General features: G+C 33.8%; 1 protein-coding gene and 1 pseudogene across 3 annotated transcripts; both read right to left on the reverse strand.

Moving 5' to 3' along the window:
* Positions 1 to 8355: 8355 nt before the first annotated feature.
* On the reverse strand, positions 8356 to 12210 carry LOC105641055 (ent-kaurenoic acid oxidase 1-like; annotated as a pseudogene). The gene is made up of 8 exons (XR_016320870.1): positions 11936 to 12210; positions 11356 to 11833; positions 10938 to 11199; positions 10762 to 10869; positions 10629 to 10707; positions 10300 to 10406; positions 8550 to 8671; positions 8356 to 8467 (listed from the first exon to the last, which is right to left on the reverse strand). The product of XR_016320870.1 is annotated as an ent-kaurenoic acid oxidase 1-like (transcript).
* A 4207-nt stretch (positions 12211 to 16417) lies between these two features.
* On the reverse strand, positions 16418 to 49643 carry LOC105641053 (uncharacterized). Of its 2 annotated transcripts, XM_089721960.1 has the most exons (14): positions 46776 to 49643; positions 45514 to 46673; positions 44655 to 44785; positions 44161 to 44260; positions 43920 to 44052; positions 43750 to 43813; positions 41252 to 42023; positions 38166 to 38492; positions 27372 to 28244; positions 27221 to 27293; positions 27054 to 27139; positions 26032 to 26151; positions 24503 to 24573; positions 16418 to 16710 (listed from the first exon to the last, which is right to left on the reverse strand). In XM_089721960.1, exons 1-14 carry the CDS (start codon positions 49150 to 49152, stop codon positions 16668 to 16670), a joined length of 6330 nt encoding a protein of 2109 aa, XP_089578086.1. In that variant the 5' UTR covers positions 49153 to 49643; the 3' UTR covers positions 16418 to 16667. The 2 variants fall into 2 exon arrangements, with proteins under 2 accessions (XP_089578086.1, XP_089578085.1); XM_089721959.1 differs by having other exon boundaries at positions 45514 to 49643.
* Between the last annotated feature and the right edge of the window lie 22446 nt (positions 49644 to 72089).

Raw genomic sequence — 72089 nt, forward strand, 5'->3', positions numbered from 1 at the left:
TATTTCACTAAGTGGATCGAGGCAGCCTCTTATTCGGTTTTGAATGCCAAGAAGGCAGCACAGTTCGTTCGTACTAACATCCTTTGTCGGTACGGAACGCCATTTGAAATCATCACTGATAACGGGTCCCACTTTCAAAGTGAATTTTCTGACCTGCTGAAGCAAAAGAAGATCCAACATCATAAGTCCTCACCCTATCGGCCACAAACAAATGGGGCTGTAGAGGCTGCAAACAAGGCTATAAAAGTCATTTTGCAGAAGACGGTTAGAAAGCACAAAGCTTGGCATGAACAGTTGCCAAATGCCCTATGGGGATATAGGACTTCAATCAGAACGCCTACTGGGGCAACCCCGTATTCCTTAGTGTATGGTATGGAAGCAGTGTTGCCTATCGAGCTGGAAGTTCAGTCGGCGAGGATTATCCGGGAAAGCCAGATCAGCGAAGCAGATTGGGGAAAGAATTATCATTTGCAACTCTTGGGTATGGATGAAAAGCGATTGCGAGCAATCCAACAAACTTAAGCTTACCAGAGAAGAATGGCACGGCATTTTAATAAGAAGGTCAAAGACCGAAAACTGGAAGAAGGTTGTTTGGTCCTGAACGAAATTCGATAGCCAATCATAGACCTACGTGGGAAGTTTCGTCCTCATTGGGCTGGACCCTATGTGTTGAAGAAGATATTGTCTGGCGGAGCCGTCATTTTGACTGATTTGGATGGTTTGGAATTCACAAATCCATGTAATTTAGATCAGTTAAAAAGATATTTTGTATAATAAGCATTGCATAATGTAAAATGAACTACATTAGACCTGATTCTCTTCGGAAAAAAGAAATTATGTATCGGAGATATGTAGGCAGCCCTCATTGGGCACGGTCTAAACATTAATGGAAAAATCATTCCATAACTCTTTTTTCTTTGCCAACAATAATAAAAGAAAAAAGGGGAAAAAAAGAAAAGAAAAAAAAAAGAGAAAAACCCGCTAAGTCGAAAACCCGAAAAGGGCGGCTTAGGCAAAAGTCGGGGCCCGCTAAGCTGAAAATCCAAAAATGGCGGCTTAGGCAAAAATGGGTAGCTCGCTAAGTTGAAAACCCGAAAGGGCGGCTTAGGCAAAAATTAGAGCCTGAATAAATAAAGTTGGAAAATGCTTGGAAAGCTTAAAAGACAAATCACATTCCCAATTAAAGCAATAAAGTCAAGCAGAAAGCAAAAGAGTCCAAAGAAAAATAAATATATAATGAAGTCTAAGTCCAAGTCCCAAATAAAAAGTCAAAATAAGGGAAAAACAACAAAAGTCCTAAAGCCTCTAGGAGTCTAGGTGTCCCGTCGCCTCCGTGGGGCAACATCCTCCGAGTCATTCCTAGCTGTTGAACTCTCTCCAACCTCGCCTGTCCGGGGAGCCAACACAATCTCCTCATCAGTCCCAACCTCATCATCAGCGTCAGCAGCCTGAGCCCAACCTTCAAGTACACTCAGCAGTGCGTTCCTCCTTGGCCTTTCAACCGGCCAGACAATGGCAATGAACCAGGTCCGATACTCAGGAGGAGTCTGAACACCGGCAGGATTAGGTAAAGGCCTAACCATGTGATGGTCTCTAACCCAAGCCCTAAGGACGGCTCGGGTAACACCCGGAGTGATGGATGAATCAGCTGAAATGTCATCCATAATCGGAACAGTCTGGTCTATCCCCATCTGCCTCAAAACGCGCGAAGCGCAGTACCAAGTACAGTGTGTAAGGCCTAAAAGGTAAACCCGAGTATGGCGAAAGCTAACCTGGATAAAGCGGGTGATGTCATACCAGGAAATGTACCACAGTACCTCATTTGGACCCAACTCAATCAGCCACGAAGTCCATGCATCAGTAGATGGGTGTGTGATCAAGATCCTCCGCATACGATATTGAGTGGGGCTATAGGGCAAGAGAGTAGGAGCAGCAACCACTTGGAGGTGGTCCTTTAACCAAACCTGAGTAATGGATCCTTTTCTATTACAAAGGAACGAACCAAAAGAAAGAAGAAAAAAGGAAGAGGAAAAGGAGAAATACCTGGAGAATAATCGGAGAGACCGTCCAATCATCGAAGCCTAAAGCAGCTCTGTCAAGGCTCCTGATAGTCTCTGCCAACACAATGTCGCCGATGCAACCCATATCCTCCATCTGCCGAATCATGGGGCAGAGTCGCAAATCCCCAAAGCCTGGGTCCTTGTTGAACAAGAAACCAGCTAATAAGCAGAAAACCAAGGCCCGCATTCTCAGCCTCATCCGGTCTGGGTCATCTAGTCGAGTCTCTGAAAATTCATCAATCGGTAGCAGAATTACCTTCTGGTCATCCACAACCATGGCCCTAGCCTATGGCCGGCTGAACTGGAATAGACTTTCAAACAACCGTACCTCCCCAAATTGATTTTTTCTACCTTGGAGAGACTCTTAGTCCAATTGTGCATGCTAATAAAACAGTAAGTGCAGAAACATAAAAAAAAAAGTCCACAATTTGGCCACAAAAGGCCCAGAAGTTCACTTTTTGGCCCCTAAGGCCCAAAAATTCCCAATTTGGCCCCAAAGGCCCAAAAATTCACAATTTGGCCACAAAGGCCCACAAGTTCACATTTGGCCCCGAAGGCCCAAAAATTCCCAATTTGGCCACTAAGGCCCAAAAAATCACATTTTGGCCCCTAAGGCCCAAAAATTCCTAATTTGGCCCCAAAGGCCCAGAAGTTCACATTTGGCCCCGAAAGCCCGAAAATTCTCAATTTGGCCCCAAAGGCCCAAAAAAGTTCACATTTTGGCCCCTAAGGCCCAAAAGTTCACATCTTGACCCCTAAGGCCCAAAAATATCCCAATTTGGCCCCAAAGGCCCAGAAGTTCACATTTTGGCCCCAAAGGCCCAAAAATTCCCCAATTTGGACCCAAGGGCCCAAAAATTCCCAATTTGGCCACAGAGGCCCAAAAGTTCACATTTTGGCCCCTAAGGCCCAAAAAAAAATCGAAAAAAAAAATGAAAAAATCAAGGAAATAGCCAAAAGGCGGGTCTTCTGGACACGTTCGATTTTCGCCTTCAAAATTTGTTTTTCAGACAACCACCGATGCCCATAAATCATTTTTTATGGTTGCCGGTGGGGGGCAACTGTGAATACTCAAATTTTGAAGCTCAAAAAGCCAATTTTCTCGGACTACAAATAGTCCGGCCGGACCGGAGGCCATTCAGAAAGTTCACCGAAAGTATGCCAATATGGTACTTGAAACGTCCGGAAAATTACGAGGATCGCAGAACTGATCTCGGAATATTTTTTGGAGGTCGGGAACTCCCGAAAAAGCCTCCGGAATGAAAAGACTAGCAAGTCCGCCTGCCACGGCGGCGCCGGTCGCCAGCCTCCGGCTGCCGGACACGGCTGCGCCAGACGCGGCGGCAGCGGCCGCCCTCCACGGGGGCAGCTGCCGCCCTCCTGCCTGATTTTTCCCTATAAATACAACCCCGGCACTCCGTTTTTACTCACTTAGTCTGTGTTGACGGACGCTCCTTCTCCCTTACGCTCCTTGCGATTCTTTACTGCTTTTCTGCATTTAGTATAGGCTTTTTATTACTCTGCTGTTGTGATATTTGGCCACTTAAATTAAATTAAATTAATTAATATTCCCCAAACGAGGAGCTTAATTTGGAGTTTTCAAGCTGAAGCTAAGAAGCGGCCGTCGATTAAATCAGGTACATAAACAAAACTCTGCCTATTTAATTTTAGCACTTCATGCATAATCTTCTTCTACTCCAATTTTGAATTAAACTGTTGCATCAATGCATTCATGTCATCAGTTCGGCAAATAATCTGCCTCAATTAAATATGATTAAGCTTAAATGTCCCGGTTAATTCATAATCGTGGTATTAAAAGCCTAAATACGACAATATTGGCTAAAGCCTAGTTAATTAATAGCTATGGTATAATCCCCTTTATTTCGAACAATTCGGCTTAAGTCCAATTAATCAATAATTGTGGCTAAAAGGCCTTAATAAAACACGTTTTTCTTGGCAATAAATTGCCTACATTGTAATTCAATTGATCTCTTTTGGCAAACAAATTACCTATAAATAAGATTAGCCATTTTTAGCGACAAATCGCTTAAATCACTTTTGGCTAAAAGCCTTAAAATCAATCAATTTTGGTGACAATCGCCCAATCAACACCTTTTGGCAAACAAACTGCCTAAATCAACTCATTTTGGCAAGAAGCCTTCAAATAATCAATTTTGGCGACAATCGCCTAAATCACATCAATTTTTGGCAAACAGATTGCCTAAGTCATTCCTTTTGGCTAAAAGCCTTAAATCAACATTTTTGGCAACAAATGCCTAAAACATTAAATCAGTCAAAGCTTTGGCAAAATGCCTAAACAAAATGTACAAAGCATACACACACTCATGCATTAAGCATACCCATTCAAAGCCCTTTTAAAAAGGCCTATCGAACTACGTTGACTTTGATCTTCCATTCAAACGGAAGTACGTAGGCACGTTTGGGATTTAACCCCGAGCGGCAAGTCGAAATCACTCAAGCATTTCATTGGTCCAATTGCATCATTTACCCTGCAAAGCATTCATTCATCGGTTAGTTAATCAGCATAACATGGTCTCGGGATCCACCTCGGGTTCGTAGACTATGCCTTAGACATTGGGATAATTAATCTAGTAATTAGGTTAATTAAAATTGGAGTCAACTAAGGGTTTTTTCCTAGTTTACCCTAAAATAATTAAACAAGGTGGCGACTCATACATTCACGTGCATTTCTGCCCTTAGTCATATGCATTTTTATGCCTATGTTTCCGGGGGAGGGGTTCACAGTGACATATGGCTTTACTTAAAATTAAGTTAAGAAATTCTTGTGAAATTGTGTATATTAAATAAAGGAAAGATTTATGAGAATTAAAATTAAGTTAAAAAGAAAGAATGTGATTTTGAGGCTCACTTGGGATTTGTGAGTTCCAATGGGTGTCAAGCATGATTTAAGAACTCCCTATGCATATGTTTTTAAGATATATGATTAAATATGTATGAATATATGTTCTTATGCATGAGATTTGAAGTATTGTATAAATATGAAGACTTTAGTCTAATTACTTAGTTTGAATGCATATAAGATTCTCTAAGTGCTAAATGGTTTAAAGGACATGAATTGAGATAAGTTATGTGTAAGCTATATATGTTGGGATTCAATTTGAAATTACGTAGCAGAAAGAGATAATCATAACAAGATAATTATTCCAATAGGGATCCGTTTAAACGATTAAAACAATAAAATTTTTTAGGAGAATACCAGTTTTGCAGATTCTTCGAAACTTCAATCTATGTAGTTAGATTGTCGCAAACCACAAGTTGTCCAAGTGTCTGGCCTCTAGTAGTATCCACACGAATGGACAATCGAAAAACTCTAAACCTATTTTAAAGGATTGAGAGATTAAAGTGTATAATGGTGCTATATATCTTATGTTCTATATTTAAGTTTGTGGCTATGAGCAACAATTGTCTGTTAAACTATCTCTTAAACCTTATATATGAAAACCTTAGATCATAAATAAATTAATTATAATTATTTATTCAAACCTTTTAAATAAATAAATTATAACTAAAATATATATGTACCTATTTATTTATTTAAGCAATTTAAATAAATAAATCATAATAAATATAGTAATAGGATTTTCAGTTTAATCAATTATATTTATTTATCTAACTATTTAAATAAATAAATCATAATTAAAATATTAGGCTTATTTAATCTAAAATTTATCTTAATAAATTTTAGACATAAATCAATTAAGTCAATATTTAATAATTTATGTAAAACTGTAATTAAATATAAATTTCAATTTTGCCCTTAATATCCCAAAATTTATTTTGTAATCAAATCATACTTGATTCGATTTCTCGTTTTCACTTTCTCACATTCATTCTTATGTGTGTGACCTTCTAGATTCCAAATATGTTACTAACAATATAAATTAAATTAATTAATTAATATTTAAACGTCAAGTACATTATTTAGCAATATGTCATGACTACCCAAATATTTGGAAATCAAAGTGGTTTGACTTAACCTTTCAGTGCATGATTAAGCAGTGCAATTAATATCCTTTGATCATTAATGTTCTAATTTAGCAATTAGACATGAAGTGTGTCTGTTTTACTAAATCATGTTAATTCTCTTAATCTTAACCGTTGATCAGTTGAATGAAATTCCAAATCCAATTTGCTAATTTCATTTTACCTTGTGCAAGGATTTCTTAATCAATACTAATATAGAACAATTAAAATATTTTTTCTGATTTATTTAGGGCGATGAATCCTCTCTTAATTACAGAAATATCTCCATACAGTTCCTACAATATCCAATTAGTCATTGTTTATTATTCATGAATGAATAATGTGAACGAAGAATCAAAATATAATCATTCTCATACAAGATAGCTTAGTAATTTCAATTAAAGGATCATTTACACAACCATCATTTGAGTATTCCATAGACACTGGTAACTCTCCATATTGAATTCTCATGCAGGTCAACTCAGTGGACTTGTTCAAATAACAAACACCAACATTTTAGTTTTAGATATCACATATATCTTAGCTTATGAGAACACATGCTTCTCTACGGAAAGAACATAATATATACCAGTCTCAACAGCTCTAATCATTGTCCAATAATGAGGAGAACATTGATTAGGAATATTTAGAGACATTGCTTCAATGTAAAATAAAACTCATAATTATAACCACATTTTAATTTACTCTACAAAGCAATATTGTCTCATGGACTTTATATTTTACCAAGATTCAATCGATAGAATATATAAAATAAATAAATGTCTTTTATTACTAATAAAATATTTATTACATGAAATGTGATATCCAAAATATAACCAATCAAATTGGCTATAGGGCATATAACAAACAATATACTATCTGGAAAAGTGAAATTATGAGAATAGAAGCAAGTTAAAGAAAAAGATAATGAAATTATTGGGGCCCTTATTATATATATACTTGGTATGAATTCGATGCTTTGAATAAGATCACTCTATGTCTGAAAATGCTTAGCATATTTATGTTACTCTGATTATCTGAATATAGCTATGATCATATGCTTGGCATGTGGTGCCATCTATATGAGTGGACGCGCTCTATCTGTTTTTATTTAGCTTTTAAGGCCCTTTGCTTCTGTTTGGCTCTTAAAGCCCCTCTGATTCTATATCTAGTTAATTTGTTTTGTTTTCGAATTTTTCTAAGTATGTAGAAGGCCCAAAAGTCAAAATGAAATAAATATCTAAGAATTAAGATATTTTAGTATAAGATATTCTTGTAAAAGCATGTATTCTTATTTTAAATATTTAAATGTACTTATGACAACAGTATGCATTCTTATTTAAGATACTAAGAACTAGAATGTTAAATATAAGAAACTTTTGTAACTCATGATTTATGATTTTATTATAAGTATGTTACTTTAAATGCTTAAATGATGAATTTATGTATATATATATTCTTTACTTAAATACTTTGAATGAAGTGTATATGAGCCCTAGAAGTTATATATAAAAGAAATGATTCCATAAGGTGATATTACGTATAGAATATTCTACAAGTCCATATCTTATTCTTTTAGCTTAATAACATGTTAGTCTTGCTTTATATACTTTAAATGTCACTTTATCACTTGTAGATCATTGATTTACTATGCTTAACATGAATATATTTGAATTATCTGCCTTATGCATGAATGTTATCAATGATGATTGAATGATTTATGAATCTATATTGCCATAACAATATTATGGATGTATGAGATTATTGAGCACCACTGAGTTTATTCTCAGCGCATCGATGCTTATCACGCTCAGGTTGTAGACTCAGAGACTGCCGGTTAGAGTCCAAATTCAGCGTCAGAGCCAAAGACTTCATTTTAATTGACATAGTTTATTCTATTTCAGTTTATGTATTAGACATGACATGTAAATCTTAAATATTGGAGATTGTATTTGCTTAAAGATTTATTTATTAACTTAAACTCTAGAAGAATATGTATTTATGGTTTAGAACTTTTTATTATATGTCGAATGGAATATTGTAAGTGGAAAATTATTTGATTCTTAAACATATAAACAAGGTAATTATTACAAATAATTTTATTTAAATAACAATATAACTTAAGCATAATAATTATGAATGAAGGAATTTTGACTAATTAAATAAGAAAACCAAGCTAATATCCCTTATTATTTATTTGATTTGCTCTCTGGCAAAGCATAACGTACACTTAAAACATGGTAGGAACTAATATCCATTGTGTTTGTCAAATACATATTTTTTTTTTTCATCAAGGATCAGTAGACATTGAAGGAATTTTTTTGATTCTCGCCAAACAATTGTCTTTTGGTCTTGGATGAGGTAAGTACATTACTTTAGATTCAGGATTGAGACGCTCAAGCCTTTGACGTGAGGAAATAAATTTAATAATAATAATAAAGCAAGTAAAATTGAAAAGGATAAGTGTGCAAAATAAGTACTTACTGATATTTAAGGAGGAAATCATGTAGAAAAATAGAAATTTCAAGCTTAGCCAGATCTTTTCCAGGGCAGAACCTACTTCCTGCTCCAAAGGGAAGAAAAGTTCCTGCTTTTGTAGTGTGATTCTACATTTGGAAATTAAAGCAATCATTTTATTATTCTCATTTGTTAAATATCGAATAGAAGAAAAATGTATATATATATATATATATATGTGTGTGTGTATTAGAACGAACAGAAAGGGAGAATGTTGGGTTTGCAGAAAATACATCTACTAATTTTAAGGATTAATAAAAATATCATTAAGAATTTTAATTTTATTAATCGAAAAAATAATGGTAATGTAATTTTAATTGATGATATTAATTTTTTATTTAGATTTAAATTCTATTTGTTAAAATAAGAAATTATAAGATATATTATATAAGGTATATATTAAATATTGTAAGAATATAATATCTGTAAGGATTTTAATTTTATTGATTGAAAAATAATTGTAATTTAATTTTAATTGGTTATATTAATTTTCTAGTTAAATTTTAATTTATTGGGTAAAATAAGAAATCATATTATATACTAAATAAATTATATATTAAATATGATAAGAATATAATTATCTTTAAGGATTTTAATTGTACTAGTTAAAAAATAAAGGTAATTTAGTTTTTATTGGTTATATTTAAGTTCAAATTATATTGGATAAAATGAGAAATTTTATTATATAATATATAAGGTATATATTAAATATGGTAAAAATATAATATTTTAAGAATTTTATTTTTATTGGTTGAAAAATAAATGTAATGTAATTTTAATTGGTTATATTAATTTTCTATTTAAATTTAAATTATATTAGATAAAATAAAAAACTATATTATATACTAAATAAGGTGTATATTAAACAAAGTAAGAATATACTATTTTCAAGGATTTTAATTTAATTAGTTGAAAACAAAGTTAATTTAATTTTAATTTATTATATAAAATTTCTATTTAAATATAAATTCTACTGTATAAAATAAGAAATAATATTTTATACTAAATAAGGTGTATATTAAATATAGCTAGAATAACTATCTTTAAATATTTTAATTTTATTGGTTAAAAAATAAAGATAATTTCATTTTGATAAGAAATATTTAAATTAAATTCTATTGGATAAAATAAGAGATTATATTATATATTAAATAAGGTCAATACTAAATATAGTTAGAACATAATATCTTTAGAGACTTTAATTTTATTAGTTGAAAAACAGAGGTAATTTAATTTATATCGATTTTATTAACTTCTATTTAAATATAAAATTTATTATGTAAAATAAGAAATTATATTATATTAAATATAATAAAAATATATAAGAATTCAATTCAAGAATATAAGAATTCAATTCAATATGGTATACTTCTTAATCTTTGAGATATTATTTTACTTAAGTTATCATTATTTTTAATTTTCCACCTTATTTCAATTATAAATTTTTGTTTTTGCATTTCATTTTATTAATTTTTTTTGTAATATTCATTCATTTTATTTATTATAATCTTTATAATAAAATATTAAATAAAAAGCACCTAATGTATCGTTTATCTTTTTCCTCAATAACTGACTATCATTTTTATTATATCACAAAGAAACCAATCAATTATATTTAAAGAAAAATACAACTATAATATGTATTAACATGAGCAACGTATGTTGTCAAAAACTAGTGTATATATATATATATATATATATATATATATGGACTTACATCCCACCGTGAAGGATTAAATTCCATTGGATTTGGATAGATTTCAAGATCCAAATGAACACTTCTGTACCAAGTTAAAACTTTCCAACCCTTGGGGATTACATATCCTAAATGAAAAGGAATTAATTAATTATTATATCTTATAAGAGTGATTTAAAAATGAACGCTTGAGTTTAACAAGGTCAAGAATTTAACATATAGAAAAATACTTATAGGTAGGAGCAGCTATTAACCTCTATTTAAGACTAGTCATATACCCAAAAATAGTGCATAAATATATTCCATATAATATAAAATGCATGCAAGGCAAATATGGACTATGCACTCACCATCCAAATTAATATCTACTTTTGCCTCTCGAAAAAGTGCAAATGAGAATGTTACCAAACGAAGTGTTTCATCAATTACCTACAATTAATGGAAAACAATATGAAAGATATATATTTTGAGAGAATTAATTACATTGAAATAATTATCTATCGGGGAAAGAAACTTCATTTCTCGAGTTTCTTTAAGCATTAGTCCCTTCTGTGTTGGTGGCCTCCTTTTAAGTATCTCCTCTTGCTCTTTCTATAAACACAAGTTTATTAATTGAAATGTGATGCAGGACTTTTACTTATATATAATATAGGTAATACCTTAGCTTTTTTAAGATATTCCGGGTGTGCCTGAAGAAAAATTGTAGCCCACATTGTGGTATACGTAGAAGATTCATGGCCTGCATTCAAGTACATCAATAGAATATCAATGATTTCTTCATCGGCTTAATTTTCGACCATTTTCATCTTCAACAGCAAGCAAAGCGTCCATCATGTCTTTCTTAGTTCTGCTTTCATCCTTTCTTCGATTTCTGCGTTCGTTCACTATTAATTGGAATACAGCCACTAGATTCTTGCGTGCCTAAAATTTGTTTATTCATTTAAAATGAAAAACAGTTAGATAATCTATAAGGAGCGGCTGCCTTTGAAATCTCGGAATGAGCATAGTTTCATATTGAAAAAGAACAGCATAGGATACTCTTGGAAAATAATATTGTATCATAAAAAGATGATGCACCTTGAGCGCTTTATGGTAAGCAAACCCTGGAAAATTGATTACCATAGATCTGACCCCATAATTAAGTGAAGTATATTCCTTCTCCAAATCATCCATGACTGAAATGCTTTCAGAGCCAAGGAAGATGTGCATAATGATCTTGAAAGTAAGCTTTCTTAGTTGAGTCAAGAACTCAATCTCTGTCATAGAAGCCCATTCATCCAGTGCATATATTACATTTTCTTCAATGTATGATATATATTGAGATAGAGCTTCATGACCATTCAATGGAGTAGAAGTAATTCGTCGGAGACGCTTGTGCTCTTCATGGGAAATGGAAACAAAGGATTTCTTTCCAATCAACTCTTCGGTGGATTTTGGCCAACCTGGTTGAAATGCTTCATCATCTGTTAGTACTTTTCTGCATGTTTCTGGTGTTGTCACCAAGATACTGGGATTTCCAAACATCAAGGCTTTGTATACTCCACCACCCCCATATCTGCATCAAAGCCCATCGCTCCATCAAATATATTTTTGTATGTTAAAGCATAATTGGAGAAGAAACATATAATGAATGGAAAAATAAAATAAAAAAAAAGACCTGGCAACAAAGTTGCGCATGAAAGAATCTGGGTCAGTGGACTTGAAAGCTTTAAGAAAGGACCACATATTGCCAATGAAAGGCCAGCCCAAATCGCCTGGAGGCAGTGAATACTGAATTTCACCAAGTTTAGTTTCATAAAGCCACCAGTTAACTTTCTTTAGAATCCATTTTAGACTCCCCAAAGCACCTAATACTACTGCAAGCAGGACAACCCAAGTGGAATCTGCTTCTAGGTCCATTGTTTGATGTAATATTGTTCAATCCTTTTGTCACTGAAACTCTATTAATTTTCAAACTAAGGATCAAAATGAAGGATTTAAGACATAGTAGTAAAATCCAAACATGTATTTAAAGAAATGAAAACAAGACATAGAAAGAAATACAACACAATATAAGGTAATATTTCAATACTTGGATATATGAGTTGTTAAATACTATAAATGAGTTTCATATATATATAAGAAAAATGAAAGACTAAAGTATTAGAACACCACGGACTTTACAGACCATTACAATTTCACTATATTTTGACTTTTATGTCAATTTACCCCAGTTTCAACCTTTTGTAATAATAACATCCTTAATTGTAATTGAGGATGAAATTAATAATAAAAAATATTTCCATCTATTTTTTTTTTTTTACAAAATTAATAATAAAATAAGATTTTTATAATCACAACTCGTGATTGGTATATTTATAAATTAAAAATATGAAATTTGAGACATGTACAGTTAAAATAATTAAGAAAATTTTTTATTTTTTTGTTAAATGAAAATAGTTTAACTATATAATCAATCCAAAAATTACAATCATTAGGATTTTTCCGAACAAAAAATGTAATTGAAAAAATTATATTTTATTAAATTAATTTCTAAGCCATGCTTCGGGACTTTTACGTCAATAAAAAAATATGTTATTAAATTACTAATTAGCAAATTTATTTAAAAATTAAAATTTAATCTATTCTATGCAACATCAATCGGATAGATTAATGAAAATTGTTTCAAATTTTTATTTTCTAAGTTTTATAAATATCACATGATGATTAAAAATGACAAAAATACTTTTTTATTTGTAACAGCTTTAATTTAATTTTAATTTTATACATCTTGAATTTCATGTCATTTATAACAGCTTTTATAATCTTTAATATTTAAAAGATGGATTTCTTGACATAGGCAACTTAATAAATGTCAGAAATTAAGTTTTAATATTAATGAATGTCAAAAAATTTTAAAAACTAAGATAATGTCATTTTTGGTAAAAAAATAAAATAATAACCTCAGTGAATTTATATCACATTCAAACGCACATAAACCGGGTCAACCAAGTAACAAAATGAAGAAATAGGAAAGAAGAAAAATAAAATAAATAAACAAAAAAAAATGAAAGAAAAATAAAACTAAACAGAAAACGAAGTAATAAAAAGAAATATGAAGTAACAAAAAGAAAAAGTAAAAACAAGAAAACTATAATTGAAAAATGAAATACGAAATCTGTATAAAATGAAATAAAATGAAAAATTAGGAAAATAAAACAAACAGAAAAATTAAGGTAGCGTTTGCTATTGTTGTGGTTTCTAGTTTTTCCATTTAATTTTGATAAAAATAAAATAAAACATGTTTTTTTTTTAAGTGTTTAGATTTACTTTTTAACTTTTTTTTTTTTTTCAAAATCATTTAAAAAACAGAAACATGTTTTATAAAACTACAAATAATGGTTTATGCTATTGACAGACTTTCCTTCTTCTCTCTCTTACAAATATCTTAAATTTTAGAAATGTTTCTCTCTTTTCTTTCTTACACCTTCATAAACCTTGAAATTTATATCAGATTGAGATCTATTTCAAATTGGATAATTTACTCTATATTTGAATCTATTATCTTATCTAAAATATTCTTTCTTTTTTTTTTTTTTTTGTTTTCATCAAAATTTATTACTATACAACCAAAATTCTTCTCTCCTTGATGTTTTAGTTTACTTTATAAAAAAAGGCAGCCGAATTTGTAAGGTATTTTAATTTATTTTACAGAATTATTACTATTATTATTTATTGCATGAGCTATCATTATTTACTTGAAATTTTTTTTTTCAATTCTTTCACTTTTGTTGGAACTCTTGATTGAATTTATATTCTTTTATCATAATCTAACAATATAAATATTAGTTATTCAATAACTGATAGGTATTATTTTTATGGTATTTTTAATATAATTTTTATTAGAATTTTTAGTATTTTTAATTACTTTAATTAGTTTTTATTTAGTTTTATTTATGTTTTTGTTCAAAGCTTTCTTGAATCATATTTCACTTGATCTTAAGGAATTTTGAAAGATTTTTATAGAAAACCAACCAACAATGCAGAGAAGACTGTATCCAAGCCGTGCCATATAGCACGCCCGAACTGAAGACCATATTTTGCCTTGGGCCGAGAATATCAGTTTCAGCCCATACCGCTTGCATGGACCCGCATGAGATGCTTTTCTGACATGTCAATCAAGTTTAAATCCTATTTAGACGCTGGGAAAGTCATAAGTGGTAAGAAATACAAAGCCTAAACAGTTTTCTATCTCCAAAAGATTTCTTACTCAATAAAGATTCACTTTCCTAAACCAACATGTAGATATTTCAGAAAAGTCTATATAAATAGAGAGACTAGCCATAGACAAGGCAATCATTCATTGTATTTACCATCTTTTTGTTCTATTGTTTTTCTCTCTCTCTAAGACTTCAAGTGATCAAGATTTATGTCAAGATTCAAGGAAGCCGTCCAGAATTATTTGTTGACTAGTTTTTATCTTTAAGCTCTTAATCTTGTTTTTACTTTTCATTATTCACATTGATTATGGAATTATTTTCAAGTTTAATTGAGTTTTATTTAATTACTATGTCGAACTAAATTCTCATAGTAGGGATTTGATGTAGGTTAATTTCTTTTCCAATTTATAATATTAGATTTCTTTTTCTTTGTTCAAAGTATAATTCATTATTGAACTTAATGCTTCTAGGTAGAGTTTTTTCCCTAGATTGATTTATTTCATTAAACACTGTCGGGAGAAGGGTTTTTGATATGAAAAAGGTAATAAATTACATGAGAATAATAACTTGATGCAGAAGCTATATGGTTTGACTCATGGGGGTTTTCATAAGTTAATGACCTTAGATTATGAATTCACAAAACAAACTATAAAATTTAATGATTTAATTATGTTTAATTGCGCTATTGGAAGATAGGTAATTAGATCGGGTTAAAATAGCTAACAATATATCGGGAGAGCTTATTAGTGATTTTAAGGTTGTTTCTCCTACTTGAACAATTAAAATTGATTATCAAATTAATAAAATAAATTGGATAGAATTAATTGAAGTCAAAATCCCCAGTAGTTTTTAATCCTTAATTTCTTCTTATCAAAAATTGCTTTGCTTGATTTCTTTTTATTCTCTTTTATTTACTGAAGTTAATTTCTTAAAATAATTCTCCTTATTGCCTTTTAAATAATAGTAGGCTAACATAATTTTGGTACTTGATATACAATCCTCGCAGGAACGATACTCTACTCATTCTATATTACTTGTTGTGATTTCGTACACTTGCAAAAATCACTGTCAATAATAAACTAATTATTGAAAAGCCATAAAAGAAACATATAGTAGTAAGTAAAAAAATGTTACTCCCTCCGTGCTATTTATATAGAGAAAAATTTTCTTTTTAGGCATTCTATTTATATAAACAAATTTTCCTTATATGGTAACTTTGGAACTAATGCTAAAACCAAAAGTCCAATATGTCATTGCTTTGGTTAATAGATTAAACATTGACTTTGAAAGTATTTTAAGAAAATGGCAGACGTTATTGTAATTGACATTTAATGTTCAAAATTGACTGAACCGTGTATTAAGATGTGATATTCAAGCATATTGCGCGCACAGATTAAATTTCACCAAAAAACTTATGCTTAACATTTAAATGTGCACATATAGTAAAATTTACTCACAACTTTAATAAATCCTGAATAGAGAAAAATTTTCCTCCACATGACAATGCTTCTCTCATCATTTATCACTTTTTTTGTTAAAAATTGGAGAAATTAGAAAGAAATCCACAAAAAGACCACCTCTTTAATCTTAGAGAAATTTTGACTCTCCATATAAATAAAAGGGAGGATAAACATATAGAGGGAAAAAAAGCTCAGAAAAAAAAAAGTTTTCAAAAATTAAAAATCAAAAAGTTTTGTTTTTTAAAAGTAAAAAAAAAAAAAAAAAAAAAAACCTTATTTTATATCACATGATAATAGTGCAGTTAAAAATTGACAAAATTAGAAGGATCATCTAAAACTGAAGGGAAAAAGAAACAAGTGCTTTAATTGCTTGTCATTAGCCATTATGTAAAAACTACAAACCGGATCATACAGTTTAAAACAGGACAGGCAGCTGCTAAGAGTGAATATACAGTTTATGAAGAAAGAATGAAAATAGTATTTAATGCTTAAAAGGAATTGTACAGTCCATTTTATATATAATGCTGCACCCAAAATGATCTCATATCTAGACCTTATATAGTAAAAATACACAACCAAAAATACAAAACTACTCTGCCTTGCATAGCTAAGAGGAAGTGAACATGTAGATCAGCCAGAATGTCAGTATCTAAGTAACCAAAGAATGTCTGATTTCATTGCGTCTAACATATTTTCCATAATTGCTGCCATTTACAAAGAGTAGTTTCATTTACAATATATTGTCTTGAACTTGCATGCCTCCATTTGATGAGCTGCAAGAAACAGAATTATTACACTCCATCTGAATAACAGACTTCATAGTATTACACAAGGAAAGCAAATCATTTATTGACGTATTGTCCACATAAAAAAAGAGTAACCATAAAATCTAAAGTCATCCCTATTAAAATAAAGGCTATTTCAATTTGAGCATCCAATCATAAGTTTTGGCTATTATTAAACATTGCAGTTAGAGCAGTGTTTTAGAATCCAATAGTCAGCAATTAAAAGCTATAATTGAAACATTAAGGTCCTGTTTGGCAACTGCTTTTCATGTAACTTTTAGCATTTTGACTAAGTTCAAAATGCTACCTTTATTATTTATAATGTTAGGTGGCTTAACGTTTATACTAATGTTTAAAGTGAGCTAGCCACCTTTCAAGAGCGTAAGCTTATTCTTGGCCTCCCTATGACAGCTAACAGCTACTAAAACAGTTAATTTTGCCGAACATGCCCTAAATATAGATCTTTCAACCACTAGCTGCCAACTGTCAGCATTTAACTGCCAACTACCAATTACTAACCACAACAGCTAAAAAAAAACAAGCACTAAGTTGAGAAGATCTAAAATAGCAATGTTTTCAAATTAGTATAATTCTTATGGTCATTTCTCAACTCAAAATAGGAATGTCAAGAAGATTGAAATGCAAAGGCAGAAAAATCTTAGTGACCCAAATTTATAGATTCCAACTAATAGTGATATTTTCACGAACATTGTATTAAACCAACTCCTAAAACTTATATACATATGTATATGTATAGCTCCTATGCTGCTTCAATTGCGTGATGCAATTCAACCAAAGGTATGATGCTTATGGGATCTTGGATGTGATGCCTAGGATTGTTTAGGTGTAAAGCGTAAACGATTTATCTTTCCATTTACTGTTCACACATTTACATGTTACAATTCACAAGTATTATTCACCAATTACTATTAATGTCACTCTTCACGAGTACAGTTCACCAACACTAACCACACCCGTAACAGCCACAGTTACTAAAGGCGTGCCTGAGGCCCTAGCACCTCTGCCAAAGAGAGGCAGGCAACCTCTTACAGGCACTTGCCTTCTTGCATAGACAAGTTCCACTTTCCAGGCAGAAGGCCCATAAAAGGTACACCTCTTACAAATCTGGTAAAACCAACCTTTTTCAGTACCAACGGCCACCAAAACGAGACTCAATTTGCCAATCTACAATAATTCAGCATTCATGTGCCGGAAGTATCATCTTTGTTGCAAGAAACTGGCTGAAATATGATAGACCTCAGCCAAAGCCGTTAAGGGTATATTCCAGAAGGTCCAAAGAAGGTCCCAAGATCAACACGGGGATTGCTGCCTTGGGAATTTAGGGAGACACATCAGCCACACCAATGATTAGGACACCTGTCCAAATTCAGTTACAAACAAGGGGGTGATCGTGTATATAGTACAGCAGAGGGCAAGGAGGAGGATCTGATAAAAAAATATTCCTTTTTCATTTGTATTGTTGGAGAGCTACTGCAGGCTCTTGGCTTGATTCTTAGGATTCAAGAATTTTCCCTTTTGTTCTAGTTTCTGTTTTCTTTCTTCTTCATTTTTAATATCTGAAGATTGTAATCTATAACACTTGACTCTGAATTGAAATACAGATTTCTTCTTCTCATACCCATTCTAGAATTCTTTGATTTTTTTTTTTTTTTTATTTTGTTATTTCCTTACTCTATCAATTTGGTCCGACGTGCTTCTGGATTCCAATGACTACTACACGATCTGATAGCCGTTTAGATAGAGAGGAATGTTTCAACCTTAGAAAACCGTATTAACTCCATCGACAATTCTCTCCACACCTTACAAACAGAGCAGTCTAAAACCTTCCACACATTAGAACAACGTCTCTCCTCATTTGACCAGAAATTTACCACCATTGAGACCCTACTCCACAACCTCTCTTCACAACATATCACTCCTCAATCAGGTGACTCCACAAACCCAAAACAGTGCACACCTTCTTCATCTTCTACACCCGACCCACTATACACTCAACACCCCACTATCACTACCCCACCTAAAACCTTCAATAACCCACAAACCACTAACCCAACAACTCATTCACAACCTTACCACCAGAATTTCACCCATAAAAACTCAGACATTCCCCAATTCAATGGAACAGATCTCGTCGGATGGTTTGCCCGAGTGGAACACTTTTTTGAGATTCACCATATCCAACCGGACCAGCGTGTCTCCACTGCCCTCATTACCACGGTCGGCGCACCCCTTCACTGGTTCCTCTGGATTCGCCAACGCAACCCTCAACTCACTTGGGAAATGTTGAAATCAGAGTTAACCCATCAATATGGTGGTGACATCGCAAACAACCCTTATGAACATTTGGCAGCAGTAAAACAAACTGGGTCTGTCGCTGCTTTCCTTGATGAATTTATAGCTCGCGCCACACAAGTCCCAGCCCTCTCCGATTGCCAGTATTTGGGGTATTTTCTGAACAGGTTGCGTAGTGACATCCGACTCCGCCTCCGCTCCAGGGATACCGTCGATCTATACAATGCCATGAAGGTCTCGCGAGAAATTGAAAGAGAACTACAATCATCTCCACTACCCAATACTTCTACCAGCTTCAACACCCAAACCCAGCCACTTACCCAATTTGGCATTGGCCCAAAGACTACCAGCCCATCCTCTTACAAACCCACAACCCATATCACTAGCCCCCAACCCAAAACTACCTCCACCAGCTCCATATCACAAACTCATCCTCCTTCTTCCATCAACGTTCCACTCTCCCTTCCAGTGCCACCCCACAAACCAACCACCACCACCCAAAACAACCGTAGCCGTGGCACAAGACAATACTCTCATCAAGAGTACCAGGAGCTACGCGCCAAAGGCCTTTGTTTCAAATGTAAAAACCCTTACGTTCATGAATGCCCAAAAAAATCCCTTCGAGCACTCATTGCGGGAGATGACGATACCCTTCCTATCAATAATGAGACCACTGAATCATCAGAGAACTCAGCATTGCTAAGCCCTGTGGAGTGGGACGAGATTCACTTCTCCAATATTGAACTTCCTATGTGTTCAATTGGCAGTATCACAAGACCCAAGACAATGAAGTTACAGGGAGAAATTGCGAGCCACTCAGTAATACTAATGATTGATAGCGGAGCTAGCCATAATTTTATCTTCGCAGAGCTCGCCCAACAATTGAACTTGAATGTATCTCCAACTCCAGTTTACTACGTCAAGTTAGGCGACGGGCACCGCATTGCTGCTACTGGGGTTTGTATGGGTCTTGAGCTTCAAGTGAGTGCCATAACCCTCAAAACTGATTTCTACGTCTTTCCCCTTAATGGTGTGGATTTTATTCCTGGTATCGCTTGGCTTGAAACACTTGGGAATATTCAGCACAATTGGGCAACCATGACCATGACATTCCACCACCAAAATCAAACCATCACGGTAACCCTTCCTTGTGCAAGACCCTTGCTTCTCCATACTCCCTCCACAAAACGACAGAAATCCTTTATTTTGTCCTGCTATGGCAATTGGAACCAATACAACCGCAATCACAAGCCTCCGCAAATCCCATACCTACAGCCCTACAAGACCTGTTGCAACAATACTCCAAAGCTTTTGCCGAAATCCAGAACCTTCCCCCAGAGCGCATCTCAGACCACCAAATTCCTCTTAATCCAGGCCAAGGCCCTATATGTGTCAAACCCTACCGTTACGGTCATGTACAAAAGGACGAAATTGAGCGGTTAGTGGCTGAGATGGTAGCTGCCAGTATTATTCGGCACAGCAGTAGCCCCTTTTGTAGCCCAGTATTATTGGTCCGCAAAAAGGACGGGGAGTTGGCGTTTTGTGTGGACTATCGTGAGCTCAACAAGGTAACAATACCCAACAAATATCCAAACCAGTGATTCAGGAACTCTTGGATGAACTTCATGGGGCTCATATCTTCACCAAATTGGATTTAAAAACTGGGTTTCATCAGATTCGGGTTGCAGCTCCTGATATCCACAAAACAGCCTTTCGGACTCATTCGGGACATTACGAATTCATGGTCATGCCTTTCGGCCTTACAAATGCACCAGCGACCTTTCAGGCGGTTATGAATCACATTTTTCGTCCATACTTGCGACGGTTTGTGCTGGTTTTTTTTGACGACATTTTGATCTACAACAGTGACTGGGACTCTCATTTACAGCATCTCTCCACTGTTTTGCAAGTACTGGTTGATAACCAGCTCCATCTCAACCAGAAGAAATGTTCATTTGGACAAACTTCAATTGAATACCTAGGGCATGTCATCTCAAGTACTGGTGTCGCTATGGACCCTGCAAAGATATCCAGTATTCTTCGTTGGCCCATCCCAAAGTCAGTGAAAGCAGTCCGGGGGTTTCTTGGTTTGACAGGGTACTATCGGAAATTCATCCAACATTACGGCCAAATCGCTCAGCCATTAACAACTTTGCTCAAGAAGGAGGCCTTAGATAAATTTTTCTGGACAGAGGCAGCCCAACAATCTTTTGATTTCCTCAAGCAAGCTGTCGTATCTTCCCCAATTTTGGCAATGCCCGATTTTTCCCAACAATTTGTTGTAGAGTCAGATGCTTCGGGAAGCGGCGTAGGAGCTATGTTAATGCAAAACTCAAGGCCAATCGCCTACTTCAGTAAAGTTACCTCAGATTGTTCCTCCAAACGATCAACCTATGACAGTGAACTAATGGCTCTGGTACTTGCCATCCGGCATTGGAGGCCCTACCTCATAGGGCGGCATTTCTTAGTTCGAACAGATCACCGAAGCCTTCGCCACCTCCTCAATCAGTCCATTACTACACCAGCGCAACAATATTGGATTTCCAAGCTTATGGGGTATGATTTCTCGATTGAATATAAACCAGGCAAACAAAATGGAGCAGCTAATGCCTTATCTCATAGTCAAGAGGAGGTCTACCTCCATTCACTTTCCATTCCACAATGGGTTGATTGGGAGGAAATACACAAGGAAATTATGGCTGACTTGTACATCACAGAGATACTTACAACCATGCAAGGAACAAATCCTCCAAGGCATTACAGTTTGGTTCATGGTCGGTTGTTCTTCAAAGGCCGTCTAGTTCTACCAGCTGCTTCACGATGGGTTCCTAAGCTGATCTCTGAGTTTCATTCTACTCCAATCGGTGGCGCCATTCTGGAGCATATAGAACATACAGGCGCATTGCATCGAATTTCTATTGGAAGGGAATGATGCTTACCGTTCAAAAACAAGTGGCTGAATGTCTCACTTGCCAACAACAGAAATATGAAGCTCAAAGTCCAGCTGGTCTACTCCAACCCCTTCCAATTCCAAGTCTTATATGGGCAGACATCTCTTTGGATTTCATAACTGGGTTGCCTAAGTCCAATGGGTTTGATTGTCTTATGGTGGTAGTGGACCGACTATCCAAGTATGCACACTTCATTCCACTCCGGCATCCTTTCATGGCCAAGAAGGTGGCTGCCATCTTCGCCAATGAAATCATCAGACTGCATGGCCTGCCACATTCCATGGTTAGTGATCGAGATCCCTTGTTTCTTAGCAACTTTTGGGGTGAACTATTTCGACTACAAGGAACCAAACTTAAGCTCAGCTCAGCATATCATCCGCAAACCGATGGTCAGACGGAAGTATTGAACCGTAGCCTAGAAGCCTATTTGAGGTGTTTTTGTTCTGAACAGCCACATACTTGGAGCAAATGGGTGAGTTGGGCCGAGTATTCATACAACACAAGCTTCCAAAGCTCAGCTGGCACCACACCATTCGAAGTAGTCTATGGCAGGCCACCTCCAACAGTGCAGCAATTTCTTCCGGGGGAAACCAAAGTGGAAGAGGTAGCCACTCACTTGCTTAGTAGAGATGAGATCCTTCGCAAGTTAAAACTCAACCTCCTCCGCGCACAGCAAATGATGGTGAAATATGCTAATCAACACCGCAGAGATGTTGAATATCAAGTTGGAGATAGAGTTTTTCTGAAACTCCAACAATATCGTCAGATGTCAGTTCAAAACCGGCCTCATGCCAAGCTTGCTGCACGCTACTACGGGCCATTAGAAGTTATAGGTCGAATTGGGAAAGTCGCCTATAAACTCCTGCTGCCAGATACATCTAGAATACACCCCGTATTCCACATGTCACAACTGAAAAGGGTTATAGGAGATCACAAACCTATAACGGATCTTCCTGTGAATTTACCCATTGATGAAGAACCCATGGTTGAACCAGAGCAGATTGTGCTGTCCAAAACCATCACCAGAGATAATATAGCTATTAGACAGGTCCTGATTAAATGGAAAGGGCGACCCATGGAAGAGGCCACATGGATGGATGCGTCCGACATTGCGGGCCAGTTTCCTCAATTCAGCCTTGAGGACAAGGCACATACTCAAGCGGTTGGTATTGATAGACCTCAGCCTAAGCCGTTAAGGGTATATTCCAGAAGGTCCAAAAAAGGGCCCAAGATCAACACGGGGATTGCTACCTTGGGAATTAAGGGAGACACATCAGCCACACCAATGATTAGGACACTTGTCCAAATTCAGTTACAAACAAGGGGGTGATCGTGTATATAGTACAGCAGAGGGCAAGGAGGAGGGTCTGATAAAAAAATATTCCTTTTTCATTTGTATTGTTGGAGAGCTACTGCAAGCTCTTGGCTTGATTCGTAGGATTCAAGAATTTTCCCTTTTGTTCTAGTTTCTGTTTTCTTTCTTCTTCATTTTTAATATCTGAAGATTGTAATCTGTAACACTTGACTCTGAATTGAAATACAGATTTCTTCTTCTCATACCCATTCTAGAATTCTTTGAATTTTTTTTTTATTTGGTTATTTCCTTACTCTATCAAAATATGACCAGACCAATTCCTTAAGTTGCTTGCGACCAGTATTCCAACAATTTTACTATGAATATGGTGTGTTCTTTTGATTAAATTGATTCAATTCCTTGAATTTATTTATGGATTTCTCACCGTGTTTTTGTGGAGAAATAATGTGGTATATACTCTTTAACTTTCTTTGAAATTTATATTTCTTTTTTGCCTCACCTCTCTCAGGCGCATGCTTAAGCAGAAGCGAGCATGTCCTGGATTTCCGGAGTCATCCTTGACCTGATCCACCAAGGAATTTTTGGAATCTACAAAAACATTCTAGGAGAGGGCTCATAAATGTCTTGCACCTCCGCTCCAGCACCCTTTGTTTCTTAGTGCACCTTGCACCTTTAATAACTATGATAATAGCCTTGCAAGCTTTCCTTTGTGTTTCTTTGCTTATTCAACAAATTCCTATACAAGCCCTAATTGTTAACCTAAGTATTCTACCATTCTAGCCTCCCAATAAACTCCCCTTTTCTTCTTTAGTTTTGCTCCTCAATCCCACCTTTTTATAAACCCTAATTGTCCTCATTAATTCTAGCTTTCAAATTAACCCAAAATTCAACCATAATAGCCAGCCCTTCTACCCATCCTACATCATATATTCATCTGCATTTCTCCCAATTAATAATCACTTTGCGACTGCTATATTTTGCACAACAAAGAATATCAGAGCTATTAGGTTAATATTGAAATCCAGCGGCTTTCCACTATGATGCTCTAATATACATCAGATTGCAAGGATTAAGCTGATTATGCTTTACAAAAGTGCAAAACAGATATCAACAAAATATATTGGCCTCCACAATTATGCTTTCTAACAGGGAACAAATAAATTTTGACAAGGTAACAAGATCAAGAGTAAAAAGATCTTACTCAAGTTCAAAAGTCATATTTTTTGCTTCACTTACAGCCGCCCTGACGGCATACAGTGTCATCTTCTTTACCTATTAAGAAAAGGAAATTGTGTTTCATAGTGCAGGCAATTTTAGAAATGGCACATTATTGACTGCACACAAAGCACTAATAAATATCTATTCCAATTTAATGAAAGAGAGCATAATAAAATTTAGACAAAACACTCGTTAAAAGCATCTCCTTAAGGAAGTGATAAATGATAATGTGTAAGAGTGTCCCGGCTTAGAAAACAATACAGCATATATTCACCTTAAAATAGAAGCTTCAGAGAAGCATTAAAGACAAACTGCAATGGTGTTCCATGAAAACCCAAAAAGCTGAGCAATTTCCAAAACCTAAATTACTAATGCCACATCATTATAAAAAATAACCAAACAAGGATAAATATATAACAACACCAACCCCACGAGACAAAAAAAGAAGTCACAAGAGAATAAGCATTTGGCAATCCTTTCTTCTTAAAAACCGAAATAAGTGGTCCCCACTTCCTAATTTTACTCTACTTCAGTCCGTCAATAAAATATTACTTCCTCCGTCCCATTTTGTTTTCATGGTTTAACAAAACACGCATATTAAAGATTTAGTTAACAAAAATTACTTTGCCTTTTTTTACCCTTAACTCATGAAGATATTAATAAAAGGCTTTCATTTAATGAACAATCATATGAGTTTATTATGGCAAAAACAATTGTTTAAATATATAAATTTAGAAACCTTGCAAATATTTTGGGACATCTAAAAAAGGAATAACAAGCAAACAAAACGGGACGGAGGAAGTATATACTTTTAGTTTGTAAGGTTTTACCTTGAATCTCTATTAATCCTTCAGTTTTAAAATGAAATAATTTTTTTTTTAATTCCTAAAGTCAAAAAATGAGGGACCAAAATTAAAAGGCCTAACAATCAATTTCATTCTAAACTTTTTAAATAGTCTCAATTTCACCCTAAATCAACCTTCATATCCTAAGCACTCTAAATTCATCAACCAAGTTGTAATTACATCTTTAATTACTTTTAGGGTGCAATTGCATCCTTAAATATTAAAAAAAATTAATAATTAAATATTATATTAAAAATATTAACAATTAAAATAATTAATAAATAATATTAATAATAAGTAATAAAAATAAGAATAAGTAATAAAAACTTTGTTGTATAACTTCACTCAAAAATAGAGAAAAAGATGGAAGATATATAAATAGGGAGTCCATTAGAGTTCGATAAAGGAGGAATGAAAGGACGATAAATGGCAGAATTCAGTATAATTACATACTGTATAGAGAATTTAGGAAGAATTTATGTGGAAATAGCCCCTCCCATACCCAACCAAGCATATAAGTAAGGACTCTTAAAGCACTGAATTAGTGAATTACAACAACAATCTTAAACTTATAATTTCTCATCCTCTATATGTATGCAAAGACAACTAATTTTAATGTCAAATTCAAGGTCATGAAGGGTGTAGAAAAAAAATACATAATACTTACCTCCAATTTGTCTTCTTTAGCTCTATGGTTCTTTGGAAGCATGCGGAACTCTTCTGTCAACCGAATGCATTCTTGAACATTGTCAGGGGATACAAAATCAAGGGCAACTTTTATGCATGACTGGACCAAGAAGAAAAAGAGGAAAGGAAGTAAGCATTGACATATATGTCATTAAAATCCAGATAACTCCCTAACAACCCAAAAGGATACCAATTAACATGTGAATCACATGTGACTAGTCATGATTTTGATTTGATATAGTTAGTCAGTTCTAAAATGTAAAATGATAGATAAATCCATACAAAGTTATTGATAGCATAACAAGCTCGTATATAAAATCAGTAGCTTTGATTTTGACCTGATATCTAACATACAACAATAACTAAGCCTTAATTCCAAGCTAGTTGGGGTCAGCCACATGGATCCAGTTCTTCTGTTCCGTTTGGTTTTGCATTAGTTCTTTAGAAAGAGCTGGCATATCTAGATCTTTCTTAATCACTTCTTCCCATATCATCTTGAGTCTTCCTCTCTCTTTCCTAGTCTTGTCTCCTCTAAGATGCTCCGTTTTCCTTATAAGAGCTTCTAACAGTCTATGCACATGGCTAAACAACTTAACCTTTCCTCTTTAATTTCAACCGGATATCTAACAATGCCAAATATAATTGCTAAGATGAAGAAACTATAAACATCTATCTTAATTCTCTCTAATAGGTGATTATCCGATTAGAAGAAGAATGCCTCACATTGTGACCACGAAGATTTTATTCTCCCTTAGAGTTTCTACACTTACACATTATTTTTGACATAAAAGATGTTTTTTGGAATTTTACAATTTATTTCTTTATTTATCACCAAAACTAATGGAAGATGGAGACCAAAAGGCAAATTTCAAATGAAATCACCAGAACCTAACATGTCACTTGCAAAGTTGCCTGGCTTGATAAAAAGACAATCAGATCAAGAAATGGAATGGAAAAGCAAGCTCATCAAGTATATACACACTGAATGCTAGAAAATCTAACCTGTCTATTTCTAACTTGATGTGGACATCCTGCTGGAATGAAAACTGCCTCGCCAAGGTGTTGCTCAAACGTCCAAGGTTCAACATCTGATCAAGAATTCATGGTTAAACAAGATTATGGAAATTTCAAATAATTAAAATGAATAATTGAGATAAATAATTTCTTACTGAACTCCTCCTTCAGCAGCCTTTTATGTCTCTCATTTAGGTAAAAGGTTTGATCATGAATAGGATGAATAACCTAAAGCAAACACAATACAATGGCTTAAAATGATGCAACTTACAATAATTCTATTGGTATTGATAGAAAAGTACGCACAGAGTTCACAGCAAGATTACTGATATGGCGAAATTCTTTTTGATGCTTCTTCAAGTACTCAATTAGCTTGGGTACATCTTGCCTACGGAAAATGTCCCAAACAGCACCACCATATTGAAGCTTTGCAGTGTGATTGTCTTTAAGAGATTTACTGGCCGTACTCATATTTAAATCAACTGACCCAAAATCCCTTGTTTCTCCTGCTACATCAAGGCTGGGGCATTGATCATGGTGATTGAGAGAATTAGAACAGTTTGTTTCCAACTCCATGCCAGTGATTTCATCTACTCCTTGATCATTAGATGTGCTTGTTTTCAAATTTTCAGATAACAAGTCATCCTTGACAAGGTCACTACATTCCGATGAATATCCATTCAACCCATCCTGTTCCTCAATCATACTATTCATCTTCTTCCTATCTTTGTCCCACAAGGAACTGGAATCTAGCATCTGAAAGTCAGAATTTTGCACCCTAGCATCTGTACTACCAGCCAACTGCTCATTGATATTTTCAGTTACCATAGTTTCTGTTGAAGTAGAACATTTTTGAGCAAACTGAATGCTACAGGATCCCCTAGTACCCAACTCATGAGATTTACTTTGTTGTTCATCAAATTTCATTTCCTGTATATATAATCGTTCCAGTGAGGAGTCACTCTCCATGGTATCCAATTTTTCGGATAATTCTGGATCAGTACCCTCATCTTTATGATGTCTTTTCCATGGTTTCCTTCCAAATTTACCTGGTGCGTTCTGGATCCCATCACAAATCTGATGCAAATCCTCATCTTCATATTGTTTTTGTAATTTGCCAATAATTTTACTTTGCCAATTGGGAATCTTCACTTCATTCATGTGAGTGAGTACATTAACCTAAATTAACAATTATTTTAGAAAAAAAAAAAAAGGCATGAGTTGGTGGAGATCAACTCAAAATACAAGATGCAACCAAGTTTTTGATACTATTTGATGCATGTCAAGTGATATAAATCAGTAGGTATATGGTGATCAAAAGGATCTACAAGTTCCCAGGTGAAGAAATGGGCTTGAAAGAAGACCCAAGGCCAATCAATATGATCCAAACATGTGGGTCTTGAGCCTTTTATTTAGTATTATGTTTTAATTAACATGATTGGGCCTGTTTGAACTGGGCTTTATCATTTAGTTTATAAGGTTTCTTAACTTATAAATACTAAGTTTTCAGTATTGTAATAGAGAGAACAATTTATCCATTTTATACAATTGAATTCAAGAGAGGCGAATTCTCTTTGATTCTTCATTGAACTTGCTATCAAACTAATCAAAATTATCAAAATAATTAAACTTTGTGGTGTTCAATCTTTTACCTTAATATCTTTGTTTCATATTACTAGCTAAATATTGATCAAGATACGTTATTCCATCCAAGCAGAAATTCCTACTTTAGGATTTCTGGTTCCTAATTTAGGATTTAGGGCTTATATATCAAATCTAATTATGGGGTATCAAGACAAAATTATTGGGGTTCCACATCATTAGGTATCAAAGCCTTGGCTCAAATAAGGTTTTATCTATTTTTCTTTTGCTTTTTTTTTTCCATTTGCTTTCTGTTAATTTCATTTTATTTTCGTTTGCTTCCATTTATTTTTGTTTCTTTTCATTTTATGTTTACATGTTTTTACATTAAATCATCTTGTTCTCATTCTTGTTCTTTTATTGAAGTCGAAAATTGTTGTTGCCATATTTCTTGTTTTTGTTTGATACTACTTATTTCTATTCTTGTCCGTTTATCATTATGTCCAACAAAGGTAGTAATGTAGAGATGCAAGATGAATTTTTTTATTCTTCAAGCTATATGACAATAGTTCAAGCACATGAATGTGATGTTTGGAGAGATAAAGGATAGATGGGAAAGATAAGATGCACGTATTGATAACATACAAAGGATGCAACTAGGGGTGGCCATGATTCCGGAACTGCCGGTTCTGGTTCTGAAACCGATAGTTCCAGTTCCAAATAGAGTGGAATCGGAAACTAATGATTCCAATTCGGGTTTTGAACCGGCCAGTTACGGTCCCTTAATGATTCCAAAACCAACAGTTCCAGATGAATCTCCAACCGGTTTTCCAGGTGGTTCGAATAATTTTAAAATCAAAAAATCTAATATACACAAATATCATTAACAATTGAAAGAAATAAAACATATTCTTTCCTTTAGTTTCTACATGGTATCAGAGCCATTGCCGTGAATTTTTCAGCAACGGTTTCAATTTGAAAAGTGGTCTGAGAGATACACACAGCACCACTGGAAGTGGAAGTTGGTCGTCACCGCCCGTCTCAACAGGAAGAACAACCGCTGATGGCACTCCGTCCAAACCGCGTCGTCGTCTGACCACGCGCATGTGCATACGCGCCTCCAGAAGATTCTGACTATTCCTCACACGCCGGCACGTGCGGCTGTTTCCGGAGACGATTCTTGTTCCGGCGACCTCAACTCGGTGTGGCGACTCATACCTACTGGTTCTTCAACACCAATTTTGCCTTTTTTGGAATTTGTTTTTCCTTTCCACCACTACTGCTGCCTTTTTTTTTTTATCGCTACTGCCGTTTAAATTTTTTTTTTTTTTTAAGATATGGTTGACGAAAAGAAGGTAGATATGGTTTTTCACTCAGAGAATCCCTCACTTCAGATTAGTCGGGTGAAGTTAGATGAAACAAATTATCTGGTTTGGTCTCAGTCTTGTTTATTATTCATTGAAGCTAGAGGTTTGCAGGGATACCTTGATGGTGGAGCAACTAAACCAGTTTCGACAAATCCGGCCTTTAACAAATGGAAATCCGAGAATTCTCTTATTATGTCTTGGTTAATAAATTTCATGCAGCCAACTATTTCCCGAGGATATTTGCTTCTTGATACAGCTAAGAAGATATGGGATGCTGCTTCACAGACGTATTCACAAACTGGAAACTATGCTCAGAGGTGTGAATTGTGACAGAAAGTTCATGAAACCAAGCAGGGAGATCTGACTATCGCTCAATATTTTGCTAAACTTAGTGGGTTATGGCAGGAACTGGATTATTATCAAGACTTTCAAGCAAGATGTACTGATGATGCGACTCAAGTTCAGAAGTTGATTGAAGTAGAACGTGTGTAGGTTTTCAAATCAGGTCTATCCAATCTTATATTGTACCTCCTAAAGTCTTTGGTTGTGTTTGCTTTGTTCATCAGAATGGTCTAAGCAAATTAGATTCTAGAGTCTTGAAGTGTGTTGTTGGTTACTCTACTACTCAAAAAGGATACAAGTGTTATCATCCTTCTTCTAGGAAATACTTTGTGAGTATGGATGTTACCTTTTGGGAGTTTGAATCTTATTTTCCTTCCCAGTCACCTCTTCAGGGGGAGAAATATCAGATGGAAGAGGTGATGGATGACATTTCTTTCCAGGGGGAGATTCCTATAGACATAGATAGTAAAAGAAAGCAACCACCCAAATCTCTAGGAAGATTGGATGGACCTAATTTGAAAACCCACACACATTCTACTTCAATCAACTTCTGAACTTGAGTTGCATCATCAGTACATCTTGCTTGAAAGTCTTGATAATAATCCAGTTCCTGCCATAACCCACTAAGTTCAGCAAAATACTGAGCGATAGTCAGATCTCCCTGCTTGGTTTCATGAACTTTCTGTCGCAATTCATACCTCTGAGCATAGTTTTCAGTTTGTGAATACGTCTGTGAAGTAGCATCCCATATCTTCTTAGTTGTATCAAGAAGCAAATATCCTCGGGAAATAGTTGGCTGCATGGAATTTATTAACCAAGACATAATAAGAGAATTCTCGGATTTCCACTTGTTAAAGGCCGGATCTGTCGAAACTGGTTTAGTTGCTCCACCATCAAGGTATCCCTGCAAACCTCTAGCTTCAATGAATAATAAACAAGACCAAGACCAAGCCAGGTAGTTTGTTCCATCTAACTTCACTGGACTAATCTGATGTTTGGGGTCCTACTAAAACTGTCTCTCTCTCTGGTTATAGATGGTTTGTGACCTTTATTGATTGTTGCACTAGATTGACGTGGGTTTATTTGATGAAAACAAAAAATGAAGTTTTTTCGTGTTTTCAGAACTTCCATAAAATGATTTGTACTTAGTTTGATGAGCATGTTAAAATCCTAAGAACTGATAATGGTACTGAATACATGAATACAGTTTTTCGTACCTATTTAGATTCTAATGGTATTATACATCAGACTAGTTGTGTAAGTACTAGTGCACAAAATGGAGTAGCGGAAAGGAAAAATCGGCATTTACTGGAAGTAGCTAGGTCCCTTATGTTCACTGTGAATCTTCCCAAACCATATTAGGAGATGCTATTTTGACTGCTGCTTACCTTATCAATCGTACGCCACTTCGTACTTTAAATTTTAAAACTCCATTAAAGGTTCTTCAAGGAAAAACTCTTATAATGTATCTCCTAAAGTCTTTGGTTGTGTTTGCTTTGTTCATCAGAATGGTCTAAGCAAATTAGACTAGAGCCTTAAAGTGTGTGTTTGTTGGTTACTCTAGTACTCAAAAAGGATACAAGTGTTACCATCCTTCTTTTAGGAAATACTTTGTGAGTATGGATGATACCTTTTGGGAGTTTAAATCTTATTTTCCTTCCCAGTCACCTCTTCAGGGGGAGAAATATCATATGAAGAGATGATAGATGACATTTCTTTCCAGGGGGAGATTCCTATAGAGATAGATAGTAAGAGAGAGCAACCACCCAAATCTCTAAGAAGATTGGATAGACCTGATTTGAAAACCTACACATGGCGGACTAATACAGATACAACCATGGAGCATGAGACCTCTGATCAACCGTCCTCTCCAATTTCAGTCCCTGAAGATACAGAAGAACAAGAACTTGGTGAGTCTTCTTTAATTCCTGTTGATTCTAATCCTAATCTTGATTCTAGTCCTTCCGACAATGACCTTAATATTCCTATTGCTCTTAGAAAAGGAGTTAGAACATGCACTAAAATCTCATCTCCCATTTTATATCCTATAATGCTCTGTCCCCTTCCTATAGAGCCTTTGTTTTGTTTGTTTCTTCTGTTTCTTTACCGCAGGATTGGCAAGAGGTATTACAGGACTCAAAATGGAAGGCTGCAATGGTTGAGTAGATGAGAGCTTTGGCAAAAAACGAGACATGGGATATTGTAACTCCTCCACCAGGAAAAAAGCCAGTTGGATGTAAATGGGAGTTCACAATTAAACATAGGGCAAATGGTTCAATTGAGAGGTACAAAGCTAGATTGGTAGCCAGAGGATTCAATCGGACCTATGGAGTTAATTATCAGGAAACATTTGCCCCTGTAGCCAAGATGAACACAATCAGAATTTTGTTGTCTTGTGCAGTCAATCTTGACTAGGAGTTACATCAATTTGATGTTAAAAATGCTTTTCTACATGGTGATTTGAAAGAAGAGGTGTATATGGAGATTCCTCCTAGATTTGATGATGAAAAAACCAGAGGAAAAGTTTGCAAGCTGAAGAAGTCATTATATGGGCTGAAACAATCACCAAGAGCATGGTTCGAAAGGTTTAGTAAAGCTATGCTTTCTTTTGGGTATATTCAGAGCGATGCTGATCATACTTTGTTCATTAAACATCATGAAGGTAAGATCACATTGCTTATTGTTTATGTTGATGATATAGTGATGACTGGAAATAATGAAGAAGAAATGACTAACTTGAGAAATTTGTTAGCTAGGGAGTTTGAGATTAAGGATTTGAGAAAGTTGAGATATTTCCTTGGGATAGAAGTTGCTAGGTCAGAAAAAGGGACTTTTATTTCTCAGAGAAATAAAGAAACTGGTATGTTGGGATGTAAATTTGCAGAATCACCTATTGAAGCCAATCATAAGCTTCAAGCTGGAGTGGGAAGTTCAGTTGATGTTGGCAGGTATCAGAGATTGGTCGGGAGATTGATTTACCTTGCCCATACTAGACCAGATATTGCCTATGCTATAAGTTTAGTGAATCAGTACATGCATGACCCTCGGGAGTCTCACTTAAAAGCAGTGCATCAGATTCTAAGATATTTAAAATCAGCTCCAGGTAGAGGACTTTTATTTTCCAAACACGGCTATTTAATAATAACAGGCTATACAGATGCGGATTGGGCTGGTTCCTTTGATGATACGAGATCAACCTCAGGTTATTTTTGTTTTTGTTGGAGGAAACCTGGTCACATGGAGCAGCAAGAAGCAAGCTGTTGTTGCAAGGTCCAGCGCAGAAGTTGAATATAGAGCTATAGCACAGGAAATCTGTGAACTTCTATGGTTGCGCAGATTAATGGAAGAGTTAAAGTTAGTTAAAACAATAAATATATCCTTATTTTGTGATAGTAAAACAGCAATCAGTATTATGAACAATCCAGTCCAGCATGATCGAACTAAGCATATAGAGATTGATCGTCACTTTATAAAAGAGAAGATAGTTTAAGGTTTTACAAGTTTCTCCTATATAGCTTCAAAAGAGCAACTAGCTGATGTTTTCACAAAGGTTTTACATAGCAAGTTGTTTCATCCTTTAGTTTGCAAGTTGGGCATGAGTAATATCTATGCACCAACTTAAGGGGGAGTGTCGAAATCTTTGTGATTAAAGTAAATATTGTGTTTCTTAGTTTAGGTTTATTCCTAATTAGTGGAAAGATTGTGTTTCCTAATTTAGGTTTATTTCTATTTAGATTACTTCCTATATTGGAACAATTTTTTTTGTATATATATAGTGGAGTAGAGATTGAAAAATATAACACAATTGAAGAAATAAAACATATTTTTTCCTTTAATTTCTACAAATGATCCACCTAAAGGAGATGCTAGGCAAATTTGGCTTATAGAGGATGCTTAGTTATTTTTACAGCTTCAGAATTCAATTGACAGTGAGGTAATTGGTTTAATTAATCATTGTGAGTTTGTTAAGGAGCTGATGGATTATCTTGAATTTTTGTACTCGGGAAAACATAATCTGTCTCGTATGTATGAAGTCTGTAAAGGATTTTATCAAGCCAAACAACAAGATAAGCCCCTTACAACTTATTTCAAGGAATTTAAGAAGATATATGAGGAACTTAATGTTTTATTGCCTTTTAGCCCCCATGTTAACGCTCAACAGGCTCAGCGAGAACAAATAGTTGTGACGAGTTTTCTTGAAGGTCTTGATCCGGTTTTCGAAACTGCCAAATCACGGGTTCTTTCGACATTACCTCTCTTCAAGAGACTTTCACTAGATTATTGCGTACTGAAGGATCTCATACCCCTTCCCCTTTTGAAAAATAGTACTCTTGTGAGTCTTAATCAGGTAGCTAAACAGCCAGGAAACAGAGGAAGAGGGGGAAATAACCATAGTCATGGAACAATTAATCAGGAGGCGAGCATTATTATTTGTCATTATTGCCATGAACCTGGTCAGACTAAACGGTATTGCAAGAAACTAATAAATAAGCTGCCAAGGGCAAATATGGTCACTCAAGATTCTGCAGTTGCTTCTTCTGACAACACTAACAATTTCTGATGTGGAGTATGCTGTGCTCTCTAGATACCGTTCTTCTAAGTCTGTTGATTCCTCAATTGTTGCTGCTACCAATTCCGGTACTCCTAATACATGTCTTATGTCTACCTCATCAGAATAGGTCATTGATTCTGGTTGCACAGTTCACATGACAAGTAACCCTAGTCTCTTATCCTCATTAAAAGAACTTGAACAATTTAATTGTCATGTTACTCTAGCTGATGGGTCCACATCTTCTGTCAAGTATATTGGCATTGCTAATCCCATCCCATCTCTTCCCTTGTCTTCTTTTTCTGTTTGCCTCGTATTTCGTTTAATCTAGTCTGTTAGCAAAATCACTCGTATACTGAACTGTTGTGTTAAATTTTATCCTACTTATTGTGTGTTCCAGAATCTTTTGACGAAGCGGATTATTGGTAGAGGACGTGAGTCTAGTGGCCTTCATCTTCTGGACGAACAAATTTCGTTAACTCTGGCTTGTGCTGGTACTCTATCTCCTCTTGAGGTTCATTATCGTTCGGGCCATCCTTCATTGTCTACTTTAAAGAAGTTGTGTCCGCAGTTTCAGCCTTTATCAGTTTTAGAATGTGAATCTTGTCAATTTGCCAAACATCATCGATTAGCTTTAATTCCTTAGAGTCAATAAACGAGTTTCATCCCCTTTTAAGTTGGTTCATTCTGATGTTTGCGGTCCATGTCCTGTTATTTCTAAAACTAGATTTAGGCATTGTTACTTTTGTGGGTGATTATTCTCGTGTTACTTGGTTATTTTTATTGAAAACTCGTTCTAAGATATTCTCTATTTTTTGTTCCTTTTGTGCTGAGATTAAAACTCAATTTAATACCTTTGTTCGCATACTGCAAAGTGATAATGCTAAAGAGTATCTATCTAGATCCTTCCAATCATATATGTCACAAAACGGTGTCACAAAACGGTATTCTCCATCAAACATCTTGTGGTGATACTCCTCAAACTGTAGAAAGAAAAAATCGACATCTTCTTGAGGTTGCTAGGGCACTTCTATTCCAAATGAAGGTCCCTAAACACTTTTGGGCTGATGCTGTTTCTACTGCATGTTTTTTTATCAATCGCATGCCTTCTTCTATGTTCAATGGTGAAATTCCTTATAGAGTCTTGTTTCCTTCTAAGCTTCTGTTCCCCATTGAAACTCATATTTTTGGTTGTACTTGTTTTGTTCGTGATGTTATCCAAATTAGATCCAAATTCCCTTCATTGCATTTTCCTTAGGTATTCTCGGCATCAAAAGAGGTACCGTTGTTCCTCTCCCGATCTTTACCGTTATCTTGTTTCTGTAGATGTCACATTCTTTGAGAATACTCCTTTTTTTCTTCTTCTATATATAAGAGTGAGGGGGAGGATGATGAGCTTTTAGTATACACTATACAGCAACTTCCTAGCTCTCCTATTCCTGCTCATATTCCTAATCTTGCACATGCTCCTGCTACAGCGTCTGCTACTCCTATTCCTGCTCCTGCACCAGCATCTGCTCGCCCTCGTTTTGAACAAGTTTATTCCAGAAGACCAAAGACTTTTGACTCACTTCCCCCACCTATCGCTTCAATAGAAGATTTGGTTCCCTCTACTCAGCTTGAGCCTGTGCCATCCACTCCTCAATCAGACCTTGACCTTCCCATTGCTCTTCGAAAAGGTAAACGCGAGTTTACCTATCTTATTTCTTCTTTTGTCAATTACGATCATCTTTCTTCTACACCTCGTTGTTTTGTAAGTAACCTAGACTCTGTTTCTACCCCTAAAACTGTTGTTCAAGCCTTGTCCCATCCTGGTTGGTGCGCAACAATGATAAAGGAGATGGCTGCCTTAGATACTACTGGTACTTGGGATCTTGTGCCTCTCTCGGCAGATAAGAAAGCTATTGGTTGTAAGTGGTTTTCACTGTTGAAGTGAATCATCATAGGTCTGTTGCTCGTCTCAAGGCTCGTTTAGTTGCTAAGGGCTATTCACAAATTTATGGCCTTGATTACTCAAACATTTTTTCTCCTGTAGCCAAATTGTTTTCTGTTCGTTTGTTTATTTCTTTAGCAGCTACTTTTGATTGGCCTTTACATTAGCTAGATGTTAAGAATGCCTTTATTCATGGCGTTCTTCAGGAGGAAGTTTACATGGAGCAACCGCCAGGCTTTTTTGCTCAGGGAGAGTAAGGTAAAGTGTGTAAACTTTGTAAATCTCTTTATGACCTAAAACAGAGTCCTCAAGCTTGGTTTGGTAGATTTTGCGATATGGTACACCAATTTGGCATGCAAAAGAGTACTTCTGATCATTCTGTATTTTTTTAAAAGTACTAAGACTGGTTTCATTCTACTTGTGGTTTATGTTGATGACATTATTATTATGACGAAGGGCTTTTTTTTCTAACAATGGTCATCTGAAAATAGAAAGCATATATAGATGTTAATTGGCTTGATCTCCTTATGATGGGCATTGTACCTCAGGATATTGCACATTTGTTGGTGGAAATCTAGTTTTTAGGAGAAATAAAAAAGAAAGTATGGTTGAAAAGCCAAGTGCAGAAGTTGAACAGAGTCCTGGCACAGGATACATTTCCAAGTGAAACCATAATTCCTATATTATGATGAAATGGCTGTCATTAGTGTTGCTTGTAATGCAGTTCAACATGACCTACTTAGCATATTGAGATTGATCAGATTTTTTTCCAAAGAAAATTTATATGATCATATTTTGAGTGCTGATTGTGTAAATTCAGAAAAATCAATTAGCAGATGTGTTTACTAAGGATTTGCGTTAAGTGTTTCATTCTTTGGCGTGCAAGATAGGTATGAGAGACATATATGCACCACCTTCAGGGGAAGTGTTCACAGTTGTATATGAACTTAGTTTTAGGAGTTAACAATGTTATTTAGGTCTGAATTTGTTAGGGTATTTTTGTAGTTCTAAATATTATTAATATAGATTTACAGGTGTAGAGTACAATGAGAATCTAGAACCCTTTCTATGTAGTTTATAGCTCTCTAAATCATCGCTAACCTTACACATCAGTAAAAGAGTCATCGACCATGCAAATATTTTGCAGAATATAAGGACATAACGCCCGATTAAGAACTATGCTTTAACATAAATGTTTAATGAATAAAATCGCTATGTTTAAGGAGAAAGAGGATAAGAATGGATGATGCAGAAACAAAGTTGAAAAAGCAGCAAGACCTTAAACCTAAATATAAAGCAGATATTTTCATTCAGAATGTATTGCATACCGCATCAGAAATGTCGCAATGCAGTTTTGTCACTGAATCACCTCTGCCAAGTTCTTCTACAGATCCATAAGCAATGTACGTTTTGGGTCCCAAATCTGGCTTCAAGACAGCAGGAAGCCCTGTTGCCAGATTTAAAACACCAGATTTTGGATGGGTATACTCACTAAAGGGAAGCATAGCAATAAATTCAGCACCGTGTCTTGGCAAACATTCTTCAAATGAGTTTGATGGGGGCCAATCCTTCAGCTTCAGCATCTCTGGCCACCCATTTCTATACCTACGACCCTCTAAGTAGCCTCTGAAGAACTTGAAAATATTAATTTCAACCTGCAGCACCAAGAGAAAGCACATAGCTTAGTCCATGAGTTAGAAGCAGAAGAAGTGAGTTCTCAGTCGAAGACATGGCCAACCGCATGGAAACTTATAGTAGCATTACCCGATTTGTGGAAGTGCATGAGCTCCCACGAGAATTGATTAAGATGCTATAAAATAAAGAAATAACCAAATATACCAAATTTCACTTCGTTGCCATGCAAACGTAATTTCATTGACATGCAAATTACTAAGAATCTGTATTTGTACACAAGGGCCACTTACAAAGGGAAGATTTTACTCCAAGGTGAATAGTATTTGGTTTAAACATTATTACCAAACTGAACCAAGTTAATTTAGTTTCAGTTATTGTTTAAGATGCATAACTCAGTTCATCTTGAGTTCAGAATTTTTCCTTAAAAGTCAGCATAACCAAAGTACAATGTTTATTTCATTTTAGATTAATCATAGTACATTTGCATATAGTTTATTGTTTTTGGCTTGTTCCTTGGAGCAGTGGCTCCCTCCTGCTTACAAAAACCTAAAGACTAAGCTGATGGATCAGTTATTAGGAGGTCCTGGATGGGTCAACTCAAGATATCATAATGGTGTTATCAAATGCATTTCTTCAAGCGCCACATTTCTTTTCTTAATAAAATAAAATGAAGTAAAACCTAGAAGTGGTTGCACCAAGGAAAGTGCTCTGGTCCACAAAATCTGACTAGATAAATAAAGAATGGTGAGGGGAAAACTTGAAAAGTTGGTGATGGCTTCAATTTATTCATGTCATAAAATAAATCTGAATGCATTTATTATGTCCACAATAGTGGAGAAAAATATGAAATAGATGATAGACAAACTACAAGATACTAAAAGAAACATGAATTTTGTGGCTAGGCTTGATTAAAGAAGAGGAGATATCTGTATTATCTGTGAGTGAACGAGCATATGTTCACATAAGTAAATAAAAATCAATTTGCTTTTAGAGGGAAAAAGAAAAGAACCATCATGCATAAACTGAACAGAATACTCCATCTGAAAAAAGAAATGCATATAGAGTTGTCAATTTAATTGAAGAACTTTATCTTGGCAACTTTAGCCTATCAGATGCAGGAGTAAAAATGCAGAAGTAAAAGTCTAATTTTTTTACTATTCATGAAACTGTAGCAGTTTTATAATATTGGGTCACTAAGTATTTCTGTTATTTGGTAAAAAGTTGGAAAATGCTGGGATCTATGTTCAAAGTCCTATTCTCATTAGTATCTATGATTAAAAAATAGTTCAATTCCTTATTCTATTTAGATATTGTCCTATAGAAAAGGGCTGTATTATTCTATTCTAGGGCTGCTTTTGGGAATTTCAAATAATAAAAGTGGTTATTCATTACTGTATAAACTGACAATTTGTCTGTTTCAGCGTCACCTTTATTTTTTATCAATCATCTAAATTGATAATTTTTTTGCAATTAAGGCTCCATTTGTCTTTTAAAAATAAACTATCTTTGGAAAATATTATCCAAATAATTCATTTTTCCCAGCAACATTGAAAACTAGTTAAAAAATATTAATAATTTTTTATTTTAAACATTTATTTTTAAATATGAAAAAAAAATAAGAAAAATTCATAAAAGATGATAAAATTGTGATTCACAGGTGGTGGTGATGGTGGCTAGTGATTGATGTTGCTGGCTTGTGGTGACCGGTGACTGATGGTGGTGGTTACCGAATTAATAAATATGTATTTATGAAGTTATAATAGATTTGTCTACATCAAAAAAATGTTTTTCGCTTTTAAAAATGAAAAGTCATTTTCCTTAAAAAATGACTTAATTTCCCCTTTAGCTAGTAAAATATTTCCATTGACGGGTAACATCAGAAAATCGAGAAGATATTTTCCAAACAAGTTGTTTTCCGGAAAAAAATGAAGCCTAAGTGTATTCGGCTGGAATGTCTTGGCAGAGTATCAAAATGAACTATTTAAACTCGTTTTTCCACTTCATTTATTCCTCTAGATAATCATTTTTGTTTCTTTATTGCATTCTCTCTCATTTTTGTTAATTTTGTTTTAGAATATGAAAAGCAATTATAAAGAATTCTAAGCTTTCTTTTTTCAAAGAGAAGAAATATAAAACAAACAAAAACAAGCGAAGAAAGAGAGACTAATGAAATGAATGTTTACATATAAGATAATTTATTAAGTGAAATTGTACTATTTTAATGTTCAACAAAAAGTTGCAGCCAAATGCACTTAAATTTATTCGTACAAACACTAAATTGATGTGAATTTTTTGGTTCAAACATTTTTTTGATAAAAAATATAGACACTTAAATAGAAAACTAGCAAAGTTCAGACACCAAATATATAATTATCCCTTTATTTTTCTGGTTGCATTGCTAGAAGATTCAACCCGTCTTTGGTTTTGAATTATGATATATGATTCTCTCTCTTTTTAACTATTATCTTGTCAATTCTGAAACCTAATTAGAACTAGGGTTGTTTTTGCTACATCATTACTCTTCAACCATGATGTTAATTAGATGGAAGTTCATCATTATCTGTTAGATAATCTACATAATGGTATAAATGGCTGCATTTGTGCTCATATGAGTTGTTATAAGATGTGTGCTCATGTAGCAAAATAACATAGAGAGCAAACCTAAAGTTCAAGAAACTAACAAGGTATTGCTGGCCCCAGAAGCAATTCCGTTAATAACAAAAGCAATAATTGCAAATGCACAAAATGCAACTTCAAACATTCAGAAATGAACTCTTACCTCACACCAGTCAAGGCAATCAATGGCTTTAACCCTTTGTCCTTCGGCTTTTAATATCTTTTGTGCACCTCTAAGAGCTCTCCACATAACCATTGGTTCCCAACTAAGACCAGATGTTTTTTCAAGCACATTTCTAACAATAACAGGTTCACCCCTTGTCCAGTGCATTTGAAAATGCTCAATCTCATTGTTTCCCAGCCGAAGAGCATTTGGACAGTAGAGAAAGTTATCATCACTCTTCTCCCTATGTGCTGCCTTCCTCACTTCAAAATCTTTCATTCTGCAGTCAGTAGAACAGAAAGGACGGCACAAGTGGCATCCTTGGAAGAAATCAATACTGGGTGGACTATAATTAATAGTAAGTTCCTCCACGCTCTTAATCAGCTCCTCAACCATATTAGCTTCAAAGACACGTTTCAGTAAAAGCATCCCAGTACCACAACCTCCCCGTGCTTTAGGAGGGCAAGGAATCCTTTCATCACTGTCTGCTCTCCAATCAGGGAAGTCACACGATGAATCAGCCACATAGTTGTTTTCTGGATAGGAAACTTGGGTCTCCCAGCCGAATCTTTTTCTTTTTGCAGTTGTCTGGTCAACCAAATCCGGACCATTTGCTCTTTCAATAAATTGATGGAGTGAAGATTCTGCTTCATTACCTCCAGGCTGAAATCCTTTTCTAATTTCCGCACAGCAAGTGAGACAGAGATCATAAGAACACTCAGGATTGGAGCAGCTTCTATGGAAGTTGACAATCGATGTGCTGCAATTGTCACTGTTAAACAAGGATAACTTCATTGGTACAGATACCATAGGGATTATATGGATTATTGATGCAGAATTAAGTACAGTTTGTGGGAAATATTAATTGGCCAGGACAGTTGCCAGATTCCAAGTGGGAAAACCGGGTTTATGCGAGAGTGGTTAAAAATTAATATCCAATCTTCCATCACTAAAAAGGACTATTGATAAGTTAACTTTTAGCTTTAAAAACACAGAATGGAATCACATAAACCAAAAAAGAACGCCAGTGTCAGGCTAGAAAGGAATCAGGAAAGACGCTCAAAAAATAATCAATAGACCACTCCCCTAACACCCAAGCCCAAACCAAAGATGGGTCACTGATATATGACGTCAGCTCAACATCTAAGTATTTTCAAGTCAACCAACAGCTGTACTGAAAGCTTTTCTCACCTGGCTTGATCACATTTGCCAAAAAAAAAAAAAAGTGCCACTATAATTTGTAACTTAGGATATCCAGCTGCATAAATGTAATAAGCAACAAGCAGTAGCTCTGAATAGGGGTGGCCATATTACGGTTCCTGGAACCGGAACCGGTGGTTCGGAACCGGTTAGAACCGGAACCGGAACCGGTGGTTCGGAACCGGTTAGAACCGGAACCGGAACCGGTGGTTCGGAACCGGTTAGAACCGGAACCGGAACCGGTTCGAACCAGAACCGGAACCGGAACCGGTCCGAACCAGAACCGGAACCGGATATTTCCGGTTCGGTTCCGGTTCCAGTATTGTTGGAACCGCAAACCGGCGGTTCCACAAACCGGTCGGAACCGGATGGAACCGCCGGTTCTCCGGCCGGTTAGAACCGCCGGTTCTAGCCGTTTGAACCTTTTAAATTTTTTTTTTTTTTAAAATTTTGTTGGCAACTTAACTACGTGGGCTTTGATTCCTCTAAACCCCAAGAGGATACGTAGGCAACTTAATTTTTTTTTTTAAAAAAAAAAATTAAGTTCAAGCCCTTTTTTTTTAAAAAAAATTATGTTCACACTTTTTTAAACAAAAAATAAATTCAGTTAAAGACTTTTTTTAAAAAAAATAATTAAGTTCAAGTCTTAAAAAAAAATAAATTTAATTGAAGCATATTTTAATTTTTTAGGTGTATTTTTTTTAAGAAATAACTTTCACAAATTTTTTAAATTTTGAAAACCGGTCTTCAAAATTTAAAATTTAAAATTATGCGATTCGCCGAAAAACCGATCGGAACCGTCAGTTTTGAAACCATTAAGGAACCGGAACTATTCGGTTCCAAACCGGAACAGGAACCGGAGATTTTCGGTTCGGTTCCCCGGAGCCGCCCGTTCCGGAACCGTGGCCATGCCTAGCTCTGAAGCAAGCCAAGAGAGTAAAATTACTATTTTGTACAGAAATTGAAAATACACACACACACACACACACATATATATATGTCACAAAAGGAAAAAAAAGAAAGCAACTGATAACAGAAGACTCAAAGACACTATTCTATCTACTTAAACTATAGCCAAGCTATTCCTCAGGAGCATTTTCAGGCCATGAATTTCTATCACAATCAGGAAACGCAAGGCACACGTAACATCAACAGATTAAAGACAAATTGATGGTTTAGGTCTCTATTTCCAATTATTATAAACAAAACAAACAAAAATATGTAAAGGACATAGCAGGAAGTTCAATTTATAAATAGCCGAAATTCCAGTTTTAGGATACGTAAGAATGAGATAGTACCAGTATAGTCGATCGTCATCATCAAGTATGGATTTCGTTACATCTTCTTCTGTCAATTGAACACCTATGCCAAAAGAATAGCACAACTGCAATTAAGCGTTATGGTAATTAATTTGATAAACTGTGCTGAATATAATACAGAATCATGTAATCCGAGCAAATCATAATACCATGAATCCTTGCCTCCAGATCCAATTCAGCGCTTTGCTCGTGCTGAATATGCCTCAGGAGAGGCAAAGTCTTGTGCAGCAAGTAAAGAAGCTTTTGCAATTTGGTATCTTTATCTGGTTCATAACTCCCAGCCTGTCAGACCATGTTCATTAGTTTGGCATCATTAAAACATACAGGCAAGGAAGCTATGGAAAGGAGAGAAAAGGAAAGAAAATAAAAACAAGCACACCGGGTACACACCATCATGACTGCATCTTCCTTGAGGCAAACCCTACAATTACAGTTGCCACGACAAAATGGACATGCAATCTCTATCTGCTCTCGTGTTTTCTCTGGATACCTAATATGTATTTGAAAAACAAATTCATATCCCAGATAAAGAGCAAAATAATATTAAACAATGGCTACTAAGCGATTTCCTTCCTTAACAAATAATGGAACATAAAACTGATTCATTTTCAGTGTTAACCTCTTCTGGACTAGATGCCAATTCTTTTACTGAGTGGACCTAATTAGAAACTTCTTGACAACAACAAAAGCTCTCCCAAAAAGCCACATTCTGATACACAAGACTTCTCACAATGCAGGCTCAGGGAGGATTAAAATGTACACAGGCTTCCCTGTGCATTGTGAGAAGGCTTTTTTGGTGATTTAAAAAGAACTAACTCCAAAGGTGATAGTTTTTTCAATAATAATTTTCATCAGCAAAAGAATCTGCAAAAAAATCTAATTACCACTTTGCAAGGCAGTCATAGCAATAGCGTTTTCTTCTGCAGTTGGAACAAATAACAACACCGTCCCTATCACTCTTCAGACACTGGTGGCACATCAAACTCTTATTTATCCTTTTCCCCTCTGTGATGTCCTAATGAATAAATTGAGTCAGAATCCACTATTATGCCTTTTTTTTCTTCTTTTAATACAATAAGAAATTTTAATAAGGGGATAGGGAAATACAAAAATGGAGGATAAAGTATCCTCCTTTCAAAGAAACAAACAGAAAGGACCATTAGAGAAACTTGGAATGCTTACAACTCACTGCAAACAACGGTTAAAAATGAGAAATCAAAAATAGCAGTGGAAAGCATACATAGAGGTCCACTTTGATTCTTTTGCTCTTCCATAATCATAGCAGCATATCACATATCTAGTGATTCCTCTGATGTTCCTCCATATTCATTTGCGAAGCTAAAGCTTTAAGTATAAGTTACTATTTATCAGCTAGCTTGGCCCCAACAAAAAAGAAGCCAGCCCATAATGGCACTACAATGAAAGATCAAGGAACGTGAATTTAGAGCCAGACACTATCACTGACTCCAGGAATGATACTTCCAAAATCAGTGTGTGAGAATCCTCTTTGATAGTAAGATTAAGCAAAATCAAAGATCAAACTTTTCCTACAAGATTCATGGGACAGCCAGATGATTTTGTAGCCAATTCTATTTGTAATGCATACATTTGTTGATCCTGTGTTGATAGTTACATTAAATGTTCACTTAACGTCTAAATATTAAGTGGTAAAGAGAATTGGCATTAACAAGTTTGTTCAGATTGCTTATAAACCTCCTGAAAAGTATTAAATGTAGAACTTACTGAAACTTCAGGTAGGTTGTTGTATTTCCTTGGCCTTCCTCTACGCCTCTTGCAAGGATTATCCATTAATTCTTCTGTTTTCTTTTCTGTTTGAAACATTGGTTGACTATGTTCTTCAGAAACAGTGCTTGACTTCTTTCTCTTGAAACCTTTTGGTCGACCTCGCTTAGCCCTTAGCTGAGATCGTGCTTCATTACCATCAGCAGTTTCAGTAGCCATCTTCCTTACTTCCTTGTCCACAACAGTACCCCTGTCTTTCTCAAAACCTGCTATACAAAAAATGCCCTGCCCATAGTTGCAGCCCTCAAGATTGCCATTCAGTCCCTCATTTTCATCACGTGAAAGATATTTCTGCTTAGTCTTTGAAACCTTTGGCCTACCTCGTTTTCTTTTTTGGTGTATAATCTTATTTCCACCCAAGCATCCAATAATTTTCTTCTTATTCTTAGAACCCTTTGGCCGGCCACGCCTATCTTTTGGCTTGATCATTTCATTTCCTTCCCCACTAACACCAGTAGAATCAACAACCCTTAATTTATCTTCCCCACCTAATAAAGCAGTCATCCCATTATCTAAACCAGTTATCTTTATGGTGTTCACACTACCATCATTACAACGGAGAATTTGAGTGGGCAATTCCAGAATATCACCTGCAGGTATTTTCTTCTTCTTCTTTGAACCCTTTGGTCGGCCACGCCTACCCTTAGGTTTTATGATTGCCCCTCCCTCAGTGCCACTGTTAATCCCACCAGGCACCAATTTATCTTCCTCAGCTGAAAGAACAGGCTTCTCATTCTCTAGATAAGCATCTCTTATGCTTTCACCAAAATCATTACTATTTGCATTTTCACCAACCAATTCCAAACAATCATTTGCAAGATCTGCCTTGTTCTTCAAACCCTTAGATAGGCCATGCTCCTTAAAATTAATAATTCTGCTTCCCTTATCAATTCCACTAGTGGCCTGACCAGACACCAAATTCTCACCAATATCATTTCTATCCACATTTTTATCAGGCAATTGATAACTATACTCTCCAAGATTTCCCTTCATGTTTGTTGAATCTTTGGGTCGGCCACGACCATTCTTCGGCCTTACAGTTCCACTTCTCTTCCCATTATCACATGTGTTGTCACCAGGCATTCCCTTATACTCTTCACCTGAAAAAACAGCCATCCTATTCTCTAAATCCAAAGGCCTGACTGAATTATAATCTACATCGTTGCTATTCATATTAGTAAAATGTAATTCCTTACTATTACCTATAAGATCGTTTTGCTTGTTCTTCAAGCCCTTCAGTAGGTCCTCAGCATTTATAGTTCCTTTCAACTGTCTACCACCACCAGTGGCCTCACCAGGCATACCCCTGATTTCTACACTAAAAAGAGTAGCCACTCCACATACTACACCTGTCAGTCTATCCGCATTACCACCACTGTTGTTGTCTGTCCGAGTATCACTAGGCAATCCTTGATTATACTCCAGAAGATTTGTATGCTTGTTCTTGGAATCTATTGGCTTAACAATTCCATTGGCCTCTCCATTATCTCCAGTGGGATCCCTAAACATTGCTCTATCTTCTTCACCTAAAGTACTAATCTGATCATTCTCCAAACCCGCAGGTCCAATCATCTTATTATAACCATCATTATCATACACATTTTCACAAGCCACACCTGGATTACCACCTGGAAGACTTTTCTTTTCCTTATTTTTTGAACCCTTTGGTCTGCCACGCCTAGACTTTAATGTGACTGTATCTTTTCCACCCTCTAAACCAGCAACCATACCAAGCATTTCTTCATCCTTCACAGCTTCAAGAGCGGTCATTTGATTCTTCAACCCTGAAGGTGTAACAGTCCCAAGATCAGCAACATTGCTGCCCCAAATTTCAACTGGCAATACTTGATTTGCTTCAGCTACAGCATTTCCTTTCTTATTCTGAGAATTCTTTGTCCAGTTCTGCTTATCCTTTTGCCGTGCCATCTCATATGTGCTTGTCCCTTCAGTTTCACCGGCCATATCTGGGTTAGTACCTGCAAGACTTTTCTTCTTATTTTTCGAACCCTTCGGTCTGCCACGCCTAGATTTTGATGCGACTGTATCTTTTCCACCCTCTAACCCAGCAACCTTACCAAGCATTTCTTCATCCTTCACAACTTCAAGGGCGGTCATTATATTCTCCAACCCTGAAGCGGTAACAATCCCAATATCAGAAACATTGCTGCCCCAAATTTCACCTGGCAATAGTTGCTTTTCGTTAGCTCCAGCATTTCCTTCCTCATTCTTTGTCCACCTCTCCTTATCCTTTCGTCGTGCCATCTCAGCTGTGCTTGTCCCTTCAGCGCATTCCTCAGCACCTAGTTTGTTATTGTTTTCTGAACCCTCGGGCCAACCACACCCATCCTGCCTGCAGGCATTCTCTGTTTCTCGTCCGCAACCATCAGTGGACTCACCAGATATTTTCTTTTCTCCCCCATCAAAAAGATCAATCTTCTCACTCACTAAACCCCCTAGAAAAACAGTCCCAACACCACCATCATTACCGATCACAAGATGGTCATACAAGCCCTGATTTTCTTCACCTTTACTATTTTTATTCTTATTTTTTGAACCCTTTGGTCGTCCTCGCTTAGGTTTGGAACTAAGCATCTCATGTCCATCAACTATACTTGAACCTTGGTCTAGTGCTTCACCTTGAATTTTCTTTTTACTCTTTGATCCTTTTGACCTATCCGGTTTACCCTTTATAAGTTTTTCCTCATCTTGAACACCATTACCCTCTTCCTTCTCATGATATTTATATTCTATTCCTTCACCACCATTGGCAAATGCAATTTCACCAAACAGGCCTTGAATTCCTTTACCATCAATACTTGCACACCCAGCTTCACCACACCAACACTGAACCCCTTCACCGCCAAAACTCAAACCCTCATTTCCACCACTGACTCCACCAAATAGACCTGAAAGCCCTCCACTCATAGCCTCATTTTCACATTCACCAAATAAGCCCTTGATGCCTTCATTCCTTGAATTACCATCTCTACCCCTGACCTCACCTAGTAAGCCTTCAATTCCTTCACCACATGGACTCACCACGCAGTTTTCACCACCGAAGCGATGGATAGCCCCACCAGAGGAACCTAAACCAGGATTAACTGCACTAACTTCACCAAATAGGGTTCCAACTCCTTGATCATTGAGACCCATGTTACCATTTTCACCAGAATCCCTACCAGACTTGCCCAACTGAATTCCATTACCACTATCTTCACCATTCCAGAATTTAAAGGCTTTACCATCAAGACCTAAAATTCCATTTCTACTACATTCTCCACCATACCCACCATGAACCGCTTCACCACCAAGAACCTGCCCACCATTGCCGCATGCAGCTTCTCCAGGCCAAAGCTGCAAGCTTTCACCACCATTAGCTTCACGAACTTCGTCAAACCACCTAAAAACATCTGAATTCCCTTCACTAAACCAGCCTTGAACCCCTTCAACATCAAGACCCACATCCCCAACTCTCCCAGGAACCATTTTTTCGGAATTTTCTTCACCTTCCTGTCTTTTTCTCTTCCTCATAGGGGGACCCACGTCGACCCTACCTCCATTTCCACTCTTCCTCTCCATGATTTCTTTCCTCCTCCTTATCAACACATAATGATACTACTCCTCACAAAGGACTTTGCCATCCAGCATTCTCACTGCATCTCCACGCTCCACACCTTCTTGTGCACATTTTGTACTTAGCACCAGCCACTGTTTATTCCATAGAGAAGAAGAAGAAACTCAAAAACCCTTTTCTTCTTTTTCTTTCTTTTATTGAAATTTAAGGGGGAAAAATCTTTTACTGAAAATTGTAGGGGGACATTGAATTGGAGGAGCAATAGTACCTAGTAAGTTATTTGCTGTCGGTTTTCTAAAATTTGGGTTGAAGGTATAAATTCAATGGTATTGCAATTTTCAAGGTTGTTAATAGTGATCAGAAACAACAGCGACGTGAAATTTTCTGATTGGTTTTTTAAGGTCTACTCAAGGGACGGGACAATTTTGCTGTTTGGCAACTAACAATAGGAGCACACTTGTGCTGGTCACTGCCATGTGCCGAGTTGGTGCTTTACATCACCATTTTTGTTTAGATTTGTTGCTTTGTTTGCCCTGTTTTTATTTATTGCCGGTTAGGTTATATACAATAATATGGTTTAAATTGCCAAATTTGGGAGCCATATACAATGTCCAAAAGATCATTTCCTTTTATAATTATCATTCTAAATTTACATAAATAAAATTCTGATTTTTTGAAAAAAAATACCTCATTTAAATCAAATATAATAGTAAATATTTTTTTAAAATTAAATAATATTATATAAATATCTAATTTCTAAAGCATGTAATTATTCAACTCAACAGTGTAAAAAAACTATAGATTTAAACAACATTAAAATTCAATTAGGAAGATTTTTGAATGAAATAAATAAGAAGAGAAATATTAGATTCATACAATACTATTTGAACTAATCAATTTCACCTTTCATGATTTAATCAAAATACATACATAAATTATTTAAATTAAAGCAACACAACTATAAATCAAAGTCATTTTCTTAAAAATTATCTATCCATAGTAATATAAAAATATAAAATTACGCACCTCATGCAACGCGCAGGTATATGAGTAATATTTTCTTATTTAAATTTATTTTGTTTGAATATTTTTTAAATAAAAGAAACGATACAATTATGCAATATTTTAATTATGATAAGATTACAGTAAAGAATTTGAAATTTCTCTACTGATACACAACCTTTTTTCACTGTTAGATTTAAAATATTAAATATAAATTATCAGATTTAAAATTAAGTAACTTATCACTTATAGAATAGGTTATGAAGTAAGCTATTTATTCTTGCGACTCGTACCTGCATCTCTGTTTGTCGGGTCCCTCCTAGTCAAGGTTGGTTTAAGGTCAATATGGACGGGGCTTGCAAGGGAAATCTAGGTAGAAGTGAGGGTGGCAGTGTGGCGAGGGATTGGCAGGGCAAATGGCTGACGGGTTTTGTGGCTCGTTTGGGTGTGTGTTCTTCGATGGTGGCTGAGCTACAAGCTTTGCTGCATGGTTTCTTAATTTTTTAAGAAAAATATTCTATTGAAAGATAATGAAACGTCTATGTATATTTAACATAGCTTTAGCTGCATAAATACATGATAATATAATAATAAGATAAATAAAAAATTATAATTATTTATTAAAATTTTAAATAATTTATTTTGAATAAATGAAGAAGATATCAGATAATTATTTATTTTAAAATTTTTTTATAATTTTGTTGGAAAGTATATTTTTAAATTCATACAACTAAATAATTATTTTATTTTAATATTTAAAAATTCAATTTTTTTTTTTTTTTTTTTGTATATAGAGGAGAGGGACACCCCGGGAAAGTAAATCAAACTACATAAAGCATCTCCAAGTTAATATATTTGCTACGTCTGGAAAATTGAAAGTTAAAAATAAAAACCTTCTCGAACGTTATTATCCGTTTAGTCTGTGAATCTGATGTGTCAAGAAGAAAAAGAGATATTATTTATCACACTCTCTATTTTCAAAATGTCTCTTAAACAGTGACTCAACTTCTTATTCTTTTTTTTCCTATGTATTTATTTTTTTTCTTATTTTTTTATTTTTCTTTATGTTTTCTCTTTTATTTGCGCTCAAACTTCTTCTTGATCTGAAACTGATTTTTTCGTGCATTGGAGAACCATTTTCTAAATCTAACATCTATAAATACACTTTCAATCATATCACCATTCACAACTTCTATTTATTAAAACATATCGACCACAATCAATAATTGTATCGGAGATGATCTTAGCTCTAATGAACCGCGCTTTGAGCATCTTGGACAATTAAGTCCCACACCTCATCAGGGGGAGCAGAAAGAACATGCCGACCACGAGGACAATCCACTGCCATATTAGTGAGACAGTCAGCAATGCGATTCCCTTCCCGATAGCAATGCCGCAAGCGAACTTGCCATTGGCGACTCAGTAGGCCATCAATCTGATCCAACAAACTGGACAAGCGAATATTGGAACGAGAACCAGAAGATATCAACTCCACTGAAACCCGCAATTAAAGTTCCACAAGCAGCTCCATGACCCCAAGATCCCAAGCAACAGTATAATTAAATTTTGAATTTAAAATCTCCTTTTATTCTAATACTAAACTAAATATCCTGATGTGTATAATCAAATCGTATATCATTTATATTCATATGCCAATGAACGTCACAGCTATATGATTTAAAATCTCTATAGTTAGTCAAGTGATGAAAAATATATCTCATGACAATTAACAAATTTGTAATATTTTAATTTTAAATGAATTATTTTCTTGCAAAATTCTGTTTATTACAACTTTATACAATATCCATATAAGAGAAGCTCTTATATATATATATATATATATATATATATATATATATATATATATATATATATATATATATATATATATATATATTAAAGTTTTTAATTAATCATCTCAAATTTGTTAAGTTACATATACTATATATTTAATTAAAATTTTTAATTGATTATTTAAAATCTTCTAAATTACAAATGAATGATATTTATTTTTAATATATTTTTCTTTTCTTTATCTCTCTACGAATTAAAATCTTATAATCAATTACTACAATCAAACATTATATATATTATTTAAATTAAAAGATTTTAATTGATTGTTTAAAATCTTTTCTTTTTAAATTACAATAAAATATTATATGTATTTTTTTAAAATTTAAATTATTTAATATTTTTACTTTTTTCTCATCTCTTCTATTTAAGTCTTCTAAATTATAATCAAATATATAATTTTTTAATTAATCATATTAAAAAATTTTAAAATATCTCAAATTTGTTAATGATATTTTGAAAAATCTTATCATTCTTTATTTTCCATATATATATATATATATATATATATAATCTATCCATTTATTTGTGCAAATTAGCGTGACAATTGTGTAAAAGAAATTAAACTTTTGGACACATTATAAATCGGACTCAAATTCTAAGGCAAATTTAATTTTATTCCTTATGTTTAGTTTAAATTTGCTAAATTTTTGTATTCATTTTTATAGAAATAGAAAAAAATAATTTATTTATTTTATTAAGTAAAATGAAAATTAATACTAGATAAGTATAAAATTTTACTTTTATATATATATATATATATATATATATATATATAAAATATAAATTTCTTTTAAAACTTATGACTTTTGAATTATTTAAAAAGAACATTGATTTTGATTTTAAAATAAAAAATAAAAAAAAACATTGATACTCCCTCGGTCTCAGTTTGTTCGCTTGTTATTCCTTTTTTACTTGTTCCAAAATGTTTGCAGGGTTTCTAAATTTCTACATGTAAACATTATTTTTTTCATGATAACATTTATTATCATTCATTGAATGAAGAACTTTTATTAATATCTTAATGAGTTAAAGGTAAAAAATATTTTTCTTGACTAAATTCTTAACATGCAAACAAAATGGGACTGAAAGAGTATTAGATTCCATTAAAACAAAGAAAGAATGTTATCCAAAACAATTTGATTGATAACTATTTCCTTCTCTAAAAAATGAGATACACTAAAATGATGAAACTGAGCAAATAATTCAGAATTTGGGGACCAAGCAGCGCTAACAAAATGAGACATAAATTTATGTTGAATCGGTTCTATATAAAAAAAATTAATTAATTATCATATATTTCAAATTAATAAAATTAATTGTTAAGGTAACTTATTTATTAAAATTATTCAAAAATTAGATTAATTTAGTTTACACTGTGGAAATGGTGGAGAAGCAAGTACACGGTCATGTGGCAAGACATTAGAGTGATGGAATTTAGAAATACAAATAGAGTTACAATGATAAAATATTAGAAATGAATAGGGGCAAAATAATAAAAGGAGAAACTAAAATACTGTGCATGTGAACAATAACCTCTAGATATATGACAAAGGGCAAAATGGAAAAAGCATTAAAAAATATTAATTTATTAGAAAGACACTTGTTGTGAATATGACAAAAGGCAAAATGAAAAAAAAAAAAAAAACATGAAAAATGGTTGGTTTTATGAATAGTGTTTTTGGTTTTCAATTTAGTATATATAATTCTCATATAATATGATCTTTTGAGAAGCAAACTTATCGATAGATTGAAAAAAGAATCAAAAGAATTTTATTATTCTTTCTGTTTTATAGTAGTTTAGATTTATATAGTAACATACACATGTTAGCTTGATATTTAACATTGATTTCAATATATAGAAAGAATTTATAGACATACTAGGAAACTCTAAATATGGAATACAATAATAATAATCCAGGTTACATATTCAGGATACGAGATATGATAATATTTAAAAAAAATAAGATATTGACATGTTTAAGATACGCTGCACTAAATAAGTATAATTTATTAGTAATCCAAATAAATAAACAATCATTTATAATAAATCATAAATATAAAATAAAAAATATTAAATTTCATATTTCAACATAATTAGTTAAATTCTTAAAATTAACATGATCATTGAAAATTATAGCATCTCTAGCTTATTTAGAGATAAATTGACAATTTCAAAAATTTTAACATCTTTAAAAGAGATCAAATTAATCCTGATGATATTCCACATTTTAGTTTATTCAATATAATATCTCAGACCTTTTTTTTATACAAGCCTTGTATAATTTCAATTAACATTATGAATTAGTTCTTGAATTTGATAATAATAAATATGTAATAAATTACAAATTATGAATTATAAGTAGAGTTTTTCATTCTTTTATGTATCTTTTTTAATTTTGTATTTTAAATATTAATAATTAACAAATATATATTTAAGACAATAATTTTAAAATTTTTGTTTAATGAAGTTATCTAAAAGTCTAATAGAATTTTCAAATGTGTCTCTGAAGTGTTTAATAAGTATCCTTAAAGTGTCCAAGATTAATAAAATAAAATAAATACTAAAACACGTTTTTGTAAAGTGTTCGACAAAAATGTGTTCGAGAGTTTAAAAAACGTGTTCGAGAGTGTCCGAGAAGTATTGACATCTGACACGGATACATTAAATCTTTTACGGTATCCGGATAACTTAGATAGTAACTTCTTAAAAGGATTTACCAAAAAAAGCAAATTGAGGTTATGAGAGGAGTTTGATAACCTACACATCTCTCTCTCTCTCTCTCTCTCTGTTCTTTTAGAGTTTGATTTTGAATCATCGTTGACCGTATTTTTTAGTGGGAGTGATTTTTTTTTTTCATTCCTTTCCATCATTTTTCTTTATTTTCTTTAGTTTTTTTTTTAATAATTTTCAAACTTGTGATCATTCAGAATAAAACTTGGATTTATTCTCTAAGATATGCAATAGTTAACATATTTTGAGTGTTTTTAATATTCTCTTGGTAGGGTTGTGTGTTTTGATTTATTAATTCTATCTTTTCATGGAGTTGTTCCTTATTACTGAGGAGTTTTTATATAGATCTTTTATTTCTTCTTTGGTGGCATATAACACCCATTATCCGGTTCCAAATGATTAGATACTAAATGCAACATTCTCTACCAAAAGCATTATGTTAATATACTGAATTCAAACTTAAACTAATGATATAAATTTAGATATGCTTCAAGCCTCACATACTTTGCAAGTCCATAATTTACTTAGAAAATATTTGGAGAAAAAATCCTACAAAAAAATTTGCAAGAGTTTTCTCTAAAAATTAGATTTAACTAAAACTTGTGAAAGCAAGAAACAATTCTAATTATCAACTTGGTCATCAACTATTACAAAGTCTTAATTCTTAATACATTAACTCCATGCTAAAGACATCATCAATATCAAATCTCAATATCATCGATATAACATTACTTTCAATAACTTATATTAAGACATCCATATAACATAAAATTTTCTAAAGACATACGATCACAAACTTCCAAATCTTAACTTATTACAATACTCCTTACTTAATCAAATTCAAACTCCAATATTAAAGTTACATGTCATAAACTAAATAGACGTAGCTAATACATGACTCAATCTACCAAAATGGAATCTTCAAGCTTTAATGCAGGAACTTGCTTATGACTAACACTCTTAAAGTCTACAACTTGTACGTGATAAAATCAATGCGCTAAATATAAAACTTAATGGTGATCAACATACTCATATAACCAAAAAATTGGCTGAATACATCATTTGCCCTTTGAATTTGTGCAAAAAAGTCTTGTAGCCCCTTATACTTTAGAAATGACCTTATGGCCTCCTAAATTTATGCACGCTTAGCAAGAACTAAAACCATTGAGTGAATAACACGCACGATTACGTGGAGTAGTGGCAAGACACTTTTTCTTTTGACTATATCTTACATTAAAATTAAAAATCACATTGAAACTTGTTACCAAAAACAAAAGAAAAAAAAGAAACTGAAAACAAGAAACTTCTTCTTCTTCTTCGCTCTGTTGCAAAATAATACATATTTTCCCTTGTCCATCTATATGTTTAGACACATGCTATACTTGCCTCTAACTTAGATTCTGGTGGTAGTTTTGAAATGATCTTCCTCTGATTCATGGCCATAACCTAATCACAAACTCCAGATCTTGATCTCTTTACTCATATACTCTTGCATCTTGCTCTCTTTAGTTTTTGCCTTCTGATTTTTTATGCCTCCCCTATCTTTCTTGCAAAAGTCAATTTCGAGGATCTCTTCCTTTTTTTTTTTTTTTTTTTAATAAAAGGGAACAAAAACATTATAATTGATTCTAATGGCTCCAAAATAGAATGAGCATCATTTTAGCATGAATAAACCAAATATTTAGGCAGCAAAACTCAAGAAACAAAAACTAAAATAAACCAAATAGTAGGCAGCAAAATCTTGCCAGTTAAACATTTAGGCAGCACCCTTACCCTTCTCCTTTAAATCTTCTTCATATAGAATTGTTCCTTACACTCCAATATGTACCCATCAGCTCTACCACATTGACTAGGTCAGGATGAGATACGGGCCAATAATCTTCTAACTTCAAATTACTCTTCCAATATGCGGATCAAGCTTACAATTCTTTTGGCATTTCTCAAGCTTCCTCTCTTGCATGGAGTCTCTAGAGAAGGATATCTTTTAATTCTTGTTTGTAGGATGGTTTCCTTTGGATGGCTAGCAATCTTATTTTCATGTTGTGCTCTTAGGGATCTCTGGTTTTCATGTCTTAGACGCTGCAACTTGTTATCTTGTTATTTAATAGAATTTGAATTCTATCATTAAACTTTGATCTATGCGGCAGTGAGGAAGATGGGTGTTTTATGCTGAGATCTGAGATGAGGGTGTTGTGGAGTGATAAGAATTACCTTAATGTTATTTGATCAACTATGATGATATGACAATAAAATTTGCCATGTAAAATGCTTTTATGCGACCTAAATCGCTCACTTTGCACATGTATCTCATATCCCATTTTCTAATATGGCCAGATGTGCATAAATTACAAAAGAAATAAGTTTAGCAGGCCATAAGGTCATTTCTAAGTATAAGAGGTGTCACGACCCGATTCCATGGGCCGGACCGGCACTAGGGCCCAGGTAAGCTTAAGGCTCCCGAGGCCCGTAGTAAGCCTGAAACACTAAAAATTTATTATCTCAATAAAATTTTAAACATTTACAAATCGCCTTGCTTACAATACACTATATTTATAATATAGGCTCACGAAATTATTTCATCTATAATAATACACGACTTAAAATTATACAAATCCTATAACTGCGGAGTTCACTAACAGATCTATACAGATAAACCTTCGGACATTTATCTATTTAATAGATCAATACTAAAATTAGAAAATTTCTTTTTAACAGTGAAAGAGTAGAGTTATAGCTGGGATTTAGAAAATGCTACTTCCTGAAAGATTTAAACAAAAGAGATGTGAGTTTATTAATGAATAATAATTATTGCACAACACATGCATTCACACAAATGTATAAATATATCAATCTAGTCATCCGACTAGCTATATGCTCACACAGACAGTCACACAAATGGCATATCACCAGCACTCACAATTATTAACATCTTCATATAATCACATCACGTGGAAATTGGTCAGTGGAGTCACCGAACCCCCGATGAGCCGTCCTCCCACATGGCTCATCCTCTCACGTGTGCACCAGGGAGCCGATCCCCCATACTGGCCGACCGGTCTAATCCTCACTTGACCAGCCCTCTCATTATTTTTCCATTCTCTCTTTTCTTTTCCATACCAACAGGAGGCAACCCGGTCGTCTCCATCAAATCTAGATCATCAGGCGCTCACAACAGGAGGCCACCCTGCGGGCTGCGATCAAATCTAGATTATCAGGTGCGCCCAATAAAGAAGCCAACCTGTGGTTTTCCATATCATACGGATCAGAACAGTAGGTGCACACGGGGGCGCCGATCTCCCATTTACCCGGCTACCAGAAATCAGAATCAGGATCCATATAACAGTAACAGTCTCACAAACCCATGGTGACCCACTTCATCCCAACTCCACATAAACAAAGCATAGTATTATCACAACACAACTAATCAAACATTACAATTAGATGCAGACATAATGATCCATTGAATATCGTAATGCAATGCACAATTAGACATCCATTTCTCAAATGCAATTAAATAATTAAATAAATACTATTAACAATAAACAATAATGATAAAATAAATGATAATAATAATAAACAATAACAATAAAAATAAATAAATAATTAAATAGCTAAATGAATAATAAAGATAATAAATAAATAATTAGAGCACTCTATTTATTATGTGTTAAGTTATAGAATTATTCTAAATAAACTTATTAATTATGTCATTAATTAAAACTAAACTAAGTTCTAGCGGAATTTCGGCAGCACCTCTCCTAAAAATTGGACTATCTACCTGCTCAAATATCTCAATATTAATATATATTTATCAATCATTGCACACAGCCCATCCGTCGGGCAATCAATCACTTTAAATCCCATCCTCCTTCCAAAACAACAATATCAACACTCAACCATTAATTTACAACAATCATGTTCCAGTGGTAATAGCAATCATTCTTTACTTTATATAATTATAACTAGCTTCAATAGCTAATTACCAAACAAATGAAAGCTTTAATACATATATAATTGAATAAAACTTACATCATTATGTTAATTTCAATTGTCTTCATTTGATAGTTTTATATTGTCTAACTATTATAGTACTCTTTATCAAGCTTTCATTTCTTCATTCTTGCTTACAGTAACAATCCACAACAAGTTATAAGGAGCACAATTATTCCAACAATATAAACTTGGTTCAATCAAAAAAATCCATGATTTTCTATAGCTAGAAGCTGCCATTATATCAAAGAAACCTTGAGTTATTGATTAAACTCATACATCATATGCTACTTAACCCATTTTCCACCAAAAACTTAATTTATAACTTCATTTGCATTATACCGCAATAATTGTTCAAGCTAATTAGTTAAAATGGCACGCTGCCATTTCAGGTTTCGCAATTCTTCCGTCATTTCAGTTTATAGCTCATGTAATTTATTTGACAATGGTTTAAACTAATTTGCAATTACGTTATTTTAAAATTCTAAACCAACCAACTAAACATATCAGGCTATCGCAATTACCGCAAGCTAATCAATTTAATTTATTTAAAAAAAAACTAAAAATGTTCTATATAACCTAATTTCTTGTTATTCAAATTAATTTACTTAATTACTCTATTAAATTCATTAGTTAATTAATTCGAAATCTATACAAAAAAATTGAGAATTGAGTCTTAGAACATACCGAATGAAAATCGGATGACGAATCCACAATCCAGGCGAGGAGAGGAAGATTCTGTCCATTGGGCCTCACCGGAGGCTCGCCGGAGCGCCGCCGTCTACCGCCGTTCACGGTGGCCGGAAATCATGGCTGCCCAGAAACATGCAATTTGTACACCCCTAGAATCGAAATTTCACCAAGGACACAAATCCATGCTCCGTTTGTTGAGTCGGTGGCCCATTTGGCCTAAACCGATGCCACCCGAAGCTTGGCACCGCCGTCAATAGTGATTTCACCACCGAAGCCTGATCGTCGGAACTGAAGGGAGGAAGACACGCGCAAGACCAAGAGGAGTCGATTAGAGGTCTCCTCGCTGGCTGTGTCCGCCGGAAACGGCGAGAATCGCCGGAAATGGCTTTGCACGGTGTCCCGCTGCTTCTAACGCGATTTTTTCTCGTTTCAAGCTCTGTTTCCGCAAAACGAGACTACAAATGGCTTCCTTTCTTTGTGCTCTTCAATTTAGAGCTATGGCTTGCCGATTTTGGTGGCCGGAGGCCGGAGGTCGGAGAAGAGACAGAGAAGAACGCGCGGAGAAGAAGAAGAAGAGAAAGAAAATAAGAAGAAAGGCGGTTTCTAGCAATTTCTAGGCCATTCCGGTTCGATTCAAACCGGTTTGGTCCAAGTCAATGGTTTGACCCGATTTAATTTGGTTTGCAGAAAATTCAAGCTAGTTTTTGACAAAATCAATTTGATTTCTAGGTCCGATTTATTTCGATTGTTTTAGTTAGGTTCCGTAACTTTTTTTTTTTTTCCATTTACTCAATAATAATAATAAAATATTAATAGTAACACTATTTGATTTTAGGATAATTAATTTGTATATATTCCTAATAGGTTAAATTACGAGGTTTCGTATTATTTCTCAAAAATTTAACCGTTCTCAAATTGAAAATTCCGATGATATATTTGGGCTTAGGCCCAACTCGCAACCTTGGGCTCCAATTGAAATTGTTTGGTATTTATAGCCCATATAGTTGAAAATCGAGATTTTTGATTTAATAAAAATTCGAAAGTTTCGAAAATAAAAATTCGGGGTATTTCAAGAGGCCACAAGACTTTTTTGCGCAAGTTCAAGAGGCAAATGATATATTTAGCCCCAAAAAATTGCATTTACAAAAGGTTTTCCATAAAACCATTCAAATAGCTCAATAATAATTTCCAAGGCATAACACATATAATCAATTAAAATTCATTGAATTATTCTCATACAAGATTAATACATGCTCATACCATATGTTTTTCCATCATAACACTTCATTCAAGAATAATATGTTTGTCATATTCAATACACAAATCATAAGTTACAAGAGTCCCAAATATTAAGCATATTAAATTTTTAAGTGTTTTCTAATTCTAAATGAAAGGACCTTATATATACTTGGAATAATCAAAAGCAGATAAAGGAAAATTGAAGTAGAGTTCAGAGGGTTTAAAAGCCATAATAGAGTCGGATGAATGCGTCCGCTCAAGTGGAGGGACAATTGCCATATCATATGATTATATCCCAATTCCAAGTAGCAATATCAGAACATCAAATTCATACCAAGTATATTAAGGGCCCAAAAATCATATTTATTCAATAACTTATTTTATTTCTTAAAAGCTTTACATTTCCATTTACTCAAATTTTCCATAACATTTTCATTTCACATGCAACTTAAATCATTATTTACATGGAAATCCCTTATGCCTCACATCCAAGTAAGTGAAAGCAAATTTACTCAAATTCATATGTTTCTTTAATCATATGTATAAGGTCACTTATTCTTACTTGCTTACGTTGGATTTTAAGTGCCCAAGATTGTAACACCCACCACCCAGTCCCGAGAGACTTGATAGCGGATGCCATATTTGGTGTCGGAGACACCGTCCTAACTTAACATGTAGATTATATAATCAGATTATGAATTAGAAGTGATTAAGTATTCACAAGTTTAGCGAATAATTTTTTTTTCCTTTAATAATAATATATACAACTTATGAAAAACGATTTGAAAAAAATCCTACAGATTAACTGCAAGAGTTTCCCTTAAACTGAGCTCACAAAAAATGTGAATACCAAAACACTTCCTAATCCAAATTATAATTCCCAACAACTCCAATGACAATTAACCAACACAACAACACTTCTATATCTTCATAACTATATAAATCCTCAATAGCATTTTAATGATCATCAATTAAATGCATTCATTATATATATCAAGTCCTTATGTTCTTAATCATACCAACTATCTTAAACATATTTTAAATCCAAACATTAAATAAAATCTCATGCTTATCTCCAAATATATACACCAAAATAATTTATAATTATATGCTTAAGTTATAATTCAAATAACATAATCTCCGAAAATGTAATAATTATACATGTCATAACTCTTAATTACATAAATCTCAATCTACTACTACCACAATAGTCTCTTCTGCTATGATGCTACTCTTCTAGTCTTCAAACAGTAACCACGGTCTTTAACCTGCGCGTGATAAAATCAATGCGCTGAGTATAAAACTCAGTGATGCCCATAATTTACATACTTACCAAAGATACGATGGTAACTTACTTAAAACAAAAATTTCATAAAATCATTTACAATCATAGAATCATTAAATTTCAACATATATTTACATTATAGCAAAAAAAATATCAAATAAACTTATTATTAATAACATAAATAGTTTAATTCTTCCAAATCATAAATTCATTACTTGAACACTTATTATACCAATACACATACTATTTATTTTAAAACCATGTACCGAAATATCATGCTTTGAAAATTCATTTGATTAATCATTAATTTCCAAATTAAGGTTTACTAAAATATTGTACTCTCATTCGTTTAATTGCCTTAAAAATATTTTCCAAGGGCTCGCATATACTTAGGAGAAAGAGAAGTAGAGATATTTTCATAGCTTATTCATATTGGCCTTAGGTCGCCAACTTATTCATAATGGCCTTAGGTCGCCATCTTATTTATATTGGCCTTAGGTCGCCATCTTATTCATATTGGCCTTAGGTCGCCATCATTTTACATAATAAAATCAAATCATGCATCAAATTCACACCAAGTATATTAGAGCCCAAAATCCTTGTTTCAATTCTTAATTCATAACACTTCGCATAAAACTTGTCTTATTCCTTAGTCTTCTTGAAATCATAATGGAAGCTTACTTTAGAACTTAAGTAACTCATGAAAACTTCATACTTAAATATAATTACTTAACATAGGAAATTTCTCATAAATTCATTTTTTTTTGAGAACTTACTTACAGTCATAATGAGATTTATCATAAATAAATTCTTATCATAAAAATCACTTATAGCATTTTAAAATATATATAAATCAACTTTTCTATGTTATGGCATAAGTAGGAAAATTCTCATATTTTGTTTACTTAGGCAAATCAACTTTCTAACCATTCTAACATCATGCATTTAGTCTCAATAACATGTTCATAACATCAATTCACCTCACAAATCTTAGCATGCCAAATCCCCAAATTTTCTAACAATTTACTCATAGGAAAAATTAGTAAACATAACATATGTACAATATAACTTTAGTACCCATCAAACATATTCATAACAACACTTTTCAAACTTGTGTCTTATTTTCATCAAATAAATCCTAAAACATAAAAGTAATCAAGAGAACTTCATCACACATGATTCATACATGCCTTTATCCAAATAAACCTATGATTCAAGACATGAGAAATTTTCAGCATTAAAATAACCTTGACCTTTGCTAGGTTTTTAAGACATAACCTGAGTTATAGGTCTCCAAATTGAGTAAAGTTTGATTCATTAGAAAGATAAGACAAAATTATACAAATGTTATGAAGGGACTAGAGCCCGGATCAATCTGTAAGATGGAAAAAAAAAGATAGGACCACAGACTAATAGTCCAGACCTGATTCAGCAGAACCAAGTCCAATGTTTATTAAATTCCTACTTATCCAAACACTCAAATTAAACCAACCTAAAACCAGGGAAGTCTCAAGACACAGGGAAACAACTCTCATAGAGAACTCAGAACATAATCTGTGGATCCCGTATATATATGGCACAACCCAAGAGGGGGGGTGAATTGGGTTTTCTAAAAATAAAAATTTGACGTTTAAAATAAAACTCAGAATTCTATCTGCAGCAGAAAAGTAATGAACTTGTGATAATAAGTTATTGATTAGAACTACCTCACAATGTTCTATTCAGAGAAAAATAGAAAGACTTTACAAAGTACAGATTGCTTCACAATGTCTTATTTAATATTGAAACTGCTTTATGATGGAAAGCTATTTTGATTAGAACTTCCATATAAAGTTTAGAAAAAACATGAAAGACTGTGCGAGAGACAGTTATTGAAATCTGAACTGCTTCACAAAGCTTTAATCAAGTTTAGAAAACTGATTAGAAACCCAAGTAGTGAAATATACTATAAAAAGAAGAACAGTTTAGAACTTGGTATATTCACTCACCAGAAGTCCAAAATTCTAATATTCAGAAGAGATAAAGCTTATTTCCGTTTTAGAACATCAAAACTATAAACAACTTTAACATTTCTAAAATATAAACAAAAGTGTGATTAAAATCGTATCAAGCAGAACTTTAGAAAATAAAAGATCAACACAGTGATTTATAGTGGTTGGGCACTAACTCGCCTACATCCACTCCCCAAGACTCATCTTGAGATCCTCAACTATGTTATCTCTTTTCAAAGGTAAGAGACAAACCAACAGTACAAGGCAATAGATCAACTCCTAGATCTACCCTTTGTCCCACTAGATTTTCCAAAGGTTATAGTTAACATCAACCCTTTCTGTTTTTGGCAGAGTACAGAAACTCAATTCAAGACATTAGAATCTCTCTCACGGAGAAGGTCGCTTGATAACCTATTTCATAATAGCTTCTCACCTAAGCTATTTCACAAAAGTTTATCAAAAGAAAACCCGTCTACTAAAGATTACAGAATCTAAATATACAGACAAAAATGCAAATATAAGCACAGGAAAAATAGTTTTTAAGATTAGAAAATCGTTTTAGAAATCAGAATTGTTTTTCAAAAGAAGTTGTTATAAAATTTCTTTTCTCTTTTAAAGATAAAATGTAAAGTATTAAGATGAAAAGAAATAAGGGGGTAGAGAGTAAGTTTTGAGAGATAAAAGATATGATCAACGAATGAATACTCTTAAAACGAAAACTCTTTTTCTCCACATCTTTCAAAAACAAAAAGCCTTTTTATAGAGAGGGCTGTGACTCTCGTTTTTAGAAAGTGAATATCTCTTTTCCAAATCAGAATATTGACTTTTCTTATTTAGAAGATATGGAAATCTTTGTTATCAAAACTTTTGAGTCAACATTCTATCTTTTTGGCAAGCAAATGAGAGACAATCTTTCTTTCCTTTAAAAACGAAGATTTTCGAAAGTAAATATTTGAAAAATCTTTTTCGAAGGATTTATTTACCAAAAATGAATTACGATATAATCTTTCTTCGTTTAGGTAAGAAAATAAAATCAAGATTTTTGGATCTTCAAAAAGGTTTTGTTTCCGAAAATGAAATGCATAAGATCTTTATTCAATTTATTCTTATTACCAAAATTGCTAGAGACAAAGTCTCTTTAATTTAGGTAATTTGAATATTTCGAACCTTAAGAAAATTCAAAAAATTAAAGTAAACTTTTCCAAAAAAAAAAATTTTATGAAACAAGAAATGAAAGAAAAAGTTTTTGATTTTTAAGAGATAATTTCGAAAAACCTTTTTGATAAAGTCAGAGTAAATTGATTTTTGTGCTTATAATTGGATGTTCTCTCTATCTTACAATGAATCCTAAAAGTCTAACCACTAGGGTCTTCAAATGTCTTCACAATCCTTGAATTTGTAGGACTTGCCTTGTTCATTTATTATTTTCCATATGTAATCTTCATAAAATGTTATTAGCACAAATAATATAATTTTAATTTATTTGTTTTGTTTTAATCATCAAAATCTCGAGATTAATATTTGACCCTTGAGCCAACATAATCTTGCCATTATAGTGGTCAAAATGGGCACTCAATCTAGTGATGCATGTGGCCCGACATAATAGAGTTAGTTTGGATGTTTCAGCCTTAAGTCGAGCTATATCTATCCAAATTGGACACAAGAGGATGGATTGGAAAGTGAAGAAGTAGACCTACAACTTTCATGAAGGACTCAGACACAAATGGAAAATAGAAAAGATCGAAAAATAGTCCTTAATCTCACCCAATAACACATTTTCCCCAAATTCAGCTTACTTTAACCAGGAAAAGAACATGAAAGTCAAAGATACAAGGTAGAGATTTCTACCACATACTAAATACTCATCAAACACCAACCAAGAGCATGTTATTGCAACCAAAATTCAACAAATCAATCATTTCTTACAAAAACCCAAAATATACACATGATAGCATAAATGCACAAAATCAAAAATTAAAGTAAGGTAAGTGTGTTTATGAACACTAACCTTAAAAATGAGCTTTAGCAAGCTTAAATTAAAGCTTTCTAAGCTCTAAATTTGCCTTTACTCCATAGTAGAGGTTTCTCCAACCTTTGGCTTAAGTAGAGAATCTCCAAATTTCTTGAAAATAATCACCACAAATCACTTCTCAAGCTTAATTCTCTAAGATTAATTACTTAAATCAAGTTTAATGGAGTGAAATTGAGGTGTTTGGCAAGTAGGAATTGAAGAAAAATAAGGTGAAGAAGAAGAAGAAAGTGACGACTAAGGAGCAAAAGAAGAAGAAGAAGAAAAGAGAAAGTTGTTGCTCAATTATTGAAGGTTGACTTATATAGAGCAACAAAGGGCTTTTTAGTCTTTTTTTCCATAATTGAATGGCTAGGATTGAGTCAATAGTAATCTAATCTAATGGCTACAAATATTCTCCAATTAAATTTCTTCAAAATATTATTTATCTCCACAAAATTCTTAAATTTACTCCATAAAAATAATTTCCCAAATTTCCTTAATTAATATAGCATCATAATTCACTATTCACTAATTATTTAAATTCTCCAAAATATTCATTACTTACTTTCCACCCATAAAAATCATGTATGCATACTCCAAAAATATTAAATAAAATATAAAACATAAATAGTAATTTTTTCGAACCAAAATAATACCGATTCCAGGACCGAAGGTACTATTCACAGACCGGTGGTACTATTCATAGCCCCGTATATCACTGTCTATCTATAATTAATTATATGCAATATCTTCCTCGGGTCTAAATAAAATATTATCCTCCTCTCTGCAGCACCATTCATGACATGATAAAATAATACAATTTTAAGATTCGAATATTTTGGGGCGTTACAAAGATTCTCATATATAAATTGAAATTACAGAAAATAGAATAACTTATAAGTTCTCTTGTCCGCCTCCATTGAAACCATCTTGATTCCAAATACTAGGTTGAACTAAATAGAAATAGCCACGCACAATTATTCGTGGAAACGGCTAGGTACTTCCTCTCTATGTCTAAAAACTCTCAATGGGTGGAGAATAATTTTTTATATTTTGATGACGTAGATTAGAGAGAGGACAAAACATATATATATATAGGAAACTATTAGGTCTCCCATACTAGAATCCTCAATAAATGGGTCTAAAGTCGGGCTCCTCTCTGAATTACGCCATTTATTCATTTATTACTTTTAATGCACTATGTTTCTGATATTGTCATGCATTATTAGTATGTTCATGCATCTTATAATTGTCATCCACACAAACAAATATTTTGATTTCTCAATTAAATACCTAAACCATTGATTCATTTCAAAGGAAGATGAAAATCTAGTCCCTGATTCTAATGATTCGAGGCTAGTGCATTTTATCCTAAAGGAAAAACTGAAAATGGAGTCCATCATGGGGTTTTTTCCTTAATCTTTTCGCCGAAAATAAAAACAAATTAAGGTGGCGACTCTAACATATCACACACCATCAAAGCACTCCAATGAGCCAACCCGACACAGATAAGAGCTAAATCGAGCCATAACACAATAAAAAGGAACCGTAAGGAGTTCCTCCCAGTTTCATGATGAATCGACCAATGGGCCAGACTGGATTAGACTTTGTCCTTTGGATCTTTCCCTCGACACTCAGTTGGGAGCGAACAACTACTGAGTTGGCTTCGAGTCTCTAGTTTGGAATTAATCAAGTAAACGCCTTGCATACATTTAGATGCATCACTTGGGATCCTTTCCCATCATTAATAACTAAGCAAACCGAGTTGCTATTATCACCTAGGGACTTTCCTCCTTAGGGTTTTCTAAGGTCGAGAAAGTTACTCACCCGAACCTACCGACACTGGCCAAGTGTAGTCCCAGCCTATAAATTGGCACCTCCCCCTTATTTTTCAACACCTCTTGTTGCTAGATCGAGGTGCTTCTTAAGCTTCAATGACTCTATTCTCCCTCGTGCGAATGTTTCTAAGACTTTATAGTCCGATTTTGCTCTTCTTCCTTAATTGAGCAAAAATGCGACTTAGTACTCAAAAGTTGATCCTTTCGACTTTCACATACACTTTGGTCCTCCTTGGTCCAAAGCTAATTAATATATAAGACTAAATCGAGTCCCCGTGCCCATCCTTTGTTATTTGGAGAAAAGACTGAGTCTCTTTGATCGTTTAGCATCGTGGAGTTACGCAACCGAACACTCCCACCAGCCGACCTTTCAACTTCCTGACCTAGGGTGTAAAACTCAAACTCAACTTTGTTAATTAAGCCCGATCCATCTAGTACTTTATAAATTATTAAGATTGGTCTATCCGACACTCAAAATGATTTAAGCTTGGTTCATCCAACACACTACAAAATCAGTTTTGAACCAAAGCCCCCTCCGTCTAGCACCATAAGCCCAGTCTGTCCCATAAATCATAAGCCTATTCTAAGAATAACACCCAAAACCCTATCAGCCTAATCAATGGTAGAACTTCATATGCCTTGATCCTCATTCAAATGAGGTACGAAGAGCGGACCCCTGACCGAACTGATCGGTCGAGACCTAGGGGATTGTATCACACGACCTAGAATCCTTGATAAACAAGGCTAGAGTCATGCTCTCCTCCGAATTACACTTTTATCTAAATTACACTTTCAATCCTTTATCGATATTACTATGATTGCCATGCATTCTAAATATTCTCATGCATCTACAACTTGTCATTCACGCAAGCCAATATTTTGATTATGCGATTTGATTCCAAACCATAGATTCTACAAAAAAAAAAAGCTGAAAACCTAGTCCCCGAGCTCAATGATTCGAGACTAGTGCATTTTATCTTTGTGGCAAACTAAAATGGAGTCAAACACGGAGTTTTACCTTATATTTTCCCCAAAAGAAAAACAAAGTAAGGTGGCGACTTTGAAACACATCACACACTAGTCAAAATGGTCCAAAGATCCAATCCAACCACTTAATCGCTAAAATTGAGCCATAATCAAACAAAAGGAACCATAAGGAGTTTCGTTCGCCGATCCGTAAAAACTATGGATTTTCCAAATAAGACTCTAATACTTTAGTGAATGCATTGGCTAAGTTGGGGGTTGTAACACCCCTTACACATACTATGGATAACCATCAAAACTATGGATATTCCAAATAAGAGATGCCAAATAATGTGCTAAGAGCATTAAATTTGTAATCAACAACTCATATCTCAAACTTAAAAACATTACTATCCTAAAACATGCATAATTCTTAACTTACATTTCTATGGAAAAACTGCAAGATTTTCCCTTAAAATCTTAACATTCTCAAGATTTAAACTTGTTAATAAAAAACTTTTATAACTTCCCATTTTAAGTCCAAATAACTACATGCAATCAATCAACTCAAACTTCATAAATCACTTCCAAAGCCCAGTCAATCCATTTCTCAAATGTATAATAAATATCATCCATATATAATATATTAAAGGTTCTACAATATATAAACTCGTACAAAACCTTTATGAATCTCTTTTACATATACCATAAACATTTTTAAATGTCAAATATAGGTTGAACCTATTCTATCATATGAAATTAAAATCTTCTATCCAAAATTAGTTTATAACTCTGAAGTTAAGCAAATAACGGTCCTCCTCTGAATCTACTGCTACTTTTTAAGGCTTGCAAGTGAGAAAACTCAATGTGTTAAGTTATAGGCTTACCGGGTACAAAATCTCCAAACAAACATTCATTTCCACTTAAAGGCTATCATACATATAATTTTATTAGATATAAGTATTTTCCATTTCATTCATATTGTAGAAATTATTATTCATACAACTTAATTCAATTTCTTAAAAATTCTCATTTATTTATTGTAACACTCATTACCCGGTCCCGAAGGATTAGGCAATAGATGTCGTATTCTGTGCCATCTAAACATGCTTAAATCATAGTTTAACTAGACATAAAGAATTAATGAACCCAAAAACACATAGAATAAATTTTCAAAAATTCCTATAGAAAAATTGCAAGATTTTTCCTGTATCATCAATATTTTCCAAATTTTGAAACCTGTTAAAAGACACTTCTAAATCCATTGTATATTAAGATGCTTGTTTCTACACTTAAGACAACAAACAATTATTGATTATATATTGTTAAAACTAATTTTAATTTTTTTTTAAAAAAATTGCTTGTCGTTTTTCAAAATACAAATTCGCAATTTATTGTGCAAAGCTTTATTATTATTCAAAAACTTTGTCTTTTCTAAAAATTAAATATCTTTTACTATTAATAAATATTAATATATTTATAATATATATTTAATATTATTAAATAATAATATATTTATAATATATATACTATAAGTTTTTGTTTTGTTATTTTATAAATATATAATGTTTGATACATATTTGTTTTTGTAACAAATATACAATATTTTAATTATTTTCTTTTATTACGTTATTTGAGATATAGATTTAATATTTATTCAATTATAAAATAATAATAAATTAATTATATGATTTTCTATATAGGTGAATTATTTTATAATTTTATTTATACATTTATTTTGAAGTAGTATTTTTATCATGTCAAATTTTATTAAATTTGAATTTTGTGGCCCTTAATATTATGAAGAAGAATTATTTATTATGGATCTAAGATGATGAAATATATTTGAACGCAATGGATCTTGGAGATATAATTAAAGAAAGAAATTAAGAATCAAATAAAAAAAAAGCACAAAGGTTCATCATGAATAAATGCTTTTATTATTGCAAGATCATAAAATTGTAAGTTATTATAATTTTACAATATGAAAGTTATTATTTTATTTATTATAATTATTGAGATGTATTATTCATGTGGTACAAATTTTGATAATTGATGCATTTATTTCTTAACATATTATTGTTACTATGTTTAGAGCCTATATTAGCTCCCGATTTAAAATTATCAATGACATTTATACCTCGAATATGCTCATATAATAGTAATAACTAGAGAGAAATTTTTAATATATATTATGAGTTTACTTTTTGTCCTTTTATTATTGAACAAAATAAAGAGTCCTTAATAAATATTATGAAGCCTACCCAACCGGTGCTTCATTCCTTGAAGTGATATAATACTGGTTATAGAAATTGTGAAGTTCACCTAACTAGATTTTATGCACTCTCTGAAGTGATTGCAATAACACATATGATATTGGATGTAGAAGTGAACAATGATGAAGATATATAGATCATTGAGAATATAATGAGGTCACAGTTGAAATAATGATCTAAGCAATTATATTAACTAAGCAAATAATTAATAATAAATCTTACCAACATAAGTGGTACAAACAATGTGGCATATATGACTATTGCCATGTACTTATTATACATCAAATATGGAAAGACAAATTTGACTTTGGTAGTAAAAGTACATTTAAAGGTATAAAAGAGTAAATATTACTACCTAAATGAATAAATTTTACGCATAATGCATTATTCCAAAGATATTGATTAAAATAGATATTATATGGAGATAATCATTGAAATAAATATAGTTCTAAACCAGAAGTTTATAAATTCAATACTTTTATTTCGCATGATTTGTTGGACCATCTCAATCAATAATGACGCGAAAAAGAAAATTTAAATATTATATGGATATTTATTAAGAACCAAAAGTTTCTTTTAATCTAATGAATTTTTCTTGTTTACTTCATTCTCAAAGCAAATTAACTATTAAGCCATAACCAAATAAAATTTAAGTTGAAATGCTTGCATGTTCTGGAATATATAGAAGGCAATTAATTAATCAATTCATACATCATGTGGTTTATTTAGATATTTTATGGATGTATTTGAAAGATAGTTACATGATTATTAACTTGCAATTTGAAGTTTGTAAAGATTATTATCAATTTGCAACTTGAAGTGTCACGCCCCGACTCTAATCACCAGAGGAATTGTACGCTTTGGTGTAGTCCACGGACGCCCTACACCGCACTGTTTTGTCCTGCAGGTGAAATGGGAAACTTCCTAGGAGGTCACCCATCCTGAGATTTCTGTTAAGCGAGCACGCTTAACCTTGGAGTTCTTCCAACTCTCCAGCCACTCCACCCAAAGGCGCCTCTTATGATTAGTTTCCCCATTTTCGATATATGATTCGATTCATTCCTGTGTC

The sequence above is a fragment of the Jatropha curcas genome, chromosome 5 (genome assembly GCF_041381405.1).
Source record: "Jatropha curcas cultivar XTBG-Jc1 chromosome 5, XTBG_Jcur_1.0, whole genome shotgun sequence".
In the NCBI taxonomy this organism is placed as follows: Eukaryota; Viridiplantae; Streptophyta; class Magnoliopsida; order Malpighiales; family Euphorbiaceae; genus Jatropha; species Jatropha curcas.

What these genes read in the sequence shown, in the direction of transcription:
- LOC105641053 (XM_089721959.1), bottom strand. Translation starts at nt 49,152, where the DNA reads ATGGAGAGGAAGAGTGGAAATGGAGGTAGGGTCGACGTGGGTCCCCCT. An exon ending in ACAACCTACCTGAAGTTTCA is followed by an intron (nt 44,786 to 45,513) that starts GTAAGTTCTACA and finishes TTTATTCATTAG; the next exon opens with GACATCACAGAGGGGAAAAG. An exon ending in ATTGCGACATTTCTGATGCG is followed by an intron (nt 28,245 to 38,165) that starts GTATGCAATACA and finishes TTGTTAATTTAG; the next exon opens with GTTAATGTACTCACTCACAT.